General features: G+C 40.4%; 3 protein-coding genes across 5 annotated transcripts; 1 reads left to right on the top strand and 2 right to left on the bottom strand.

Moving 5' to 3' along the window:
- Positions 1–17666: 17666 nt before the first annotated feature.
- Positions 17667–24899, bottom strand: CRYGS (crystallin gamma S). Its single transcript, XM_007971825.3, has 2 exons — positions 20403–24899; positions 17667–20016 (listed from the first exon to the last, which is right to left on the bottom strand). Exons 1-2 carry the CDS (start codon positions 20490–20492, stop codon positions 19744–19746), a joined length of 363 nt encoding a protein of 120 aa, XP_007970016.1. The 5' UTR covers positions 20493–24899; the 3' UTR covers positions 17667–19743.
- Positions 24900–26427: 1528 nt separating this feature from the next.
- TBCCD1 (TBCC domain containing 1) lies at positions 26428–50732 on the bottom strand. Of its 3 annotated transcripts, none has more exons than XM_007971824.3 (8): positions 50299–50732; positions 44213–44591; positions 38924–39079; positions 35075–35441; positions 33586–33772; positions 32935–33432; positions 29804–29954; positions 26428–27934 (listed from the first exon to the last, which is right to left on the bottom strand). In XM_007971824.3, exons 2-7 carry the CDS (start codon positions 44546–44548, stop codon positions 29825–29827), a joined length of 1674 nt encoding a protein of 557 aa, XP_007970015.3. In that variant the 5' UTR covers positions 44549–44591; positions 50299–50732; the 3' UTR covers positions 26428–27934; positions 29804–29824. The 3 variants fall into 3 exon arrangements, with proteins under 3 accessions (XP_007970015.3, XP_007970014.3, XP_037844404.2); XM_007971823.3 differs by lacking the exon at positions 50299–50732 and adding an exon at positions 47461–47553; XM_037988476.2 differs by lacking the exon at positions 44213–44591 and having other exon boundaries at positions 50299–50579.
- An 87-nt stretch (positions 50733–50819) lies between these two features.
- Positions 50820–67474, top strand: DNAJB11 (DnaJ heat shock protein family (Hsp40) member B11). Its single transcript, XM_007971822.3, has 10 exons — positions 50820–51154; positions 52280–52436; positions 57514–57611; positions 59339–59471; positions 63046–63188; positions 63676–63758; positions 64399–64456; positions 65549–65660; positions 66117–66276; positions 67024–67474. Exons 1-10 carry the CDS (start codon positions 51087–51089, stop codon positions 67086–67088), a joined length of 1077 nt encoding a protein of 358 aa, XP_007970013.1. The 5' UTR covers positions 50820–51086; the 3' UTR covers positions 67089–67474.
- The last annotated feature ends 4165 nt before the right edge of the window (positions 67475–71639 follow it).

Genomic DNA, 71639 nt, shown 5'->3' with positions numbered 1-71639 from the left:
ATATCAAACTATTAAATGAAATAGCAGAATTTTCTCTCCTCTGTGATTGCAGCTACATAAAAATACACATTTAAAAAGCCTGAAAATGAAAGCACAAAATGATCCTCATTAAGGTATTGGATGATTTTTTTTCTTCTTTCAAAATGTCTTTTGTGTTGATCGTTATACTTTTAAAACAAAACAACAACAACAAAAGAAGCAAAATAATGTCTGAATACTGGAATTTATACAGAGAGTGACTTTCATACAGACCAAGAGGAAAACAGGTTACTGTGCAACCTATACAAGCCCCTTCCCCTCTCTGGGCCCCAGTTTCCTGGCCTGCAGGTTGCACCAGAAGAGCTGCAAGGCCTCTTGCAGCCCCACACTCTGATTCCTGGCTCACATGATGCTGCTTTTATGAGACAAGCTATGCAAATGTTATCCAATATGTTTCTCTTGGTGAGGAGTCAGGGCCAAGCAAGCTCTGAGACAAGCTGTCTCACCTCCTCACCTCCCGAGCACAACTCGCCCACAGCTCTGCCCTCGCCTCCACCTACACCATGCCTTCCTGCATGCCAACTTCCCTCTGAGGTTCCCTTCGCCCACTTACAACCGCAGCTTCTTCCGGACCTCCCCTACACGATGAGCAGTTTGCCAGTTAATATACATCAAGCTGCCACCGTCAAACAGCTCGGAAAGCCCCATCTGTTCTCAGTAGCATTCCAGCTAGAAAGACCATTCACCACCCATGGCCACTGAAGAAGGTCCTCCCCTGAGTGTCAGGCAGGGGGGCTCCTGACTCTGAGCCACAAGTAGCTTAGCTTGGGGGAGCAAAGGGCAGGAGCACTGTTCACCCAGTTGGACTAAGGGCTCCACACTGTGCCTAATAGGAACCTCCTTCTCACAGGTGGCACCTTTGTGAATCAGGGTCTGTCCTGAGCCACCCTCCCCTGGAGAGATCTGAGCACTGAGAACCACACAGCCTGGGACACCAGCACAGTGTTTGAAAAACTCCACTCCCAGCCAGACGCAGTGGCTCATGCCTGTAATCCTAGCACCTTGGGAGACTGAGGTGGGTGGATCACAAGGTCAGGAGTTCGAGACAGGCTGGCCAGCATGGTGAAACCCTGCCTCTACTAAAAATACAAAAAATAGCCGGGCATGGTGGTGGGCACCTATAATCCCAGCTACTCAGGAGACTGAGGCAGGAGAATTGTTTGAACCTGGGAGGCAGAGGTTGCAGTGAGCCAAGATCGCGCCATTGCACTCCAGCCTGGGTGGCCGAGCGAGACTCTGTCTGAAAAAAATAAGAAAAACGTCATTCCCATGTGTGTCCTGGTTGCTTGTCTCTTTCAAAGTACCGCATACTAATTGCTACCACCCATTGCCCCTTGTGTGCTGGGAGCTGCTTCAGACTTATTATCCCATTGAATGTTTTCAACAACCTAAATGGTAGGTACTATTATTTATAAACATGTTTTCAGATAAGGAAATTGAAGCTTAGACAAGTCAAATAATTTCCCCCAAACACACAGCTAAGTGGTAGGACAGTGTGAAGTATTGGTTCTGAATTCAACCTGTTTGGATTTGAAGTCTGACTCTGTCACCTACAAAGTGTGTGATTTTGAGTGAATTATTAATCTCTCTGAACATTAGCTTGCTCTTCTATTAAATGAAGGTATTTATTTCTATTTATCAGGATGGAGGTGTAAGGATTAAATGACATAATCCATGTGAAAATGCTTGGTGCAATGTTTGGCACAGAATGTGAGTTCAATAAATACAAACTATGGTTTTAGCCAGACGCAGATCCCTCTTCCAGGCACTCAAACATGACTTTGTATAAGTGTTGACTTCATCTGGATGTGCCTCTTCACATGGGCCTCTGGCATGCTAGGCTCCAGATTTCCCCATTTGTCTTCAAAAGTCCAGGCTTGAAGAAAGGGAATGACCAAACGCATGTACTAAATGCATCTCATTTTAAAGTCCACCAGCCCTGTGGACTTTGACTTCCAAATATATTACCTCCTTTCGTATTATCAGAAACTTGGTTGCCCCATACCAGCGGGGTGAAGTGGAATGTGGGGAGCAAACAGAATATTTGTAAGAGATGAAATGAGATCACCTACCTAGAGACACACCCCAGAGGAGAGTAGGATAGTTCTAGAGTTTTGTGGATCAAACAGGCACTCTTTAATCCCTTCTGACACCTCCTTCTACTCCATGCTACCCAGTCCCTTGCTCCAGTCAAAGAGAGATGGGAAACATTTTTTGCACAGCCAAAACAAAGCCACTCAGGATGTAAATAAAATAGTCTGAACACCCAGCTGATCCCTCCGCTTTTGAGACTGGAATCATCTAGAGGGTGGATAAACACTTTCCCTGCTCCAGCACTCAGGGAGAAATAAGGGAGCAATAAGGGAGCAATGGCTGCTGGGAGCATTCTGAACTCTGTGAACAATATGGAGACTGCTCAGTAGATTATGGAGGGGTAAGGGCTGAAGTGTGTGTGTGTGTGTGAGAGAGAGAGAGAGAAAGAGAGAGAGTGTTTGTGTGTGTGACGTTAGTGATGTTAATGATTTCAGAATCCAGACCACTGATAAACCAGTTGAGGTATGGGTGACATGCAGAAGGGCCCAAGGTGTACTGCCCATCACATCCTTCTCCAGGGCCCTGCTTGCTGGGTTCATGTCTTTGTCACTCAGCACTGCTGTGCCCACAGTCTGTGGCTTCTTGGAGATTGGTCCTTGTCTGTGTGGGCAGCCCTGGAGGATGGCTGAGGTAACTCTTACCAGTAACTTTGACTCCGGAGTCCCTGGGGCCTGGGCTTCTGGGAAAACAAGGCTGTGTGAGTATGAAACTCAAACTGAAAGGACTTTCTTCTTTTTTGGTTGCGTTGCACTCTGAGCAAAACTCACTGGCTTGTGACGAGCAGGTGCTGTGCAAAGGGAGGAATACCTCCTGCTCCTATTCCCTCTTCTGGTGAAAGGCCATGCCCCCTCGCTTGGCGCTCTGGGACAGTTCTTCTGTCAGGAGGCCTCTGCAGCTGGAATGTTCCTCACTCTTTGAGGTCAGGCATCTTTTCTCTTTCTTTTCCTTTGGAAATCTGTATCCTCCCTTTGCTGTGACAAATTGCACTGTGTGGCCAGTCAGCTCCATTCTGCCTCCTGGAAGGGCTCAATGACCTGGCCTCCATGAGGGTCCGGGGCCAGTGCAGGAGTCCTCGACTTGCAACTCTGCCCTTTTCCCCTTTGTCCAGCTCTCCGTTCTGTTCTCCCATTAGGTGTCCCCTCCAGCCCTTTATTCTGTTTCCAGCACACCATGCTCCTGCTTGAGGACTGAAGAGGAAAGAAAGCCCATCCGGGGAGGCAATTAGGGAAAGAGAGAAACAGAGGCACGGTAGAGACAAAAGACAAAGAGAAGGCTGCTGCCTGGGTACTTTTGCTCCTCCAGGGACTGATTCTGGAATTTCCCAAACCCAGCTGTAATCTCATTAGTTAAAGTTAACTTTCTTTTTTTTTTTTTTTTCAGGCTGAGCCTGGCTCTGTTGCCAGACTGGAGTGCAATGGCGCCATCTCGTCTCACTGCAGCCTCCACCTCCTAGGTTCAAGCGATTCTCCTGCCTCAGCCTACTGAGTAGCTGGGACGACAGGCGTGTGCCACCACGCCCAGCTAATGTTTTGTATTTTTAGTAGAGATGAGGTTTCACCATGTTGGCCGGGATGGTCTCAATCTCTTGACCTCGTGATCCGCCATCCTCAGCCTCCCAAAGTGTTGGGATTACAAGCGTGAGCCACCATGCTAGGCGAGTTAACTAACTTTTAACTTAAGTTAGTTAAATTTGCTTTCTATTTGTCATCCTCCAAAGAGTCCTAATAAATATCTCAGGCTCCTTCACCCACCTTTCTAAGATTCTGTTGTGTGCACCTCCCCATTCTGAATGAAGTCTTCTCCAGGCAGAGTGAGCTGCTCGTGCCGCTCTTCCCACTGTGTTTTGTGCACAGTTCTGCTGTACATTATCCCATGTGTGGCTATGATCTAAGGAGCCATTTGCCCATTTATTTTCCCCGCCTTTGTGGCAAGGACTGAGTTTCTTTCCTGACTAGGAGCCAGGTATCTTCAGCAGCCTAGCACAGTGCTTGGCATGTCATACAGTGCTTGGCATATCGTAGGTGCTTTATTAGTGTTGGATGAATCCATGAGCCAATGAACCAACAAAAGAATAACATGTCTGTGCAGCAAAATGCAGACAAGTTGTATAAAGTTGTCAAAAGTGCTTCTGGAAATTTTAATTGTAATTTAAGTTTTAAGCATGCTATTTTGTGCAAGATACATTCGACTAATAGGAATATAGTCCAGAAATGCATTAAACAGGGATTTAATCATTGTTGCTGTCTATTGAAAGGACTTTCCCATCTTCTTTCTCCTAGTAACAGACTCCATCCCACTGGACAGAAAGGTGAGCACGTTACCCTGTCCTGGCCAATAGGAGTGGTTGCCTGATGTGAAGGGCCAATTCCCGACAAAATGAAAAGATCAGCTTGCTGGGGGACAGAGCAGCACCCTGCCCACTGAAGCAGAGATAAGCAGAGATGCGAGACAGATGGAGAGTCGGGGGAACCTTGTGCCCTCAAACCAGTTCCTTTGGCTCCTCTGTCTACCCTAGGGCTGCCCTTGTGTCCGCATTGGCTTGTAGAGCCCATGTATTCTCTTTCTTGCTTAAGCCACTTTAAGCTGGGTTTCATAAAGAATCCTAACTAATTCAGCACTAAATCTCCTGCTGGAATCTGGACCCGATTACCAAAGCTGCCCCAAAAAGAGACGGCTTTGTAATGCTAGCCCTTTGTTCCCACCTCAGTCTGATCAAGAGTTATTTGTGGACTTTGCCTTCCTTCTGGCTGCTGCTGATGTCTGTGAGTCCAGTGACCCAAACAAAGAACCTCCGGGCTAGGTTTAAACATGGCCTTTATTAATCTCCTAGATGTGTGAGAAAATGAAAAAAGCAAGGTACAGTGTATAATCAGTAATGATTGATGTGCTGAAATGGGGTAGACATGGCCATAAAACACATATACAAGCATGTAAGAATGGCAACACCACTTGAGTGCTTGAATGTAACTCCTGGAGGGCAGACATTCTCAACTTTTCCACTTACTGCTCTATCCCCAATGCCTTGAACAGGCACTCAATAAGTATTTATTGAATGAGTCCATGGAACCGCATGAAAGGAATGTCCTTGAAGAAACACATGAGAAAATAGCATTCCTGGGCACCTGTTAGGGGGCAGGCGGGATGAGGGGTAGAAGAGGGATGAGAAGGAGACTGAGTACCATTCTATATTGTGTGCATTTTTTATTTTATTTTATTTTTTGAGATGGACTCTCACTTTGTCACCCAGGCTGGCATGCAGTGGCACTATTTCTGCTCACTGCAACCTCTGCCTCCTGGGTTCCAACAATTCTCGTGCCTTAGCCTCCCAAGTAGCTGGGATTATAGGCGTACGCCACCACACCCAGCTAATTTTTGTATCTTTGGTAGAGACGGGGTTTCACCATGTTGCCCAGGCTGGTCTTGAACTCCTGACCCCAGGTGATCCACCCGCCTTGGCCTTCTAAAATGCCAGGATTACAGGCGTGAGCCACTGTGCCTGGCCTTGTGTGCATTTTTTATACAGGCATCCTACCTTTAAAAAAGAAAATAAAGCCGGGTGCAGTGGCTCCTGACTGTAATCCCAGCACCTTGGGAGGCTGAGGCAGGTGGATCACAAGGTCAGAAGTTCGAGACCAGCCTGACCAACATGGTGAAACCCAGTGTCTACCAAAAATACCAAAATTAGCCAAGAGTGGTGGTGCATGCCTGTAATCCCAGTGACTCAGGAGGCTGAGGGAGGAGAATCACTTGAACCCGGGAGGTGGAGGTTGCGGTGAGCTGAGATCACACCACTGCACTCCAGCTTGGGTGACAGAGAGAGACTCCATCTCAAAAAAAAAAAAAAAAAAAAAGAAAGAAAAGAAAAAGAAGAAAGGAAAAGCAGAACCCCTTGAGTCTAAAAATGAGTTGGAAAGAATCTGAAATCTGGTCAAGAGTATCTTCCTAGTACCACACTCTTACAACAGAAGGGGAGGGCTGGACACAGGACTAGTGGTACCTGCTCCCTCACCTTCGAAGGAACGAAGTGAAGCCTTCCTTTTACACAGCATCCCTGCCAAGCCAATCTGCTTCTGGTTGTAAATATGGCAAACCTGGAGTATTTTCTTTACATAAGTAAATAAGGCTCCCACAAACAGCTCAGCTCATTTGCTTTAAACACTGGAGCAACAGGTTTTCCTTTCTGACCGTCTCTTGACACCCTGTCAACCTCATGGGATGTCATTTCTGCTTTTTCTGTTTGCTGATTTCACTGACACCTTTGGAAAAAGATAGGCAGGCTTAGAAAGTAAAAGACCCTATGCGTTTCATTTGGGCCAATTCTTTTACAATAAGCATTCTTCTATTTCCAGAAATACTACCAAATGTCCAATTTCAGTGCCGCCTTCAAAATAATGGGTAGCATATGAAAAAGAGAGAATTTGTACTTTTTTCCAGGAATTTTACATAAACTATCTCATTTGTATCCCATAATAACTTCAGGCAGGAGATGGGACCACCCCATTTTATAGAAACTAGGGCTCAGATAAGCAGGTGGGCAGGGATTCCCAGCAGATCTGTCTCTAAAAAGCACACTCCTTCTGCTCTGCCCCGCCACCTCCCTCCATTTGCATGGCACTTGCAGTTTACAAGGCAACTCATCTAAACTATCTGATTCAATCCTCACAACTCTAAAATCTAGGAGTTATTTTAATTCTCATTTTACAGAAGGGGAAAATTGAGGCTCCGACACAGGAGCACAGAGTCAGCATGACATAAGAGAGAGAGAACTGGTCTGGGTGGGGAAAGACCGGTGTCCTACTCCTGGCTTTGCACTTTGAACTTTGTGGCCAGTCACACATTCTCTCTAGCCGTTTCCTATCTCCAAGGCAGGTCGATGGACCAGATGGTCTCATGTGCCCAGCAGCTCAAACAGTCAACGATCCTAGCAAACCTTTTGGTGTGTTCCTTGTAACCAGATTAGAACTTCAGTTACAAGGCGGAGCCGATGGAAACTTATGTATATAACCGGCTCCTGTGGGATATTTGCTGAAGTTCACATTTCTAAGTTTCTACAGTTACAATGTCTTAATCATAATGACACTGCTTCTACAGTGCTAGTAAGATTCCTGTCAGAGCCAAATTGCTAATAGCACCCTGGGGATTTTGCAACTCTTGCTATCATCCGCCTTTGGTGATTTTTTAAAAATCACATTTAAGTGTATTAAAATATCAGCTTTTTATTTAAAAAGAGGGAGCTCGATGCCAGTATCTGTACAAATGCAGAAAATGAAACTCTGTCCACCAGAAATAAGCCAGCCACATGGGTACCAACTCTACCGAGCTGATGGAAACATCTGAAGAACCCAGCTCTGCCTGGCTGCCCACGATGTGGGGGGGGTTCCCTTTGCTAGTGGGAGTTGCCAGCAGCATTGGCAGGCAAGTACTGAATTAAAGCAGCAGCTGGAACCAGACGTAGGTGGAAGCGCATGACCCCCATCTGTGGCACAAAACTGGAGAGAAAAGCAAAAGAGTCACACATGGTAAGGCAGTGGGGGCTAAATGGGCAGAGCTTGTTTGAATCTGGCTCTGTCACTTGTGACTTGTGATCCTGGGCCATTACTTCATCTCTCTGAGCTTACCGGCTGTGTTAGGCTGTGTTCCACTAAAACAAAAAATAAGGATTTGAGTAGAGGTAAGGTATTTGGGAGGTGACCCCAGGAAGCCCTGGTCAGAGAGTGGGAGAGTGAGACAGAAATGAGAAGAAAACCAATGAAAGTTTGCATGGAGCAGGTGACCACTCTGTGGAGCTCAGCTCCACTGTGGATCTCTGTGAGACAATATGGAACATGCCTCAGGGTTGCCCCACCTGAGGGGTGAAGAAATAGGCATATTGTCTTCCTACTTCCACCCATCATTGGTCAGGAATGATCCCAGGAGCATTAACTTCCCAGCATTTCTGGCCATCCCCATGCATTGGCTGAGAATTGCTGCAAAAATTGAATGGGCTTATGAGTCTTGACAAAAGGAAATAATCAAGAAATTAAAGAGACAACCCACAGAATGGGAGAATATATTTGCAAACTACCCATCTGACAAGGGATTAATAACCAGAATATATAAGGAACTCAAACAACTTAATAAGAAAAAAATCTAATAATCTGAATTTAAAGTGGGCAAAAGATCTGAGTTCACATTTCACAAGACTCACCTAGCCTTGAGTCCAGAAACCAGCTTCTGTCAGCACAGTGAAGATGGGTGGGTGCATCCAGCTTGGTAATTTACAACGAGTAATAACTATCATACGAAACGAGCCCTTATGACTAATAGCAGTCACATTACTTGAAAGCCAAGTCAGAATCAGAGGTTTGCCTGAGAAACATGGAGCAGGATGAGGGATGTTAGAGGATTCAAGTGTCTGACAGCTGGACGCTTGAGTCCACCAGCAGTAGGTGAGGGTCCTGCTTGCTCCTGCCCAAGGGACAGTGACATCTAAAGGCACTAGCCAAGGCTTCCTCTTTCGGGAATAACACCTGGACATACTCACCTACTCATCCAACCTTAGTCCCCGGGACTCAACTTTTCTTATATTCTGTGGCTGGCCATGGGCCTCCTGTTTTTTGACTTGTTTCTGCATATAAGACATTTTTTGCTTCCAATCAGGATACAGTTAAACTGGAAGGATGGGGAGCCTATCTGTCTTGTTAAGATGACTTTGAGGATCTCTGCTATATCCTTGATAAGGATACTTGATACATTTACGTCTTTAAGAGGACTCTTATTTCTTTTAATTCTTGATGTATCAGTACTGGTAACAGTACACAAATAGCCTGACACATAGTAAGTGCATGATAAATGCCCATTTAAAACAAACATCTACCCTGGTGATATGTGGGCAAAAGACACAGTCTTTGACCTCAAGGAGCTCACAATCTAAAGGAGATGAGAAACCACTACTCTGGATACTAAGGACCGAGATGCGGTGAAGTTGGAGTGTCACAGGAGCACCGAAGAGAGGTATGTTGTCAAAGAAGCCCCTGAGAGGACATCTAAGCTGTTAAGAGTGATAGGGAGAAGACTCACAGAAAAAAAAAAATATAGGGAAGGTTATTCCCAGTGGAAAACAGCATGACACCCTTGAAAAATTACCAGTGATTCACTGCAAGCGTATTAGATTGGAGGTGGGAGTCAGGGTCCTGGGGCAGTGGAGAGCTACGAACCCTTGTGCCAGGTGGAATTAAGGGCCCCTCTGCAGGCCTTAGGCTTTCCCAAGTCCCTTCCTCCAGTGGTACTGCAGCCCCTTGCATTAGTCCATTTTCATGCTACTGATAATGACATACCCGAGACTGGGCAATTTACAAAAGAAAGAGGTTTAATTGGACTTACAGTTCCATGTGGCTGGGGAAGCCTCAAAATCATGGCAGAAGGCAAGGAGGAGCAAGTCAAGTCTTACATGGATGGTATCAAGCAAAGAAAGAGAGCTTGTGCAGGAAAACTCTCCCTTATAATAACCATCAGATCTCACGAGACTTACTCACTATCAGGAGAACAGCATGGGAAAGACCCACCCCCATGATACAATTACCTCTCACCAGGTCCCTCCCACAACACATGGGAATTCAAGATGAGATTTGGGTGAGGACACAGCCAAACCATATCACCCTTCATGCCTGCTGAATGCCTCTGTGTACTGTATCATGAAGGACACATATCATGGTCCAGGAAGTTGGGATTTTGTTTGGCAAACACTTGGAACCCAGAGGATTAGAGGGTTTAAATTAAAGATTTGACACACTCATCACTGCGTTGTAGAAAGAATGCTCTGAAGGCAGTGAGGTTCTTGATTTTTGAGGAGTGACAGAGAAGGTTGTGAGACCTGTGGGAGGACGCACCAAGGAAGTGTGCAGAGGCACAAGGCAGAGAAGCAGAGGATGGAGGATGGCTTTGAGAAATCCACAGAGGGTGGATTGGACAGGATTTTCTAACCAGCTGGATATGAGAGAAGAGAGGATAGGATGATGGCTGGATTTTGAAGCTAAGAGAGAGTGAGTCAGGAGAGGTAGATTTGGAAGTCATATGTAGGAAGAGAGGAAAGCTAAATCCATGAGAGAGTCAAGCGTGAAGAGGACCAAGAACAAAATGTCAGGGAACCCTGATATATTCGAGACAGGAAGAAATGTGCTGGAGTGGGAGGAAGTTGAACAAACGTCTTTCTTTTCTCTACTAAGTAGAAGGTGGAGGTATCTGTGGAGGCCAGGCTGTGTGATGGGGGGGACTTGGGGAGAGTGAGGAGGAAGCAGCTGCTGCTGAGAGTGGGTGAGGAAGCTGACTGGGGACATAGAGGAGGACTGCCAAGCACGGGTTGTTTTCTCCTGTCCTGACAGCTGCTGTCAGTCAGGGGACCAGATGGAATAATGAGGTAAGATTCTCCCAGCACAGAAGCTACACCCTGGGAGCAAAGCAGGTACTTCTAGTAAAGAATTTATTCCTCTGAACCACCAGAGGGCCACTGGTGCCTGATGGAGTAATTCGGTACAGGAGTGTAGGAAGAAACTGTGAGATGTCCTCCCTAGTTACAACCAGGAACAGGTCCTCCCTAACATTTGCAGACCTGGAGCAAGAATACAAATGGAGGCCCACATACGCGATGTCTAAACATTTAGAATCTGTACATTAAGCTATTTCCAGTGCCAGCCTGCATTCCTAGCTTGCAACCCAGAGGCTAAAGGAGCCTAGGCCACCCCTGCCACCTGTGAACCTGAGAGTGGCTCAGATCTGCTGGGACAAGATGGGGCTAAAGCTGGACATGGGTCCAGGACTCCCAGCTGATGACCTTCTGAACCCAGGATAGAAACTAACACAATCAAGATCCCCAGGAAGCCAAGGCAGATGGGTTTCACTTGTCATTTTCTCAACTCAGGATTTCCAGGTATTTCTAAGCACCTGCCAAAACTCCATCACTGGAGTAGAGAGAGGGGAAAGAGCACAGTTATCTTGGGGAAACTAGCATGGCTATACACCCACTTTGGGTGGTTTGAAGCAACTATAAACAATAGTAGCCTTTCTGGAAACAATTCAATGTCCTTTAACCAGTGAATGGTAAAACATAATGGGACTGACCTGGCCAACATGGAGAAACCCTGTCTCTACTAAAAATACAAAATTAGCCTGGCATGGTGACGCATGCCTGTAGTCTCAGCTACTCGGGAGGCTGAAGCAGGAGAATTGCTTGAACCCAGGAGGCGGAGGTTGCAGTGAGCCAAGATCATGCCATCATACTCCAGCCTGGGCAACAAGAGTGAAACTCTGTCTCAAAAAAAAAAGAAAGAAAACAATGGGATACATCCATACATACAGTAGAATAATACTGTAATTAAAAAGAACAAACCACTATGCATGCAACAATATAGATGTATCTAAAGAGCATTATTCTAAATGAAAGAAGTTAGACACAGAAGTCTACATACTGCATGATTCCATTTACATGATATTAAAGGCAAGCTATGGGGAGAAGAAACAGATCAGTGATTCCACAGCAGGAAGTGAGGGGGCAGGGACAGAGATTAACTGCAAAGGGACATAGGGAGTTTAACTGGGTGATGAAAATGTCCTATATTTTGATTGTGTTGGTAGTTAGCCAATTGTATGTATTTGTCAAAAGTCAGCAAACCAAACACTTAAAAAGGGTGAATTTTATAGTTTGCAAATGATATCTTAATAAAGCAAACCCTTCAAATAAGTAATTAGTAAGCAATTGATCAATCAATCAGACCCTCTTTCTCTGGTTTCCCAGAGAAGAGACTGTGATTTTCTCCTTTCACCCACCTCCCTACTTGAGAATTCAGATCCGTATCCCCTAGTCTACAGGGTCTATTCCAGCCCATTGCCCTCTCCCACAATTTCTCTTCACCCAACTGGTTACCAAACCAGACAGAGAGAGACAGAGAGATTTAGACAGATGGGACAGAAAATGTTTTTTATTGTAGAGTTTGAGATATGTAGGAACCTCCCCAAGGCAGGGAAGGGCTCCTCTTCCCAGGGCCTAATGACAGTGTGAGAATGTCACTGACTGAGAGACTCTGCTTTAGTAAGTCTGGGCATAGGTCAACTTTTAACATCCTATGGATTTTTCTCTCATTTAACACACAACTACTTGATAACAGACATTCTATGAACACTGAATTTTTGTTGAAATTTTGAGTGTACATTTTTAAAACAGTCCCATAGTCATTTTAAAGTGAGTATTTCCCCAATCTACTGGTTGTACAAATTTGAAATTTTTCATGATTAGATTTGCTTGAAAGGAAAGGCACCTGAAGAGTATGACCTGAGCCTCCATTGTGCTCTGCAGATCTGCCAAATTCATCCTTCCATTATGGCAGGACCCAGACAGAAACCAGAGAAATGGAGGGCAGAAAGGCAAAAGATCAGCGAAACCATGGATAAATACATTTATTTTTTTTTTAATCTAACTTTAAGTTCTGGGATACATATGCAGAATGTGCAGGTTTGTTACATAGGTATACATGTGCCATGGTGGTTTGCTGCACCCATCAACCCGTCATCTAGGTTTTAAGCCTCATATGTATTAGGTATTTGTCCTAATGCTCTCCCTCTCCTTGCCCCCTTATCCCACGACAGGCCCCAGTGTGTGATGTTCCCCTCCCTGTGTTCATGTGTTCTCATTGTTCAACTCTCACTTATGAGTGAGAACGTGTGGTGTTTGGTTTTCTGTTTCTGTGTTAGTTTGCTGAGAATGATGGCTTCTAGCTGCATCTGTGTCCCTGCAAAGGACATGAACTCATTCTTTTCTATGACTGCATAGTATTCCATGGTGTATATGTGCCACATTTTCTGGATAAATACATTTCTATTTGTCTTTCGGGTACATACTTACAGACATTCACACTTCCCCCCAACTCTAGCACTCTTCTTCACACTTGTATTTCACTAACGTTACTTGAAACCATAGGGTCCACTTACACTGAAAGCATGCCTTAGACTTGTGACAAAAATGAGGAAAATGGCTTTCTTGAAATTGTCACATCACAGAGAAGACTTCTGGCATGAACCCCCCATCACACCAACAGGCTGGTCTTAAATATGGTGGCATAGAAAGTCTGTAATCCACATGAAAGTCACAGAGCCTCTTCTCATTCCATTTATTCATGAGTAAGATGGGAATAATGATAACTATCTCCTGTTTCTCACGTAACCATAGTGAGGGTCAAATGAGGTATCGTATGTCAAAGAGCCTTACAAACTCTTAAATACTATGCAAATATGAGCTGCTGCTTAAGTGGTTGCAAGACCCAGTGACTGTGGCAGGTAATAGTGACTCCCTCACAACTGCTAGGACCTCTGGCCTTTAGGGAGGCCCCAAAAGCTTGTGAGTGGTTCTAATTTATAACTAACTTGCAGGCAACCCTCTTCCCCCTTCTTTCATCTGTTCCTCTCCCCCTGCTCACAGAAACACAGTCTAAAGATTCATCTTTCTGTCCTGAGTGCTGGATCCTGGAGTACTAGCCTAGCTAGGGTCACCAGGTTCACTGTGTGCTCAAGCAAACCATCCATTGTGTACCCAGAAATTGTGGAGGTCAGCACTACAGCCAGGCTCCACCATTGTTCAGGCCCCATGGTTCAATGGACAGGCTAATGTGGCCTGTTCAGCGGGGTGGGGCATGAACAATAGGAATAAATCTCTGTCTGCTGTGTCCCAGAAGGCAAAGTGCTGGCAGGATTTCCTCTGAAAGCTAATCAATTCCAGAACCACTCAACCAGGGTGCTGAGGCTCGCAAAGGGGCACACTGGTGCTGGGGAAACAGGACTAAAGTGAAAGGAAATGAGATCATTTAGCTGAGATAAGAGAAGACCAAGTGGGCAGCACAGGCCTGGCAGAAATAGAGTGAGATTAACTTCCCCTTTCTGTGCAATCAGCTACCCCCCTCAGCTGTACAGAGCTCTCTGACTCTCCTGTACTCCCTACTACTACCTCCCCTCCCCTCCCCAAACCCCTCCCCAACCCCCTCCCCTGCACTTACTCCCAGAAATGATGTCATAAAATCATTGATTATTAAAGCAGAGTGGGATTGGAGAGACAAACATCCCTCTGGTTCCCAATCTGTTTACCACAAAGGACTCCTCTTAAGTCTCCTCCTTCCAGAGATTCCATCTTTTAGAACAGCTGCCTTTACTCGGTACCTGCTCCTTTGGGTCATTCACTGGGCTAAGAATTTTTCTCTTATTATCTCATCTAACGCTGTGAAGTAGTTATAACTACCTCTATTTTACATATAAAAAATCTAAGACTAAGAGAAGTGTGTTTGCCCAAATCCTGCAACTAGAAAGTGGGAGAGGTAGAATTCGACCTAGGTCTGTATTGGCTTCAAGGCCCTGCATGTTTCCAGCATTTAAGAAATAGCTCAGATGCCCAGCAATTATACTCCTAGGTTATACCCAAGAGAAATGAAAATACATGTTCACATAAAAACTTATACACAGTCCGGGCACAGTGGCTCATGCCTGTAATCCCAGCACTTTGTGAGGCCAACACAGGAAGATTGCTTGAGTCCAGGATTTCAAGGCTGCAGTGTGCCATGATCATGCCACTGCACTCCAGCCTGGGCAAAAGAGTGGGCCCTGTCTCTGTTTTAAAAAAAAAGAATCAAAATAGCCAAAAGGTGAAAACAGCTCAAATGTCTATCTACTGATAAATGGATAAACAAAATGTGTAATTTCCATACAATGGAGTATTATTTAGTCACAAAAAGGAAGGAAGCAACAACATAGGCTGCACTATCTGCGAACCTTGGAAACATTTCACTAAGTGAAAGCAGCCAGTCACAAAAGACCATGTGTTTTATCATTTCATTTATATAAAAGGTCCAGAATAGGCAAATACATACACACAGAAAATAGATTCAGAAATCTACAGAAAGTAGTTCTTCAGGACTGAGGGGTTGAAGAGAGAGATAAGACAGTGATCCCTAAAGGGTACTGGGTTTCTTTTCGAGGTGAGGAATATGTTCTAAAATTGCCTGTGGTCATGATTGCACACACACTCCATGGTAAGGATACTAAAAACCACTGTATTGTATGCTTTAAACAGGTGGATTTATGACATGTGAATTATATCTCAATAAAGTTATTTAAAAAGAAATAGCTCATTCTATGATAGACAAGTTACCATGGTTCTGTCTTGAGAGTTGAGAAGCAGAAGTTGCATGGTACAGTGGAAAGAATGAGAGCTTTGGAACCAATGACCTCAGACAAGTTCTTTAGCCTCTTTGAGCCCCAGTTCCTCATCTGTAAACTAGAGTTAGTAAGCCCCATCTCACTGTTTTTACAGTATATGGGGAAGCCCCAGCCTCTCCTGTTCTAAAATTGCCTGACTTTGAAGTTTGAGGTTTGAAGGAAGAGGTAAAGGTGTGAGGTGTCTGTGGACAGAAAGGTTTCCCTTGCACTGAAGTCACACCCATGAGGGACTCCTGTGTGTGTCAGAAGCTGGTCACCCAAAGCTCAGTGATTAGCTACCCTCTGTCTCCTGAGGAACCTCAGAAAAGAGAGACAAAAATAAAGGGGACTTGTGTGAACTCTAGGGACAATTCTGCTGGCTGTGGAAATTGCTGGGAGCTAGAACCAAGGGAGAAGCTTATGGGAGAGCTAAGAAAAGGTTGAACTCCTATGATAACAAAAATATGGCTCTTTTGCAAGGTAGTAGGATGGGTTGGACCATTTTGATATATTTCTTCCCAATTACGGGGTATCTGCCAAAAATGCAGAGATGCTTTTCTGAAAACAACTAGGGGATAGAAACAGGCATTTAAAAAGCTAGACAAGTTAACACACACACACACACACACACAATCTGATAACAGAAGTACTTTAGTGCTCAGAAACAATACTAATATGGCAACCATGGTGGTAAAGAACTGGTGACCCTCATTATAACGTAGATTCCATACTTGCAAATTCACCCACTCCCTCCAATTTCATTGTAATCGCAAAAATCACTAATTGTGGAACTCTTGTGATCATTTATGGATATGAGCAGAGCAGTGAAAATCTGAGTCATCCAATGAGCATATTCCCAGTTACAGTTGAACAAATGCTCCCCCTTCTTGTTTCAGCTCTCATACTGTAGACAAGTCTCCTTTCAGCCTATTTAGTGCCATGCTTTCCACATTGCATTGTTCTTTATTAGTAATGTCACTGTTGAAAACATCCCCAAATGTAGTGCTGAAGGGCTGTCTAGTGTTCCTAAACCTGAGAAGGCTGCGATGTGCCTTACTGAGATACCTGTTAGATCCTCTTTCTTCAGGCAGCATTTACAGTGCTGCTGGCCCTGAGTTCCATGTTAATAAATCAACAACATATATTCCAGAGTCTTTAAACAGAAACACATACGAAAAAAGTTTATATATTGATCAGTTGACAAAAATGTGACCAGAGGCTTACAGGAACTTAACCTAGTATTTTATCTAAGAGCAATAGTTCAGTATTTGCAATTCAGTGTTTGGGGTATTTTTATGGAGTAAAACTACAGAAAATAATGACAATTAACTCTATATGCTACGTATTTTTCACATACCATCTCATTTTAATGACCACAAATTAGGTGTTATGTTAGTTTCACAGAAAATTGAGGATATACATACATGTTAGATTATGTGACTTAGAGCTAACATATGGAAGTAGCGGAATTTGAATCCATTTCTGTCTAACTACCAAAAGAGGAAGAGAACTCTTTAGCCCTTTGACTGGAGAGTTGGCTCTTAGGGAGAGGTAGCCAGTCATCCATATCAGGGCTGGGCCACAGCGAGAGCTGAGCTTAGTTAAGAACAGTATAAATCAGAGAAAAAAGATGAAAGAACTGAACATAATCCTCCAGCTGTAGTCTGCACTGGTCAGACCACATACAGCTATGACAGTGGGGAGAGAGAAATGACCATTAGCATGAGGAGAGGCACCAGGATGGTGACGAGTCTGGGAGCCCATACATCAAGAAAGGAAGGATGAAAGAAATAGACATTGCTCAGTGTAGAAATGCTACCATGGAAGCAAACTGGAGGCATCTTTATATACCTAAAGAGCTATCCTGTGGATGAAAATTAGGATTGCAGGTTGAAAGCTTCAGGGATCAGATTTTGGCTCAATCCCAGAAACAATTTCTGATATTCAGAGCTGTCCTACAAGCCAAGATTGGAAACTGGTGGTCCACAAGCCACATTCAGATACAGATGTATTTTGTTGGTGTGCAGTGATTTTTTTAAAAAAATGTATTTAAATGTCCTTCTATTGGGGAATGTGCTCGTTTTCACAGCTTGCACCACCCTCCGCTCTTAGCCCCATGTCACTCCTGTGTAACTTGCCTTGTCCTTGAAGTAGGGTTGTTGGATTTAGCAAATAAAAATATAGAATACAGTTAAATTTGAATTTCAGACAAATTTTACAAATATTACATGGGACATATCTATACTATATTTATTTTTCTATTCCAATACTTGGAAGTTCTAGATAGAAGCTTTTGATATTTTGTTTTGAGACAGTGAGCTCCATATATGAGAATATTCAGAGACTTGTCTTAGAGAAATTCTTGTGATGGAAATAGGACCAAAATGGTTTAAGGGTGTCCTTGCTTTATTTTATTGAGATCCCCCATTTCAGAGCGATAAAACAATAAAAGGTAGGGGGAGATAACTGAATTATCAGGTGCCGTTCTGGGTGTGGGTGGCAGGTAAGACACCGGCTTCTTGTCCTAACAGCCGAATGTTCTACCAAAAGAGCTGGGACTGACTCACAGGTAAGGATATAAAGTGTTTTTGACCTCTAATATCAATTGTTAGTCAAATTCCTTTTAAGCCTAAAGTTGATTGGTGTGTCTGCAGCTGGAGAAAATGATAGCAATCTCTTTCTAGACCAAGGCATGAACCAGGAGGCACGCAACACTCCAAAATAATAATCCTGCTTTTATCTGTCAAAAGTCATCTTCTACTTCTCTGTAACTGTGGTTAGTCATCCTGACACTTCTTGTTTTCCTAGCCTGCTGCCAGAGCTGCTTTTCTAGTTGTTTTGAACAGACCGTGACCAACTCACCAAAGAACATGGCAAGCAGTTGATATGAGAAAAGAGACTGATACTAACTCAGTTACCACAGCCTATTTCTTTGGCAAAAAATCAGTGGATCTCTGAGGTCATTTCTGGAAATTGTGCCTCTAAAACTAAGTGTCAGTAGTCCTTGGTCATCAGCTAGTTTTTTAGTGTCCTCCTGCTGGTCTCTGGGGAATGAGAATGTTTGTGTTAGATGAGACTCTAGAGAGCATTTGGCTCAGCTCCCTTGTTTTGGAGATAAGGAAAGGTAGCTTCATAGTATGGTGACAAAATTGAGAGCTCATGGCTGCAGTCAGCTCACAGGCCAGAGCTCTCTGCAGCCCAGCAAATGGCTTCCCATTCCTTCTCCATTTGTCATGTTTCCCTACCTTACTTACACCCACTTTTTTTCAGTCTCTCACTTCAAACAGACAAAATGACAAAAGGGAGGGGAATATAACAATATGAATAAACATATTTTGGGGCAACTGTGCACTATACACTACAGAGTATACCCAAAGGGAATTTAGCAATTCTAATTTGTCCTTTTGGGGAAGGCTCCTAGACACAGGGGCTTTGCTATCTTGTTTACAGATGGGTGCATTCCGCACATCCCCAGGTTCACCTGGATGCTCACTAAATACTCCTGGTCATACTGTTTCCTTCATCATTCTCCTCTTAGGCAAGATGAAATAAAATCTCGGGGGTTACTCAAAGCAAGTAAAACTTCATAAAACTCCCATTTCAACTATTATAGCGTAGGGACATTTTTAATATGTCCTTTCTTTACACAGAAAGTCTAAACTTAGGGTTGAGAAGTAACTAACACAGCAGTCTTTGGATCTTAAACAAGGACTTCAGATGGCTTATGGCTCCATCATTTTCAAATAATAACCCTGTTTTCACTGGTTGTTCTTGATAGATACTCTGTTCCCTCAATTGGAACATCAGTGGACCCTCTCTTTTCTACCTTTAAAAATTTTCAGGGGCTTCTACAGACACTACATGCACAGATCTCCAGCCAACGTGTTGAATGCATGTGTTAGAAAGAACAATGATTTGGGGAGCAGAAGTAGCCCGGACTGAATCCTGGCTCCTCCATTCACCAACTGGTGAATTTGGGCAAATTTTAAATTTCTCTGTTTCCTTATTTATAAAATACAGACAAACTACCTCTCTCAGGGTTGTAAAGAGAAAATGAAATAATGTAGGCATTCAATAAATGGTAGCCATTATTACTGTGCCTGTTGAATAAAGCAAAACATAAGCAAAAGGAACCACCACATGGCAGTATGACTTTCTAACCTTTTAATGAGACTCATTTTGTTTGGCACAAAGATCTAGATTGGTGATCTGGTGGATGTGTTGCTTAGTGTAACTGCCCACTGTGGCGAGCATTATATTGCTGGTCCCTAGAAGCATTTAAGGAGAGGCGTTATAGTCAGCAGTGGGATGCATGCCAACTGTTTTATTGATGATGCCTATTTGGACCACAAGGCCAGCCAGCATTTGGGCCTCAGGAAGAACATGGCCCCATTCATGTCATTACTCCACAATGCGGCGGAAAGACTGGACAGCTGGGGAAACTGCACCCCAATCGATGGGCTTCCGGTACTCCTTCTTGTCCAGGAGGTACTGCCTGCCACGGTAGTTGGGTAGCTCATAGAAAATCCAGACACCCTCCAGCACCTTACAGGAGTGGATCTCTCGCATATGAAATTGCTCCATGATGGAAGGGCAATCTTCAGTGGTTTCATACATCTGACCATTAAAATCCCCTTTCTCAAAGATCTGAATCTTATACTGGCCTCCACTAGGCTGAAAAGACACAGGAGAAAATGAACAGAAACCATTACGGAAATCACCAGCAGGTCAAGAACTTAGAGAACAGTATTGCTCAGAACTTATCACCTTGAAAGCTAGATGATCTGAACTCCCATCTCACCATGTACTGATTAAAACAGCTAACTTTCAATAAGAAAAAATTAATTCTTCAAAACACTCAAGAGGCAGAGAGAGCACCCTGGAAATTAGTGTAGTCATTCTTGCGATGAACTGCTCTAAGATGTTATTCAAGCCCCAGCAGCCAACAAGCAGCTACTCATTTAGAGGTAGAAAAGACTCAAGAAAATTTTCACCTAAAAGCAAGAGAAAGCAGACAGAGGGTGTGGGAAAGAGAGGGACTGCACAGTCCCCAGACTCACCAGATGAACAGCTCTGCAGGAGCTAAGGCGGTCATTGAGGCCCATCCAACGCTGGTATTCAGGGTACTCTCCCTGGGGTAAGATGTACATGTACCCAGCAAAGTTGGGCCTTTCGTAAACAGCCCAGGTGCCTCCTTCCACTTTAATGGAGTTGCAGCGACTTAGGTATGTGTGGAAATCTGCACAGTCGCAGTCACAGTCATAGCGACGGCCTTGAAAATTTTTGTCTTCATAGAAGGTAATCTGAAGTAGAGGGCCAACAGAGAAAGAGCTGAGGAGTTGGGGGGCTTAATTCACAGATAAAAAATAGGAATATAATGCCTACTTTAGAAATTTCTTTCTCCTCAATTTTGAGGAAAAATATGTAGTTGTATGTCACCTTACAACATTGCTTTCTGACAGACAACTTCAGTTGTCAACAACAGAAATGAGTACTTCCTGAAAGCTGAACATGAAGCAAAACAGAAAAGGGCTCTGAGAGAAGCGAGCAATCTCAGAACCAAGTTCATTTTCCTTCCTTTATGTTCCCACAGCTCTCTGTACTTACCACATTATATTATAAATTATCCATTTATATGTCTACGCCTCCCACCAGAATCCTAGTACACTTTTCCAAGGCAAGTACACTTTTTCCAAGCCTTATTTGAGCTATCAATCCTCTATGCCCATCACTTGACTTCAATAATTGTTTCATGAAGATGAATGACTCCTAGGTGATATGGAAGATACAAAGAGAAAAATAAAACATAAACCTTAGCTTTAGAGAGCTTATTTTAGATGGATGTAGAGATTTCATATATGAAAATATATCATATTATGTTCTTTATTATTAGTTTATTGCCAACAGAGTAGTTGCAAAGTAACAAAATGATAAGGCAAGAATGCTCCTTGCCTCCAATTATCAAGTTTCTACCACAATACCTGGGGTAAGTCTCTGATGGCACTGAAAAATATGCAGCCCTGTGAAACCAGAAACAGTAAGTCTGGACTACAGAGCTCCCTCTCCACGATTAGCCTTACGATCTTCATCCAGCCACCTCTCTAAGCTTCAGCTTCCTATTTGAAGACTACAGCAGACTGGAAGTCCAGGCTTTAAAACAACTCTCAGAGCTTTTCTGGCTAAAACAGGAGACAGAGTCCCTGGGAACTCCCAAGGATTCACCAAGTGGTTCCTGAAAACCATGATGAAAACTACAAATGGGCTACAGAGCTTGTCCCTTGTTATTCAATAATTCCACAATATTTTCATCTTTTTTTTTTTTTAAGATGGAATTTCAGATCAATGCTAGGTTATAAACTGAAATCATAGGTGTCATGCTTTGAACAGTTAATTACCTGGCATTATGCTGCCACCTTGTGGCTGATTTACTTTATGGACTTCAGGGGAGAAAATTATGTGAGTCATTTCAGATGAAAGGAGCAGAGCCAGGTATTGTCTTGACAGGATCTTTGAGCTGAGGATTGAAGGATAAGTAGGTATTTTCCAGAGGCAAATGAAAAGGAACAAACATGTTCAAAAGAATAAAGAAGTGAAAGAACATGGCCCATTATAGGGACAATAAGTAGTTCATTAAACCCAGTACATACTGAACATGTGGTGAAGTATTAGAAAATAAAGCCAGAAAAATGACACAAGAACCACGCTGGAATCCCTTTGGTGATTATGAGTGAGTTGGACTTAGTAGTGTGTGTCTAGAAACAGATGGCTGCTGTGGGCCAGGTGAGATATGATGACGGCCAACCAAAATGCAACTCCAATGTGAATGATGATGAGAAAACAGTAAAGAACTTCAGGATTTGGTGACTAATTAGATGGAGGGAATGAGGAGAGGAAGAAACCAAGAATGACTCACAAAAAGGCATAAAACCTCATTCTCCTCTACCCTGGGTATTTCTATCTACATACTAATATACTAATAATTATTTCCCTCCACCTTAATCTTTCCCTTCCCTTCCCATTTATTTCAACTATTCTCTTTCCTGTTCCCTAAAAGGGTCGTTTTTCCTTCCCACTCCTAACTCCTAAGTCATCTACTTCATCTCCTTTACCCCCTGCCCAAATTTCTTTATGTGTTTCAGTTCCCTTCCCATCTTAGCACAGTATATAGATTTAGATACATGGCACCTCAGTTTATGGATAAGAAAAAAAAAAATCCCAGTACTACTGCTTTCTTGCCATGTGACCTTGGACAGGGCAATTAACCTTTCTCTACAGCTCTTCATTTGCAAAACAGCATGACAGTGTCTCTTGCAGATGGTATGTTCTGAGGGTCCAAGGGGATGTTGATAAAGTACTTAGTTTAATAGCTGACTCACAATTGGCAGTAAGCTTTTGCTACAGTTTTTACAGATGAAGAAGTTAAGTGATTGGCCTAATGTCACTACCTAGTTACAAGTTAGTTGCAGACAAGCTGGTGGGCTGCAGTGCAAAACTCCTGGTGAGTAATCTATTGTTCACTTTATTTTCCTTTGCTGTCTTTCTGCCTGCACAGTTAGCTTCGTTTAACATGGCAGCACTTAACCTTGTCTCTTGGACAAGGAACAAGGCTGGGCCTAAGCCTGAGGGGCCCTTCCTCGTGACCTGTGGAGAGATCTTTAGGAAGGTCAAATAACTTACTGAGAATGGATAGATTTTAAACTCCTTAATTCATATGTTCTATTTGCCTTTGGTTTTTGACCAAATAGTCACCAAGAAGAGCCTTTGCAAAAGATATCCTATGGGAAATGAAGTTAATAATACCATCGATTTCACTTCATAGTTTCTCACATTTACTGCCTTCTGCACATTTGCTTGACTAATTATCAATATCTGCTAAGTAAAAATATACACGACACCTGATAAGGTCACCTGATGTCCACCCTCCCAGAAGACCAGCCAACCATCCAACAGTTGAAACAGAGCCCTCATCCTGTTGCTATGGAATCATTACTTAGCTCCAAGACTAAGCTCTCCTTTCAGTGGGAGACCTTCTATATCTCAAGAGCCAGAGAATGTTGCACCGAGCTGTGCTCAATTTCTATTTGTAGAATAACCATGAAATCCATGCTATTGTCAGCTTAGAGGTTTTGACCCTTGGGCAAAACATTTTGTAGAGAAGGCTAAGAAATGTGCAGAAAGTTTTCTCAGAAATTATTACAAAATTCCTATCATTATCAGGTTTATTTGTGGAAAAACGGCCTACTAATCCAATGCAGCAGAGAGAAAAATGCCTTGAGTATCCCAGAGGTAATGAAAACATACTTAGTTAAATCTATTCCTTTTGCCAAGCCCATAGCTCCTCTGATTAAACTGCTAGCAGGATAGTGGGAAAGGAAGAAGCAATGAGAAAGAGTAAGAAATAATTTACTATCTCCTTTACCCTAGCAAGCAAAAGTTATTTAACTAAATGAACAACTCAGCTATAAATAAAAAAGAGTACACTATTACTACTCTGCAAATCTTTAAAAGCAGATGTTTTCATCTAAGATGGTTGTATAACAGCTTTACCTCAAGACACATGGATATCCCTCCTCTAAGGACTTAAAATTCTTTTTTAGTGGATTTGCATGGTATATTTTCAAGAACCTCAGAGTGCTAAAGACACTAAATTACAGAACAAGTTAACAGGTACCTCTGACATGATGCAACAGGAAGTACACAACATTGCCTATGTAGCTTTCTTGGCAAAGATATTTATTCTGAATCTAAACATGAGGAAACAATTAGACAAATCTAGATTGCAAGACTTCCTAAAAGACATCTAACCTAGGCTCTGAAAAATGTCAGTGTCTCAAGAACAACAACAAAAGGGTAGGGGGACTTTTTTAGAGAGGCTAAAAAAATTGAAGAGAATAAAGAGACATGACAACCAAGTGCAATACACGTTTTTGATCCTGTATTAGGGGAAAAGGCCACCATGAAGCACGTTTTTGGGGACAATCAGGGGAGATATGAATATGGTCTCAATATTAGCTATTGTATTTATGGTAAATCTTGGGGACACGCTAATGACACAGTGTTTATACAGGAAAACGCCCTAGTTTTTAGGAGATACATGCCTAAATACTCAAGGCAAAAGTATAATAAAGTTTGCTACTAATTTTCAAATGGTTTAGTAAAGAGAAAGAGATGGAGATAGGAGAGACCAAATATGGCAAAATGTCAACAACTGGAGAATATAAGTGAAAGATAAACAAATATTCATTCAACATTTCTTCCCCATTCTTTGAAGATTCAATGGGTTTGAAAATTTTCGAATAGCTGGGGGTAAAAATCGCGCAGCGGTTTTGTCTCATCAGTGGAAGAGCTAAAAAGAAAATGAAGGCATATTCCCTCATTCCCAAAGCCCTATCTGAGAGAATAATTTCCAATCCAACAATTGTGAGTCAAATACTTTACAGGCAATTTTCTGACTATAAGGGAGCACTTTATTTGGGGAACAAGTAAAAATAATTGCTTGAATGAAGGAGAGATGTAGGAGTTTATTCACCTGATTAGCCCATCCACTTTGGCCTTTTAGAACACTAATGGTTGAGGCTACATTTCAGAAAACAAAATTTTAATTGATTATTAAAAGTTTTCTTCTCCATATAATCTCCATTAGCATGTCTTATTCCTATGGAGAATATCAGTTGCATAGAATATTAGTTGCTAGAAGGCAGAAATAATAGTGATATTATAAATTATTTACCTGTATAGTATTCAACATAGCACCATACATAAAGATAAACCCTTAATAAAGTGTTTAGTAATTCTGTTAAGAGTAGAAAAATAATAAGCATTTCTTAATCTTCTCTCTCAATCCCAGTTCTCTAACCACTATCATACTCACCTCTAGGCAAAGAAGCAAAAGCTTTTCTGTGTGTTTAATGCATCATTAGGTGAAAAGTGGGTAGGCTAAAAATCAGTATGACTACTTACCTTGGTTCCAGTTTTAGACATTTTTGGTGCACAGACTGGTTTTCCCAGTGCTGAAAGAAATTCAGGAATGGCTACAGAGAGTTAGAGGCACAGTGACATTTATATGGGCTGGTTTCAGTCAAACATTTGCTTAGTCATGAGAACAGGATCCAAAAATTGAGTCAGTCATTTAGACGCTATTGATGGTTTCTAGAAAAAACAATTGGGATTATAAAATAAAGGAAAGCTTCAGTACCGCCTTTAGTGCTTACCAAGCCCTGCTGCATTATAGACTTTGCTGAGTCAAGAAACCAAAACCCAGACAAAGTTGTAAAAATTAAAAACAAAAGAGTCCCTTTTTGCTTTTTTTTTTTTTAAATAGGAAGCGGCCTCTTTGAAATTCCTAATGTCCTTTTTCTTCAACAAAGCTTGTAAGAGGTAAGAGTCAGAAGACTATCTCTAATTCTGGACAGAAGCGACATGTTCTAAAAGCAACAAAACTTACATGACAACTAAATGCAATGCATGATCTTGTGTTTGGGGAAAAAAGTCACTATAAAGAACACTGCTGGGACAATCAGAAACATTTTAATATGGACTGTAAATTAGATAATACTATTGTACCAAAGTCTCACTTCTTGAATTTGATCATTGTACCATGACTAGGTAGGAGAATGTCTGTTTCTAGGACATGTATGCTACCATTTAGAAGAAAGGTTCAAGATGTCTGCAACCTAACTCTCAAATTGTTGAGCAAAAATAAAACAATACTATCATGTCGAGAGTGGTAAAGAGAATGTAGCAAAATGTTAACAACTGGCAAATCGAATCTAGATAAAGGGTATGTTAAAGTTCACTGACTTATTCTTGCAACTATTATTTAATTTTTTCAAAACACAATTTCTTTTTAGAAAAAGAGCTCTAATCCATTAGAAGGATGCCACTGTATGCAGAAAAGTGACTTGGGACTCCTGAATTTGCCAAGGGTTAGCTAACTAAACACAACCTGCTACTGGCTAGGTGGTCTTCTTTGCCCATAATACAACATTCGAACCTGTTCGGAGAACATTTTTTGGCCCTAATACACCTCTGACTTTAGGAATGAGATTGCATCTTATGTAAATACAAAACAACAACAACAACAAATTAACTTTTCTCCATTTTTAACTTTAACTGATCAAGTATATTCTTAAAAGTCCAACTTCCTCATCTTTCTATTAATAAAACTATCCAACAAATATCTTAATAAATGGGATGTATTATGGTCAATTCAGAAAATGGCAAATGTGCCTTGATATAAAGATTACTGAGAAAATATTAAGCTATATGCTTAGTTTTTGGAATTTTATAAACTTTAAAAAAAGTGTCTCAGTATCATTTATTTTATTAACAAATAGCAATATCTAAAATATATTTCTGTTACTCCAGTGTTTATTCAGTAACAGTCTGCTTCTTAAATTTCTTCTTAAAATAAAAACTATGTAAACTTCAATTAGAATTAAACATTCTAAATTTTTACTTTAGAAATACAAAAGACTTTTTTGATAGAATTACTAATTAAATGGCCAGAGAGCATACGAACCAATGTTTATCAGCAATCTGATTCGTTTCACTCGTTTGGTAATTTGACAATTTCACTCACTTATCTGAAAGAAGGTTTTCCCAGTCAAATGGAAACTTTACTTGACATTTTGAGGAATAACACTGGAAACCTTTTCTAAAATTAAAAGCAAAGCTATATCTTTTACAAAAATAGGAAATATTTCTTTGGAGTTTGTTTATTGAAAATTTGAAGCAGGACGTGAAAAATAAAGATTTTTTTACACAATTTCATCAAGTTCCATACTTTAAGGACTAAAATATAGTATAAAACTATTTCTGCTATATCTATATACCAACAAATCATACTTTCCAATTATTTTTTAAAAGGAGTAGCAACTTCCTTTTAAATAGTTACAAAGAACTGTAAAACTCTTATTTAACTCTAGAAAGAATAAAATTCTTTCATCACACAAATGAAGATACATACTATAGTTGCAAATCTACACTCAGTTGCTTTAATATTAACATACATACAATGGTACTACCTTCACCAACTTTTTCATTTGGGCACCACAAAGATGAGTCTTCTGATGTTCTATAAACAATACATTTATATAAAAGTCAGAAGTTTAGCGAAAATTCAGCCTACACAGTAATAAATGAATATGGAATGGAAATCAAAGTTCTTAAGTAGGACAGAAGGCTGGGTGTGGTGGCTCACGCCTGTAATCCCAACACTTTCGGAGGCCGAGGCGGGTGGATCACGAGGTCAGGAAATCGAGACCATCCTGGCTAACACGGTGAAACCTCGTCGCTACTAAAAATCCAAAAAAAATTTGCCGGGCGTGGTGGCGGGTGCCTGTAGTCCCAGCTACTCAGGAAGCTGAGGCAGGAGAATGGCGTGAACCCGGGAGGCGGAGCTTACAGTAAGCGGAGATCGCGCCACTGCACTCCAGGCTGGGCGGCAGAGTGAGACTATCTTAAAAAAAAAAAAAAAAAAAAAAAAAAAAAGGACAGAAAAGTCCCAATGTCTCTCAAGCAGCAAGAGCACCTTCCCAATTTAGTTTCAAGATGAGCACCATCCTCCATTTATCCTTGTATTTCCAGGGCCCTGAAGATCAAAGAAAAAATAATATTAATCACTTAATTTTCTATTGCCTTCATGTAAATAATTTTAAAACTCTATGTTTAAAAAATCACATAAATTATCAAGGTCAAACGATAGATTAGAATGTAAAATACACAAAGTTTAAGGTTAATAACATTCCTTTTTGCTAGGTGTAATGTTAGATCATAATAAAAGAGAAATTCATACATGAATACAAAAAAATTGTTAAGCAGTGAAGATTAAACAAAAATTTTTACCTGCTTATAGTTCACATTTCTTTTGCATAATCTCCATCAGATTTCTAATTCCTTTTTTTTTTTTTTTTTTTTTTTTTTTTAAAGAGATAGGGTCTCACTCTGTTGCCCAGGCTGGAATACAGTGGTGCAATCATAGCTCATTGCAGCCTTGAACTTCTGGGCTCAAGGGATCCTCCAGTCTGTGTCCAGAGTAGCTGGGATTACAGGCATGTGCCACCATGCTCAGCTAATTTTTAAATTTTTTGTAGAGACAGGGTCTCATTATATTGCCCAGGCTGGTCTTGAACTGCTGGCCTCAAGAGATCCTCTCACCTCAGCCTCCCAAAGCGCTGGCATGGGCCACTGCGCTCAGCAAAATTGCTAATTCTTAATTCTCAGTATTTACGAATAAATATTGCTAAATTCTTTTAAAAAATACATCCTTAAGAAATGTAAATATATAAAGTAAAAAATACACTTTTACAGCTTTGGAAAACTGCAGTTCCTTAAAAAGTTAAACATATTCCTCACAATTCCACTTCTAGGTATATACCCATGAAAAATAAAAACAAATGTCTACACAAAAACTTGTACACAAATGTACACAGAGCATTACTCACAACAGCTGAAAAGTAAAAACAAGCCAAATGTCCATCAACTGATGAAAGATAAACAAAATGGTAGATTCACACAATGAATATTATCTGGCCATGAAAAAGAATGCAGTACTGATACATGGCTACATGGGTCAATCTTGAAAATACTAGGCTAAGTGAAAGAACCCAGACATAAGAAGTCACATGTCACATGATTCCATTTACATAAAATGTTCAAAATAGACAAAGTAGATTAGTGGTTGCCAAGGGCTAAGGGGAAGAGGAAATACAGGGGGTTGGAGGAATGAGGAGTGGCCTACAATGTGTACGAGCTTTATTTTGAGGGTGATGAAAATGTTCTGGAATTTTTAGTGGTGATAGTTGTGCAAACTTGTGAATATACTTAAAAACTACTGAATTCTTTACTTTAAAAAGGTGAATTTTACTTCCCATAATGTTATGTGGTAATATTTTATCTCAATAAAATTTTTAAGAAGTTTTCTCCTACCCTAGACACCCAATCTCATTCCTCAAAGACAAACACTGTTTATAATTTATTTATATTCTTTCAAAGATTGTTAGGCATATAATTAGCATATAAATACATTGCATTTGGGGTGTTTCTAGTCTACAGTTTTTTCAAACAATGCCACATCCAAAATCTTTGGTTACAAAATTTCAGTTAGGAGGAATACATTTAAGAGATCTAACGTACAACATGGTGACTGTCGTTAATAACAAAACTATGTATGGGGGAATGTGGTATCTTTGGACAATATAACTTGTGCCAGGCAAAAAGCAAAAAAAGACAAAATTTGGCCATTATATTGGCCCCAAATTCTACAGGCTCCATCTGAGTATTTTGGTTGGTTTTCTCACTATAAAATATGGTAAATGTGGGTACACAAAGGTCTGTGTACGCTGGTAGGAGTGGTAGAAAAAAATTTGGGCATGTTTAGTATATAATATTCTGTGCCTTTTTTATTATGCTTGAAAGATTTCCCCCAAAAGAAACTGTTTTAAGTGGTATAAATGCCTACCAGTGTTTGCATGTAAGATCCTTATCCAGCCGCTTGTTTGGAGCCTGCTGCAGGGGGTACAAGGCTATCCAGCTGTTGGCGATGTCCTGTATTAATCAACCATTCATAAAACTTGTTCTCTACCAGTACCTGGAACTGCTTCCTTTGATCCCTAAAATTGCAATCGAGAGTAAAAAGAATGTAAGAACATGAATTCACATAAATTGTACTCTAAGCAACTATACAATACTTTAATAGGATAATGTTAAATGACTATTTCTTGTTATCCTTTTGTTCTCACTGTTCAGAGCACACTGGACACCCCCACCCCACAAAGGATTGATCAGATACAATGTCCTCTTTCTAAACACTTATTCATTGTCAGATATTTACCAAGGACGAAGTGAACACAGGGTAGTGTTCTGACTGATGGGGATAAATGTATAAAGAGAAGAGACAAGGCCCCTGTCGAAGCAGGATGACACTTCACTACTCCAGAGGGCACCATTCACATTGTGATCTATGTAATCCACGCTCCTGAGGACTGTATATTCTAGCAGGAAAGATAGGTAAAAATAAAATAAATAGGCCAGGCATGGTGACTCACGCCCATAATCCCAGCACTTTGGGAGGCCAATGTGGGCGGATCGCTTGAGGCCAGGAGTTCGAGACCAGCCTGGCTAACATGGTGAAACCCTGCTTCTACAAAAAATATAAAAATTAGCCAAGCATGGTAGCACGTGTCTGTAAGTCCCAGCTACTCGGGAGGCTGAGGGGAGGAAAATCACTTGAACCCAGGAGGTGGAGGCTGCAGTAAGCTAAGATCACACCACTGCACTCCAACCTGGGCAACAGAGTGAGATGCTGTCTCAAAATCAATACAATACAATACAATACAATACAATACAATACAATACAAACATAAAGTTAAGTAGTTCTAGGTGCCATGGAGAAAAATAGAGCAGGGTGAAGGAATAGCAAGTTCTAGAAATGTTATTTCAGAGAAAGAATGGACAGAGATGGCCTCCCTAAGATAACATTTGAGCTTAGGTCTAAATGAAATGATGGAGTAAGCAGAATGAGTATTTGAAGAGGAATATACCAAGCAGAAGAGACCAAAAAAAGTGCAAAGGTTCTAAAGTGAGCATATTTCACATGTTCATAAGAAAGAGAAGAGTAGTTCCTGACAGCCAGGAGCTAGCTTAGTACTGCCAGCTAGGCCTTGGTGAAGGATCTGGACTTGCTATTGCATTCTTTTGTTGAACACAAACAATACCTCAAACCACCAACATTAGACAAAGCCACCCTGGGATGATGACAAACCAGAGAAAGAACAAGATCACTCCGTAATCGTATCTCAGTTCAGAAACCCCCACACCAACCTCCAAAAAAATGTTGTGACCCAAACCATAAAACACCAAAACACCAAACACTTCTTTCCTGGAGGAGTGGCTGCTACTTCTTTACAATTACAGTTTTAGCTCTTCCTTCCTTCCTCTTGCCTTAGATATAAAAATTATTAAACTGCCAAATCACAGATTACTCTCACTTCCAGTAGTCCTGCTTCCTAGAACTCTCCCCCAAATCACTAATACAAGCCAAAATCCAACGACAAGTTCCTTTTAACACCTATTTACTGAGTTGAAACACAGTTTTCCATGTTCCCCAACCTTTTACTGAGAAGAAACATACTTTTCTCCCCCCTTGCCATGAGTCAACACAATCCACCTTTGTTCTATAGATGTGTTCCTGGTGGTCTTTGGTCAGAGGGCAGTGATTAAGTGATAGAAAGATGACTGCTGTATGCTGAGAAGGAGTAAATGAGGAAAAGAATGGCAGAAATTGAGGACAAGAGAGCCTGGTAAGTATGGTAAAGGCTTTGGATTTTAACTATGAGGGGGGGCCATTAGAGGGGTCAGAGCAGGGAAATGACATGATCTAATCACTGTTAAAAGGATCACACTGGCAATTTGTTTCTAACTGATTTCTGTCTTCCTATATTCCCCAAGTTAAACTGACTACTTTCATTGTTTCTGGTATCACTGTGGACCTCACCACTTGAAAACACTATGATTCAGAGTCAGCATTTATTAAGTGCTTACATCCCACACTCTGCACATGTATATATATAAGCTTTTCACATGTAAGAGAATCTAAGCATTTAATCATTTTTTGGCCTTTTGGCTGAGATCAAGTGTAGAGAATCTAACCATTTAAATATTAGAACCATTCAAACAACAGAATTGCTTTAAAAGAATGTTTTTTCAAGATCATCCATTTTTACAACACATTATTATAATGTTATTATTGTACAGTATGATATGGTATGACAATATTTGAAAGAAAACATGAAGACACTAGAGGCATTTAAGAACCTCTGATTACTGAGAAGCCAGAACAGAGAAAAAAAAGAACCTCTGGAACCAGGCTGACTAGGTGTGAATCCTGGCTCCTGTGTGAATTTGTGTAAAGTATTTAATTCCTCAGTTCTTCGGTTTCCACACCTGTAATAAGGCGTTATTATGAAGAATAAATGAGTTAGTACATAGAAGGTGCCTAGAATGGTATTGGATTATGTGGCATACTCTATGTATGATTTTTAAAATTCATGTAAGTCTTATATTTGCCAACTAAACTTTAGCTTCTTAAGAAAAGGGAGTCTAATACTGGATATTTACCCCCTCCCATCTCCAACCTAACAGTGTTTGAAATATTAATTTGAAATCCAAACCGCAATTTTAAAACACACTTTTTTTTTTTTGAGACTGAGTTTCACTCTTGTTGCCCAGGCTGGAGTGCAATGGCGCGATCTCGGCTCATTGCAACCTCTACCTCCTGGGATCAAGCAATTCTCCTGCTTCAGCCTCCCGATTAGCTGGGATTACAGGCACACACCACCACACCCAGCTAATTTTTGTATTTTCAGTAGAGACAGGGTTTCACCATGTTGGCCAGGCTGGTCTCAAATTCCTGACCTCAGGTGATCCACTCACCTCAGCCTCCCCAAGTGTGCTGGCATTATAAGCGTGAGCCACCGTGCCCAGCCTTACATTTTTTATTACTTTAACACAGCTGTAAAAATGTGCAGACTAATTTGTTTCTCCATGGAGTTTCACAAAAAACACAAACTGTTACTTGTAAAAAATACTCACTTTGTCAAATGAGCCTCCTTCACAGTTTTCTGCCAGATCTGTATCTTCTGTTCTCTTTGACCCAGTGCTTTCTGATACACAGATGGAAGACCCCCAGGTATCTCTGTTGTGTCCCCTTCCATTTCAAAGGGAATAATAAATACATAGAATTCACAAGGTGGTAAAAGTCGGAAGACACTTGTGTCGCTGTTCTCTCTGCACACAACCATTGGATTATCCCAATAGTTAGGCACTGTAGCAAGGCCAGTCCTGGCCATATGGTCCTCTAGCATTGGATAATGGGTATGAAAAGGGGCAAAAGTTACTGTTTGGTTCCCAGAGAGAATAAGTGGGCGCGTAGGCGTCAGAATGTGAAAGATGCAACCTGTTGTAGAAGAGATGGACAAACGATGGCAAACAGCAATGACTTTAACATTGTCACAACTGTGGAGGTGAAGTGTAGTCCCTACAGGGCCCAAGACAAAGATGCTATTCCTGCACTTCTCAATTGTCACAGATCTGAAAAAAAGGAAAAAATGAGGTAAATTCCTCTGAATGACAATAAGATTTTAAAAATTTGACTAAAATATTATTCTCTGATGGCAAAAAAAGAATCAGTTACAGTCCAAAGAAAACGTCAGAACGTCAGAACACCATGAAAACTGTGCTTACCGTAAGGGAGAGAGCAGATATATAAAAGATTCGTTGCAACGATGAATCTTTACATGTGCCCCCACCAGAGTATCTGAGCTCTTAGCCAGTGTCTGCTTGTAAACCTGGCTCATCACCACCAGTCGGTGCATCCTAGGGGCCACATGAGTATTACAAGCAATCTTAGCTCTTTTGGTCGTCCCTTCAACTATTTAAGAAAACATAAATTTGAGACAGTTTCAAATCAAAGAAAAACAAACATATGAGGTTATACATGTCTACATGTATACATGTCTCAAGTTAGATACCACATGTAGGGACAAAAATGTTAGATCTTGGCTTTGGATAGAGGTATTTGCTATACTATTCTCTATTCTTTTCTGTATGTTTGGAATTTTCATTTTTGTTATAAAAAAATTTAAAACCTATAATGCGTTTAAAATTGCCTATAGTCTAAGATACTTTTTTGTGTCTACCCTTCAAGTTAAGTAATGTGCCTAAAGTCATATGGCTAGTAAGTGGCAGCACTGTCCTAACTCAAGTATCTTCTCCTCCAAGATGCTTTACTTTATCATCCCAAACATAATTCACCTCTCTAAATCACCATAATATTAATTCTATACCCTTCCTCACTTGCCACATTATCCCATAAATCCTATTTGAGTTCATGCCTTTTTTTTTCTTTTTTGTGAGATGGGGTCTCACTCTGTTACCCAGGCTGGAGTGCAGTGGTGCAATCTCCACTCACTGTAACCTCCACCTCCTAGGTTCAAGAGATTCTCCTGCCTCAGTGTCCTGAGGAGCTGAGATTACAAGTGCACACCACTATACCTGGCTAATTTTTGTATTTTTAGTAGAGCGGAGGTTTCTCCATGTTGGCCAGGCTGGTCTCGAACTCCTGACCTCACGTGATCCGCCCACCTCGGCCTCCCAAATTCTGGGTTACAGATGTGAGCCACTGTGCCCAGCCTGAGTTCATGTCTTTACTCTAAGATCGTTAACTACCTGAGAGCACATCTTCCTATCACACACAATGTGTTGCACAAACTGACACTCAAAAAATATGTGCAGGTTCCCCTCCTAATACAGTCACACCATTACATGACTATCTTCTCAGACTGTACTTCCCGGCAAGCCAATGGGACACCCTTGTAAACAATACTGGTGAAATGTTGAGAGGTCACATGAGTATGCTATTATTCTTCTTTTAAAACATTTCTTGTTCATTTTTATTACATACGCTTACGTTTATTCCATATGTGGGTTATTTAGAAAAATAATAGTTAAAGAAGATAAAAATAATTTGTAATCCTACCATCACTTTTAATATTTTAGTATAATCCTTGAGAGAAAAAGTCATGCAGAAAAGACAGATGTTCCTTTTTCTCTTTTATAGGAGCAGCATTGTTTAGGTCTTCTAGAGAAGACATGTGATCGTTAACATATTAGAAAACACTAGGTTCCTTAACTTATCATTCAATTTAATGTGGATTAAAATATTAAAAAATACCTTGATGAGCCCAAGCCAATTTCTTTCCAGACTTGAGGCAAGCTGATGTACCAAATGGATTCCCAGTCAAACAGGACCTCAACCAGGTTTCCAGTTTGTAGAAAGAGAAAGTCTTAGAGATCTTTGAGAAGCCACTATCTGCATGCAGTGGTTGCCACAGTGCAAGTTCATGAAGTGGATAGACCTTCCTGGCTCTACTTATTGTACCTTCAATAAGGAAGCTGAGCGCCACAACAGCTTCTCGAGACACTAGACTACTATGGGTTGAATGAAATGATGCAGTGAGTTGTTCTGGATCTAAAAGCAGCTCGAGGAGATCAGACAGATGATCATAGACAAAAGCTTGGTGACTGTAATCATTCCAGTTCTAAAAAAAAAAAAAGTTAAAAGAAAGCACTCTTAAAGAATAAAGAGATTCTACAAGATCTAAAATTTCTATATTTTAATTATTTTGTATTTATACTCTGCCTTATCCCCCAAAAGGAATTAGGTAGTGATATAAACCTTATAAAGTTTTTTTTGTGTGTATGTGATAGGTATAAATAGATTCTCTCTCCACCTTAACTAACTAAAAAATAATACTAATAAAAAACCCTTTGTGTGTGCCAGGCATTAAGTGCTAAACATACTTTAATATATTTAAACTTCACAATAATCTTAAAACAGATGCCATTATGATGCCCACTTCACAGATGAGGAAATGAATTTACAAAGAAGAAACCTGCCCAAGCTCACAGAGCTAGTAAATACTTCAAAAATTTTAGATCAAACATAAACATAACTATCATGGACATTCAATGAAGCATTGGGTTTCTTAATTTGCCTTTTGCAATTACAGAAGGAATTTCAAATTCTACTGGGTGAAATGAGGCAACCAATCTTACTACGACAAGATTTAAGAAATTATAACTTTGGGAATAAGCTTTGAGTTGGCAGATGTCCCAGTGATTTGACCCATTCATCTGCCAGATGATTTTTACCCCTCTTATTTGGCATGAACAATGTTAAGTGATGAATATTCAAATTAAATAAGACATAGTTTTTCAGTCCTCACAGAACTTAAGAGTCTATGTAGTAAGAAGATAAATAAATTACCATAACCGTGAGATAAGACCTACAGCAGAGGCCTCTAAAGATGTTCTATAAGCATGAAAGAAACAACTAACTCCATCTGGGGAAAAATAAATCATATCTGAGTACTATTTGAATAGATTCTTGATTGATGTTGGTAGTTAGGCAAACAGATATGACAAAAAGCATTCTAGGCATGGAAAACATAATCAAGGGCCCACAGGAGAAAAAGTACCTGCTATGTTAGAGAACTGCAAGCTCTGGGTGGGGTACAGGAAGCATTCTGGGAAGTGGCAGCTGAAGTTAAAATGGTAGGCAGGGACCAATCATGAAAGGCCTTTTATGAAATACTAAAACATCTGGACTTTATTTTGTATGCCAGGGACTTTCAAACTATTTTCTAAATAGCTGTATTTTTTTTTTCTTTTTAATAAATCTTCCTCTGGATGCCAAATAAAACAGATAAAAGCAGAGTTAGTCTCAACCTATTCCTCCCTCTCACCCCATCCCCCTCCCCCAAAGTAGGCCCTGAGGTGGTTCCATGGAGTACAATATAAAACAACAATGACGATGAGGATTTGTTGATGGAGTTTAAACAGGAGATAAATACAATCCATCCGCATTTTGGAAAGTCCAGTGTGGTAGTAAGTGGACTGCTGACTAAAGCAGAGTGACCAGGCAGGACCTAATTTTAGAAATCAAGGCAAAAAAAAGTAATTCGATAAAAAAGCCTAGACAATAGGAACAAAAGCAACAGAGTTAAAGTGTCTGAGGCAGAATCAGTAAGGCTTGACAATGAGGTATGAGTGGTGAGAGAGAACACGGGTGAGTTTTACTCACATAAGAAGTACAGGTTAACTCAAGTAAAGGGAGATTTTACTGTATGGACACTCAGTTGTCTCCCAAACTGAAGTAGAGGCAAACCTCATTAGAACAGGAACTGGAAAGCCAACTAGAACCTGCATGTCTGTTCCATTATCTTCTTTTTCTCTGATTATAAGTAACCTGTGCTTCTCTGATTACCTCAAAATTTCTTTTTTCTTTCTTTTTTTTTTTTTTTTTGAGATGTAGTTTCGCTCTTGTTGCCCAGGCTGGAGTGCAGTGGCGCGAACTCAGCTCGCCGCAACATCCACCTCCTGGGTTCAAGCGATTCTCCTGCCTCAGCCTCCCGAGTAGCTGGGATTACAGGCATGCGCCACCATGCCCAGCTAATTTTGTGTTTTTAGTAGAGACGGGGTTTCTCCATGTTGGTCAGGCTGCTCTCGAACTCCCGACCTCAGGTGATCTGTCCGACTTGGTCTCAGAATTTCTAATCCCTTATAACTCTAGTTCATTCATGAGCATGATGGCTGTTCTAGTCCCAATGTCAAATGGGTTTTCAGTTCAAACACCTATCACCAATGCATAATTTCTTCCTGGGGGAACTGACTGGCCCAGGTCATCACTTTAAATCTGGCCAATTTCAAATGTATAGCAGTAAATGGGCTACTCAAGTGTCCATCACTGGTCCAATCAGTTATTGCAAGAGGTTATGCTGTAGTATAAACCAAAGTCACCATTTACTGGTGCTTAACAAGTCCCACGCTAATATATTACTGAAGTCTCATAGCCATTCAGAAATATGCATTATTATCCCCACTTAGAGAAGAGAAGCCAAGGCCTAGAGAAGTTAACTGACTTGCCTAAAATCATATGACTAAATGATATTAAATGATAGAGGCAGAACTGAATGGAGGCTACCTTGGCTCAAAACACATCTCCTAACAGTGCCCATTCTGCAGGAACTGCATGCGGAGAGAGAGGTAGTGACTGGCATCTCTAATACATCTGGGCTTGAACATTCTGAATTTAAGCTATAGCTTAAATTCAATAAAAAATATACAGAATATAAAGTGGTGAGTATAAAGCAAGAGCTCTGGGAAGGAGATAAACTTGGGAGTCACTGAGATATATGAAGTCATAGGAATATAAAGAATTATCTTGAATAAATAAGAGAAAATTTCCCCAGACAGAATAGCTGCTTGTAAGGGCAAGGGGAGAGAAATTTATGAAAGACAGTGAAAAGGGAGAGTTAGAAGCAAAACCAAGAGTAATAGCATCATGGAATATAAAGGAGGAGAGATTTATTAAAAAGGAGATTATAAAAGTTCCAAATAGCAAAGAGATATTTTTTCTTAGCTTTAGAACATTTTTAAAGAGCTTGTACATGGCATTAATACTGCGGTCTACATTTTACTTAAAGTTTTTCAAAATACTCACACAAGAATAAGTAAAAATATTTTGGTTTTCTTTACAAAAACAAAGAAAAAAAGCAATAAGACATCCTCTAAAATTCACAATGTGAGGCAGTTAAATTTAGCTTCTGGGTTGTCACGTATGTAATTACTTAAACAACATGAGAAGATATTTTTATAAATTTTTTTCAGTAGATTTCAAAAGACTTTGCAAGCACTACATCTTCTTGATGATCCTTAGTCAAATAAGTTGATTCACATTCATTAACATTTTGAAAATGGGAATGCTAATTGAATATAGTGAATGACATGCCCAAAAATCAGGCAAGTGATTTTTCTGTCAGTGAAGGAACTGAAACCATTTCCTATTTTGATTAAGACTGTACACACTTATTTTGTTTTATAATAAAAAAAAGTGAAAAACAAAACAAGCCATCAAATCACTGACTTATGTAAGAAATCCCATCATAATTTTTAACGCAAGTGAACCATCTCCCTCACAGATTGTCCCTTTTAGAGAATGACATCAAGATATAAAGAGTACCTTATTATGACAATTAGATTTTTCAGTCAGGTCAGGAGACTGAGATCTGCTTCTGGGACTAGGCCACTCTTCACCAATCAAAGATGTCCTTAGGGAGACTTTGTTCAACTGTTGAATGTATAAGAAGAGCAGAAACTGTAGGGTGTCCACTGAAAGCTGTCCAAGAAGAAAATAAAAGACGAACAGACGTTTTAAAACATCAACCACTAGTCTAACAACTAAGTAGACATAGTAAATTCACGAGTTGGCTGATCCTAAAAAAACAAACTTAGAAACATTGCTAGCTCTGATATGTATGTCTCTGATACCCAGATGTAAGAGTTTCTCTTTTTTTTTTTTTTTTTTTTTTGAGACAGAGAGTTTTGCTCTTGTCGCCCAGGCTGGAGTGTAATGGTGTGATCTCAGCTCACTGCAACCTCCGCCTTCCTGGTTCAAGTGATTCTCCAGCCTCAGCCTCCTGAGTAGCTGGGATTACGGTGCCCACCACATCCAACTAATTTTTTGTATTTTTAGTAGAGATAGGGTTTCACCATGTTGGCCAGGCTGGTCTTGAACTCCTGACCCTCAGGTGATACACCCACCTCGGCCTCCCGAAGTACTGGGATTACAGGCGTGAGCCACTGTGCCTGGCCAAGAGTTCCTAAAACTAATTAAGGTGGAATAACTTACCTTCACAGAAAGCTGTATAGCATCTATGGCTACAGAAATTATCTCCCAAAACTGATGAAAGGATGAAGTACATACATTTTTTAAGCACATTATTTCAGAAGTTTAACCTTACAGTTAAAAAAAAAAAAAACAAAACCAACCTTAGTAATTTGAATAAATAAGTAGATGAAGTAAGAAGAAAATTAAGTTAAGACACAGAGGTTTAACTTAAGATTCATAAACTTATCAAGAAAGTTTAGGGTACCAGTGCAATCCCTGAAATTGTATGTAATTCTTCGGAATATGGGCATTTTTTAAGGAAGTAGGCCTCAGGTTTTCACCAAATTCTTAAAGGGGTGTTTGACTTAAAGACAAAAACACTGTTGGTTTGATAGATGTACAGTCATTTCTTATTCAAGGAAGGGTGTGGTTGAAGCTCACGATTTGAAGCTCCTGATTACCCTCATCTACCTACCCCCAAACAGGAGAGGCAAAAAAGTAAAGTAATACATCTGGGTCTACAGCTATATTCACCCTGATTCCCAACTTGGCTAAAAACACTATCATCTGAGAAACTTAAAAGTACAGACTCTCGGGATCACCCAGACCTATTTAATCAACTGTCAATGTGAAGCCCCATGAATTTGTATATTTTATAAAGTTTTACTTTCTTAATTGAACTCTTGAGATAATTGTAGATTGAGATACAGTTGTGAGAATTCACACAGAAAGATCCCATGTACGCTTTACCTGTCTTGCCAAACTATAGGACAGTATCACAATCAGGATATTGACACCGATACAGTCAAGATACAAGAACATTTCCATCAACAGAAGAATCTCTCATGTTGTCCTTCTACAGCCATACCCACTTCTCTGTCCCCCTCACCCCTTCCTTAGGCCCTTAGCAACCACTTACTTGTTCTCCATCTCTATAATTTTGTCATTTCAAGAATGTGAGGTAAATAGAATCATATAATATATAACCTTTTGGGATTGGCTTTTTTTCACTAAGCATAATTCCCTGATTTTATATATACTTCCATTTTAAACAATTATTTGTTACATTATCATTGTTTCTCCATGGAGACTACAGGATCCTTGCCTTCTCCACGTTTATACCCCTAGTAACTAGCAAAGCATCTGGTACATAAAAAGCACTAAAAAAATCTGGAGCTTCCTGAAGGTTTTATTCATCTCTATACGCACAGTATCCACTACTATACCGAGTACATAGTAGATAATAAATATTTGATTAATGAATAAATGTACTGCCCTTTCCCTCTTCATTGCTTGACAAACTTCTTTTCAATTTCCAAAACATTGTTTAGATATTACCCTATACGGCAGAGACTGCTAGATGCTTACTAAATACTTTTTATCTTCTTCCTGGGTATGCAATTAGATGGCATTTCCCATCTTCCCTTGCAGTTAGATATGGCACAAATGAATTACAGCAACTCAATGTGAATGAATTTATCTTTATCACTTTCAAGCCTAATCATAAAACTCCCAAAAGAAATGGAAGCAAAAGGACTCAGAGGCCCCAATGGGCATGGCTGTGGCAAACTGTGTTATTATTTGCTATTGCTTACTTTCAAATTCTCTAAGAGGCTTATACAGCCCTACCCATGGCCATGGGATTTTCCTTATCTCCTGAAAGGTGGTTTACCTTCCCATCTTCATGGGAATAATGCCTCAGCCAATGGAATGAAAGCAGTCTTAGTTTATGTCAAATCTGAATAAAAGTTTTAAGAGGCATCATGAGTCCAGAAACAAACTCACACATATATGGTCAACTAATTTTCCACATAGGTGTCAAGAATACAAAATGGGGAATAGCCTCTTCAATAAATGATGCTGAGAAAACTGGATCTACACATGCAAAAGAATGAAATTGGGACCATAGCTTGTACCATATATAATCAACTCAAAATAGATGAAAGACTTAAATGTAAGAGGTGAAATGGTACAACTCCTAGAGAAAAACAAGGAAAAGGCTCCTTGACATTGGTCTTGGTAATGATTTTTTGGATATGACACCAAAAGCACAGGCAACCAATGCAAAAAACAGTGAATTATATCAAACTAAAAAGCTTCTGAACAACTAAGGAAACAATCAACAGAAGAAAAGGTAAACCATGTATCTGGTAAGGAGTTAATATCTAAAATATATAATGAACTCCTACAGCTCAATAGCAAGAAAAACCAAATAACATAATTAAAAAATGGACTATGGACCTGAATAGACATTTCTCCAATGAAGACATACAAATGACCAACAGGTATATGAAAAGGTGCTCAACATCACTACTCATTAGGGAAATATAAAGCAAAACCACAATGAGATATCACTTCACACTTATTAACAAAAGATTAACAAGTATTACTAAGGATGTGAAGAAAAGGGAATCCTGGTACCCTGTTGGTGAGAATGTAAACTGGTATAGCCATTATAAAAAACTGCATAGAGGTTTCTCAAAAAATTAAAAATAGAACTACCATATGATCTAGCAATCCCACTTCTGGGTATTTATCCAAAGGAACTGAAATCAGGATCCTGGAAATACCTGCACTCCCATGTTCACTGCAGCATTATTGATAATGGCCAAGATACAGAAGCAGCCTAAATGTCCACAGATGGATGACTAGAGAAAGAAAACTTGGCATGCATATATAATGGAGTACCATTTGGCCTCAAAAAAGAAAGAAATCATGTTGGGTACAGCGGCTTATGCCTGTAATCCCAACACTTTGGGAGGCTGAGGTGGGAGGACCACTTGAGGCCAGGAGTTCAAGACCAGGCTGGGCAACACAGTGAGATCCCGACATCTATGAAAAAAACACAAACATTTGCCTGGTGTGATGGCACACACCTGTAGTCCTAACTACTCAGGAGCCTGAGGTGGAAGGACTGCTTGTGCCCAGAAATTCCAGGCTACAGTGAGCTATGATTACATCCCTATACTCCAGCTTGGGCAACAGAGTGAGATCTTATCTCCTAAAAAAATAAAAGAGAGAAATCCTGCCATTTTCAACAACATGGATGGACCTGGAGGACATTATGCTAAGTAAAATAAGCCAGATACAGAAAGACAAAACTATATAATCTCACGTACATGTGGAATCTAAAATAGTCAAACTCATAAAAACAGAGAGAAGGGTGACTGACAAGGGCTAGGAGGAGGGGGAAATGGGGAGGTGATGGTCGAAGACTACAAAGTTTCCATTATGCAAGAAAATTAAGTCTTGAGGATCTACTCTACAGCATACTGCCTAGAGATAACAATTATATGTTGTATACTTAAAATTATCTAAGACAGTAGATCTTACATTAAGTGTTCTTAACAGGAACATACACAAAATAACAAGAATAAAAGAGGAGGGGGAAACTATGGGGGGTGATGGGTATGTCTGTGTCCTTGATGGTCACGATGATTTCACAGCATATACTTATCCCCAAACTTATTGAGCTGTATACATAAAATAAGAATTTAAAAAGAGCCATCATGAGTTTCCTCCGTTCTGTTGTTCCTCCTTTCTGTTACAAGAACGAGAATGATCTACACAGGAGCTATTTCTTTAGCCTGTGTCCCTAAATGGGAAAACACAGAGCCTGGACAAATGCCATAGCAAAAATGAAACCCACATGTAAAATGGGCAAGAAATAAATCTTTTCCCCTGTAAGCCACTGGAATTTCACATGTTTGTTCTTAACAAATGAAAGCAGCTTTTAACAAAGCTGATTAATAGTGACTCCAAATGATAGAAACATGGATCCCTGGTCACTGCTTGGATGACAGCAGCCCAGAGATTTGTCCAGCCAGGAGCACCTGTGTTGGATTGCTGCCTGAATGAAAGCCACTGAAATACTGGGCTGTCTGTTAATATAATCAGCCTACTTGATTAACATACTTTCTCTGTGAAGTCTTTCCTGATTCACCAAAATAAATCAGTCTTTATTCAATTTATATACTTTGCATGTTCTTTTATCATACATATCACACTATTAAATAGCATCTCTTTTTTAATACCAGGTTCCTCTACTAGTCCATAAGCTCCATGAGGGCTGAGATGCTATTCTAACCATCTTTGAATCCTATCATGTAGCAGATGTTCATTTTAAAATAGTCAGGTGCTCTGACTGTAACATATCAGTTGTTCATAACACTCGTTCACCCCAAAATCTTTTTAAAGTCAGTAAAATCTTTCCCTTTTTCAATAACAGAGTTCCTGTAACATTACTGCTTTGGGAGTAGGTGAGTAAGGTCTGGTAACTAAGGACTAATTCACTGAATACATGAAATACTGCCAAATTGGAACTACTATAACTCAAATAATAACTTGAGATTACAATGGCCATTGGCCTAAAACCTAAAATTTTACAGCTAATACAAAAATTAAGAATGGTTTATTGGGCCAGACATGGTGGCTCATGCCTGTAATCCCAACATTTTGGGAGGTTGAGGCAGGAAGATTGCTTGAAGCCAGGAGTTCAAGACCAGCCTGGGCAACAAAGTGAGACTGTCTCTATTTAAAAATGTAAAAATTATAATAATACACACACAAAAAAATCTTTTATTTAAAAAAGAATGGTTTCTTTCCAAAAGTAATTAAATATAACCACATATCAATCCATACCTGATTTCTCTGCTTTTCAACTTCCTCCTCAGACAGGCAGTTGGACAGAACCTCAGACCATTCCAGGCGCTCCTCAGGTGTCTTCACTGAAAGACTATCAAATATTTCGAAGTAAAGCCACGCCAGGTCCTTGGCCAACTGCAGCTTCCCACAAGCGATGTGCCTCCATGTTGACCAGTAGAGGCGCGGGTAAGCTCCTTCTGTGGCCCGGATTTGCACATAGGTGGATATCTTCCTGAGATAGTGAAGACTAAACTTGGATGGAGGGGGGACCTGCAAGGCACCCACTATAAAGGGTTCTGCTTTCACCCAGAGGAGAACGCTGGACTGATCCATATTATCTCTAACGACATCTGGGTGAAAAGGCTTCTTTGCATACCTAGGAAATAAAGTTTCTTCATAAACTGATTTGAAACAAGTCTCATTTATTCATTTTTTTCTTGGAAGGTGACCCTCTCTCTCAACTGTGTTGCATGTATTACATCATCAGCTTAAAAGGCAGCTCTAGTTCATCAACCAATAGCAGAACAGTTTTTTTAATCAGATCTCATTATAATCTGAGAAAAAAAATTGTGATAAAACAAAATTATCTTACACAAATTGTTAGAAATCCTTGTTTTAGGAAGTGTGTGTAGACGCATGAAGTCTGAGTGAGATCCCAGGAAGAAAAGGAATGAGGGGAAAAAAGTCATCCTATCACAGGAAACCTTCTTCTATTCTGAGGGGGAACACTGGTCAAAATCAGGGAAATACATTTCACAAAGTTAAATCATTTACACAGAAGACAGTTGGTTAAAGATCTGGACATGTTAGCTGACCATATAAACTCAATATGAAGTGCTAACGTGAGGGAGCAGGCAAGAATGCTAATGTAAACACAGACTGCAAGAATAGATCAGGAGTTACAGCATCTTTATTCTCTGTAACAGTGAACCCACTCTGGCATATTCTACCCTGCTCAGTTCAGGTGTGATACTTTTAGATTTTGTTGTAACAATGATACATGATTTCTATGGAATGTTTATAAAATACAAAAACAGGGAATCATCCACAATCCCCCAAGTAAAGGGCAACTAATTAATATTTTATTATATTTCCTTCTTCTCTTTTTCTTTCTTTTTTTTTTTTTGAGATGGCATTTCCCTCTGTTGCTCAGGCTAGAGTGCAGTGGCATGATCTCAGCTCACTGCATCCTCCACCTCCCAGATTCAAGCGATTCTCCTGCCTCAGCCTCCCCAGTAGCTGGGACTACAGGTACCCACCACCACGCCTGGCTAATTTTTGTACTTTTAGTAGAGATGGGGTTCCACCGTGTTGTCCAGGCTGGTCTCAAATTCCTGACCTCAAGTGATCCCTCACCTCAGCTTCCCAAAGTACTAGGATTACAGGAGTGAGCCACCATGCCCGGCCTCTTGTCTTTTTTCTACACATAAATTAGATGTTAGTTTTTGAATTTTCACAGTTGTGATGTTACATATACAATTCTGTACTATTTCAAAAGCTTTATAGCATTCTAAACAAATGTACCCATTTTGTTCAACTGTTCTCCCATTTTTAGACACTTTACTAGGTTTCAGATTTTTCACAAAAACAACATAGGCAAAATACTGATCATTACTGAAGTGGGGCGACGGGCACATGGGGGGCTCATTGATTCTATTTTTGTGTATGTTAAAAAATTTCATTACTAAAGTTCAAATGTTGTCACCAGTGTAAATAATGCTATCACAACCATCTTTCTTCATATTTTCTGCATTACAAATTATTTCCTTGAGAAAATTTTCAGATGTACTTTTGTGAAATGGAGTAATTGACATTTCTAAAGCTTGTGAAATATATTCTCGTTGCTTCCAAATGATTTTATCAAATTGTACCATCCTTTGACTATGGTAGCCACTTCACTGTGCACTCCTCAACATTAGCAACATCATTTTTTTTAAATCTAAAAAATCATTTAAAAAATGAATTATATGACTGATAAAAAATTTATTGTTATTATTATATTTTGCATTTGATTCTAAGAAAACTGTGCTTCTCTCTCTTTTTTTTTTTTTTTTTGAGATGGAGTCTTGCTCTGTTGCCCAGGCTGGAGTGCAATAGCTGGTCTCGCCTCATTGCAACCTCCACCTCCCAGGTTCAAACGATTCTCCTGCCTCAGCCTCCCGAGTAGCTGGGACTACCACGCCAGGCTAATTTTTGCATTTTTTTAGTAGAGAAAGGGTTTCACCATGTTGGCCAGGCTGGTCTTGAACTCCCTGACCTCAGGTGATCCGCCTGCCTTGGCCTCCCAAAATGCTGGGATTACAGGCGTGAGCCACCGCACCCGGCCTGCCAGCTGCTTCTCTTGAAAATTATCTGTTCGGAAAAATAACTGACATCAATCAAGTGCTTACTATGTACCAGGTAGCATGCTAATCATTTTGCATACTTCACCCCCTTTCATCCTCACAACTACCTGGAGATACAGTACTTAAGACTGTACACATTTTCGATGAAAAAAATGAGGCTTAGCGAAATTAAGAGATTTCCGTAAGGACACCTACTTAGCTGGCACAGCCCTGGATTAGGATTCGGGTCGACTTGAGAACTGCATTACTACAAATGTACTCTAGGAATCCAGTTTTGGGAGAATCTCTTAAAAACGGGAGTGGATCCAGAAGAGAATTTCCAGAATAAAGAGCCTTAGACAGGAGGCCAGGTGAAAGAATCAGAGAGTGTAAACTCAAAAGATGGGCGTGGAAGGGCAAAAGGCAGCTGTCTTCCAGTGTGGAGAGACTGGCGTCGTTTTGAGTAAAACCAGACGATAAAAGTTAGGCGAAGACCTCGGTTCTCTCCAAAACGTAAAGAGGCTGCTCTGTGAGGTACTGAGCCCCTGTCAACAGCCAGATCCCAGGGATGAGCCCTCCATTCTAACTCCGAGAGTCGAGAGGGCTCAACCCGTAAACAAACACAAACTGGGGTTCTGACCCTGGCGGTGCGCTGGGGTTAAGGATTTTCAGGTCGGAAGATCGGCGAGGCTCTAAGGCAGTTGTACTGGGGCTTCGCTGCCACCCTGGACTTGATCCGGGGTGGGACTCTGCGTGGGCCGCCCCAGCGTCGCGACGAGACTTCAGGAACACAGACACCCACACTGACAGAGTCGGTAGCTGACCCGAGACGTGGCGAGCGCGAAGGCAGCCTCCTCGGCCCAAGCCTGCAGCCTGACTGACCCACACCGCCCTCCCCGGCGCTAGCCGGTGCGCGATTACCTGCTAAGGCAGGCGCCGCTCCGCCGCACTTCTCCGCGCGCCGCCGCAACCCGCGTCCGCTCGCTGGGCCCGCCCCTCCCCTCCGCCGCGCGCCGCCGCCGTGCCCACTGCGCAAGCGCGAGGCCCCGCACCACTGAGAACTGGCGGACCCCGTTGCTAGAGCGGCAGATTGCGGTTTAAGCGCCTGAGAAAATCCGGGCTGGGGCCAAGAGTCCGCGACGGTGGCACCAGGAGCCAGACCCACCACTTTCTGGTGTTGCACCTTTCAACCCGGGGGGAGTAGGAAGCTTTCTGTTGCTCCACATAACTGTGGTCAGCCAATAGCTGCTGGTAAGATCAGCACGCTTTCATCAGAAATACTACTAATGGCAGTTTGCATTTATAGAGCGCTTACTATGGTCTCAGCACTGTGTGAAGCAACTTTATATTTCCTCAGTGTTCTCAAGAGCCCTTTACGTACATTAGTTTTACTGATGAAGAAACTAGGGCGTAGAAAGGTGAAAGTAACAGAACCCTAAAGTCACACAAGAGATGGAGCCAAGATTCAAACCCAGGGCGTCTGAAGCGAGACTGGCACTGCCTGCAGCCCCTCAGTGTCAACTCCTTATCTCTGTTAGCTTTTCCTCCGTGTTTCCACTTTCATGAAGCTTTTTCAGATTGCCGGGCAGAAGCCATCACTCCTTTCTTTAAAGTTCCATTTCAGGATTTCTGGACGTTTCCTTCTTTTTTTAGTTCGTTTATGGCCTATTTAGGTACACACCTAAATATACAAAGGTAATTTAGACCATAAAATGCAATTTAGTTCCTCTTTTGTTTTTTAGTTCCTCCATTGTCCCTACTGGGTATCTTCCTGAAAGCAGGGGCTTCAAATTTACACAGACCTGGGTTAGGATCCAGGCTGCGCCACTTACTAGCTCAGTGACCTTGCTGTTATTTGTTGAGTACCACTGTGTGTCTGGCACAGTGGTAGATACTAGAATGACAGGAGTGAACAAAATAGACAAGGTCTTTGCTTTCTTGGAGTGTGTAACAGGGAGAATAGACAATACATATTAAGGAGTAAAATGAGATAATTTCAGATAGCGGTAAATGCTATGAAAATTGGGGAAGGGGGGTCAGGGAAGGCCACGTTGTAGTGCCAAATTTGAGCCGAGGCCTGAAGGATAAGAAGCCAGCCATGCAATGATCACCATCCAAGTAACTTTTACTCAAAAATACTTCAGCACCTACTCCATGCCAGGCACTGTTCTAAGGTGCTGTCTTATACAGCTGTGAACAGAACATTATAGATTCATGCTCTCATGAAACTGGCATTTCAGTGTGTGCAGTCTAGGGACCAGGGATGAAAAAATAAAATAGGAGGCCGGGCGCGGTGGCTCATGCCTATAATCCCAGCAATTTGGGAGGCTGAGGCAGTTGGATCACTTGAGGTCAGGAGTTCGAGACCAGCCTGGCCAACATGGTTAAACCCAGTCTCTACTAAAAATGCAAAAAAATTAGACGTACACGGTGGTGTGCGTCTGGAGTCCCAGCTACTCGGAAGGCTGAGGCAGGAGAATCGCTTGAACCCGGGAGACAGAGGTTACAGTGAGTGTGCCACTGCACTCCAGCCTGGGCAACAGAGCAAGACTCCGTCTCAGGAAAAAAAAAAAAAAGAAAAAAGAAAACAGGGTGGTGTAAGAGTAAGAACTCAGTAGGGGCTAATTTTGATTGATTGGTCAGGGAAGTCTTCTCTGAGGTGGTGACCTTTAAGCTGATACATGAGTTAAAGAAGGAATCACCCATGTTAAGACATGAGGGAGAGTACAGTGTTTCAGGCAAAGGGAACAGCTAACACAAAGGCCTTCGGCAGGAATGTGCTTGGTGTATATAAAAAAGAAAGGAAGCAAGTTTTGCTGGAACATGGTTAGGAGCATAATAGGTGAGAGAACAAAGCATAAACGGCTTTGTAAACTAGCATAGAGCTGGGATTTTATTCTAAGTGCAAATGAAGAGCCATTCCAGGCTTTTAAACAGGGGAGTGACATGATTTGAGTTTTATTTTTTATGTATTTATTTTTTTTTGAAATGGAGTCTCACTCTGTCGCCCAGGATGGAGTGCAGTGGCAGGAACTCAGGTCATTGCAACCTCCACCTCCCAGGTTCAAGCAATTCTCCTGCCTCAGCCTCCCGAGTAGCTGGGATTACAGGCGCTCGCCACCACACCCTGCTAATTTTTGTAGTTTTAGTAGAGATGGGGTTTCACCATGTTGGCCAGGCTGGTCTCAAGCTCCTGACCTCAGGTGATCCGCCCATCTCGGCCTCCCAAAGTGCTGGGATTACAGGCGTGAGCCACCGCGCCCGGCCCTTAAAAAAAAAAAAAAAAAAAAAAAAGGAGTGAGGGACAGGGATGAGCAACATATATGAAGGTATTAAGGAAGATATTAAGAGTGGAGACAAGGAGGCCAGTTAGGAGGCCCTGGCCAGGTGAGAGATACACTGTGATCCAGAGACCTAGTAATGGAGATGTAGTGAACAGATTCAAGTATAGTTCAGAGGTAAAGATTTGGATAGCTTATATATGAAAGGAGTAAAAACACCTAGAGCTTTGCCCTGATCAACTAGGTGTTGTGTAACTGTGATGAGCAAAATCGGGGGGGAAGACGGGGAATGAAAGACTTATGCTCGAACAGTAATAATGGTTTTTATTCACTGCCTGCTTACTATACGCCAGACGATTTACAGATTTTTTTTCCCTGTTAAAATTCACAGAACTGCCAATAAGTGCTTTGCCTTAGTTTTGTTGATAAAGAAACTTAGGTTCAGACTTAGGAGGAGGGGAGGAGTAAGGAGTCTCACCACTGAGAAGCGGTGGAAGCCGAATCCGCACTTAAGTCGGTCAGTCATCACTGTCGCCTTTCCGAGACTTATGGAGTTGCTTGGAGAACGTAAAATAAGAGTCCTAAGCAATGCGTCCGATGTACAGTTGTGGAATAACTGTCCCCGCTCATTCTGCCGCTGTTCCCTCATTCTGCTCCCGCATTCGGCGCGTAGCTGGGCATGAATGAAATTCCAGACTTGAAACGCAGAGAAAACTTCTCTCCCACAATTGGTTGGTGCTGGGGAGGAGCCTCCTGATTGGTGGAAAGTCCGAGGAAGTGGGTGAGCCGGGGAGGATTTCGTGTACCTCAGGTGCCCTTACTCGGACCAGCCCCCTACCATTACGTAATTTTCTACGACTCGCGGTAGCTCGGGCAGAGCGGGTTCCTGCAGCGGCGCGACCCTCTGACGTTTCCTCTTCTAATTGGTCAAGATCTGCGACTGCAGTTCTGAAGCCTAACTGGCTACCCGTGCCGCCTCGGAGGTGAAGTGTACTGCGCTGATTGGCTTTCAGGCGCCGGCCGCGTGTGATGTCCCGGGCAACGATTGGCTCTCGCGTACCGGGGTCTTCTCTCACCGGGACTTGGGACTCCCGGGAAGTGGACTGGCAGAGGAGGGGGCTAGCTAGCTGTCTCTGCGGACCAAGGAGGAGACCCCCCCGCCCCCCGGTGTGAGGCGCCTCACAGGGCTGGGTGGGCTGGCGAGCCGACGCGGCGGCGGAGGAGGCTGTGAGGAGTGTGTGGGACAAGACCCGGGACAGAGGAACCATGGCTCCGCAGAACCTGAGCACCTTTTGCCTGTTGCTACTGTACCTCATCGGGGCCGTGATTGCCGGGTGAGGAATAGACACTCGCAGACAGCGGGGCCCGGGGGTCAGCCTTTGCTAGGGGGTGGGAGGGGGTGGGGGAAGTGGCATTGCCAGACTGAGGGAGTGGAGAGGGGCATCGCTGTGGGTTGGCGGGGTGGCGGAGCAAGGGGTAGTATGGGCCAGACTAGCGGGGTGAGAGGCGAACCGTGGGTGACACCAGTGAGAAGGCGTTAGGTCCAGAGAAGGTCTTTGGTAGAGCTAGATTTGCCCGGAGGAGTGGGAGTTGGATGCATTGCCAACGGCATTTGGGGGATGAGGGAAAGAAGGTGGTTGTGAGCTGAAGCACTGTCACGTAGAGCTGGGGAAGAAAGAGGGATACCTGACTGTAAGGAAAGGTAGTGACAGTGCCAGGCTGAGGTTGGGGGGATGGACGTTTGTTTGATCAAAGAGGTGGGTTGCTGTGCCCCGCTGAGCTGGAGAAGCGGACGATGCTCTATGCCAAGCCTGCGAAGAGCCTTTGGGGGGCTGACATTAAAGTGGGTGGATGATGCCAGGCCGAGTTGGGACTGAAGGAAATTGGATGGGGAGGGGAACAAGAAGACCCTTTGGAGAGCCCTTGTGCTTCCCAGCTTCTTGAGCTATTTATTATCTTAAGTTGCTTCGTCTTTAACATTCTGGCAATGCTACTGTTAGGACATTTATGTGGCATAATCTTTTTAAATAAGGAAAATCATCCCTTGAGAGTGTTATCTGACTTTTAGAAAAGTCAAAATCATTTGGAGCAAATGTAGAGAAAGGGGGGAAGAGTTAATTTGATTATATGGTTATTGCCTAAAGATAACATGAGACCATAAAATAAGGAAGTGGTTTTCTTGACTGAAGGTGGTTCTGAAAGAAGATGCCACAGATGTTTTGAATAATCTAAAAAGAAGTATGTAGCTTCTTACTGTGATTACTTCAATATATAAGATTCATTACAAATTCTGGTGTTCTCTTTTTAGTCATTCTTTGTGTGTATATGTGTCACATAAACGTTCATTTTCGTACCTCTTTGCTCAGATACAAACCTAAATGTAGAGGAAAAATAAATCTTTTACTTTTAAAAATGTAACATGTAACTCTGATGAAGTATTCTCTCCCTCTACTTCCCAGACGAGACTTCTATAAGATCTTGGGGGTGCCTCGAAGTGCCTCTATAAAGGATATTAAAAAGGCCTATAGGAAACTAGCCCTGCAGCTTCATCCCGACCGGAACCCTGATGATCCACAAGCCCAGGAGAAATTCCAGGATCTGGGTGCTGCTTATGAGGTGAGTCAGGAAAAGTGATAAAGAACAAATAAAATCTGTAGCTCTAGAAAAAATATACAATACAGAGAAATACTCTTTTCAGCTCACATATATTTATTTAGAGACTGAGTCTCACTTTATTGCCTAGGCTGGAGTGCAGTGGTGCAATCTCTGCTCACTGCAACCTCTGCCTCCCCGGTTCAAGCACTTCTCCCACCTCAGCCTCCCGAGTAGCTGGGATTACAGGTGCATGTCACCACGCCTGGTTAATTTTTGTATTTTTAGTAGAGACAGGGTTTCACCATGTTGGCCAGGCTGGTCTCGAACTCCTGACCTCAAGTGACCCGCCCGCCTCGGCCTCCCAAAGTGTTGGGATTACAGGAGTGAGCTACCATGCCCAGCCCAGGTCACTTTTATTTAAAAGTAGATGGTAGATAAAAGTAAAAGTAGTACTTGATACTGTATTGTACTAGATATTACATTCATGTTAGTAGATACCATTTTCTGCCTTTTGATATTAATATTTACTTTAATAAGGAGAATAATGCTGCAAAAGAATAAATGAAAGATTGGTAGATTAATAAGTAGATCACCTGATTGGTCTGTCAGTCAGTCAGTTTGGGAGCTAGAGCCAAAAATAAAAAGAAAGCCTTCATGAGAGTTGCAAACCTACATGTTCATATGAACTAGACAAATAACATGCAGGGCAGGTATAAATTAAAACATGACAGCGGATATTCTGCCTCCATGTTGGGAAGCAATAAGGATTGTTGAGGACTTTGACAAATTGAAGCCTTCTGGCCCCATTTCAAGGGAGCAGCTGTTACCTCAACCCTAGCCAGTTTTTGTCATACTAATGCAAACAGTATGTTCCTAGATGATTTAATTTTTCCAGAAAAGTTGAAAATCTAGACTTTTATATAAGTTCTGCTTGTAAAAATGTTGGTAACTAATTCAGTTAAATTTCTTTTTTACGTAGATCAAACAAAGCACAGTTTTAATTTGATTTTCCAACCTCTAATCTGGGGACCAAAACACTCTCCATTTGTATCATCTCATTTAACCTTCACTAGGACACCAAGAAATACATTAGAGCTAGGCATATTTTTATTCTCATTTTCTAAATGGACACAGAAAAAAATTAGTTGAACTAAAAGTCATAGAGCTAAAACTCCCGAATTTAAGTTTAAATTCTTATATATTGAGAAGGCTAAAAACAAATTGAAAAATATTTTAGGAAGACATAAACCTTAAAAGGAAGGAATCCCAAGATCTCTTAGATTAAACAATGGAACTGAAACAGTGAGTTATACCCAGGTGAACCCAAGAGCTGTTGGGGTCCTTTTTCTTTCAGTACCTTCAGGGATTCTATGGGACAGAAATTCTCTTTTTTTTTTTTTTTTTTTTAAGACATAGTCTCGCTCTGTCTGCCAGGCTGGACTGCAGTGGCACAATCTCCGTTCACTGCAAGCTCCGCCTCCTGGCATTTACGCCATTCTCCTGCCTCAGCCTCCCGAGTAGCTGGGACTACAGGCATGCACCACCACACCCGGCTAATTTTTTGTATTTTTAGTAGAGACAGGGTTTCACTGTGTTAGCCAGGATGGTCTCGATCTCTTGACCTCGTGATCCGACTGCCTCGGCATCCCAGAGTGCTGGTATTAGGCGTGAACCACCGTGTCTGGCCAAGGGACAGAAATTCTTAACCTGAGGCACATGAATAAACTTCAGAAGTCTGATGGCCCGTCCTAAATTATATGTAATATTTTGTTTCTTGTTGATAATATGGATTCCATATTTTGTACTGTATTTTCCATGAATATTCCCCTTGTTTGCTAGGAGCCCAATACTCAAAAACATTTTCTAGGGAAGCTGAATTTACCATGCTCTCTAAAGAGTCTTCATGTTCTTTATCCATGACCTAGGCAGACTATACAAAGGTCAATCATGAAATTAAGGCTTATTTAACTATAACAACCCTTTTAGCCACTAGTTTAAATTTCTTTTTTCTTTTTATCATTCAAGCTTGATTGCCTTTAGTCTTAGGTAAATTAGTGTTCACAAATTAGAATCCGAGTACAGTTAGGAGGAATCTTTTGTGAATACAAATTTGTTTTCTCTACAGAGCTAAGATTACTGCTGGCATTTTAATTACTTGAGAATCTGTGTATTGGTTGGCCAATCAACTAAAAACCTTTTTTCTTTTAAAATAGTTTCCAAGACCATGGAATAAAATTGCATTCCTTGGTGGAAGAAAAGTGAGAAGGAAGTAAATGATAATAAATTACTTCATGAGTAATTTTTAGGGGGTTATTACAGAAGCCTCTGATGTCTAAAAAGAAACTGACTTAAAACTAGTCTTTGGGGGTTTTGAAATGGTGTCTTTTATAGTCTCAAATGCAGGGTTCATTTCTTTTCCAAGATCAGATCAGAGAAGGAGACTAAAAGTGAAAATATTGGAGATCCAGATAATAATAAGGGTTTTTTTTTTTTTTTTAAGTTAGCTGTGCCCATTTCTGCTTCCCCAAAATACCTATTTTCTAAAGATATTTGTGAAAACATTCTTTCCTCTCCCTTTTTCTATCACAGTGGCTTTAATCAAGTACTGTGGTCACTTCTGGAATAACCCATTGGCCTTCGCTTTTAAGAATGTTCACTCTCTTGTATATTCAATTTCTATTTATCCTTTCAAGGATATCTTAAATGTTAATACATTTTTTGTCACGACTCCTAACACTTCATTTGGGCCCTAAGCCAAAACTGTGTGAATATGCCTTTCTTTTAAGTCAACAAGCCCCATCTACTTTGAACCTCTCTTTTTCTGGGCCACCGTGAGTATGGTTTTGAAATAACTCTCTCCTTCAGCCTCTTGTCTAAGTAGGAGTTTATAAATACCAAAGGAAGATTTTAAAGCCATTTAATTTTCACAAGTATATATGTGCATATATATCAGATTGCTCTAAATAAAAGAGAATTTTTGCATGTTGAAGACAAATTTTGAAAAGGATGGTAGCTTATTTTGTTGTTACATTCTTTAATATTATACAGAGAGGAAGCATATAGTCATGATTGTGTATGTAATTCACTGAAACTTAAAACTTCAAGAATTATTTCAAGCAATGAAATTGACCTTAAATAACCTTCATAGAGTATTTTCACTTATTACTTTCTCTGCATTTCAAACTCAGGACATTACAAACTTAAACATATGTATATGTGTGTGTGTGTGTATATAGATATACACATATACATATAAAATCCCACAGATAGAGGGCTGTTTTGAACTGTTTCCCCTGACTGCAGAGAACAAAAAGACTCCAGACAGCAAACAAAACAAAAAACACCCCAAGAAACCAAACAAAACACAGTTAAAACCAGTGGGCCAGGGCTCAGCCCACGATGCTCTACAGGGAAAGGTAGTTGCTGGTACCCATAAGGTATCAGCTCAAAGGCCAAGACAGCTAGATACCTGAGAAGGTCAATCATCTGCTCCACGAGAGACAACAAACTGAATAACACATATATTTTAAGCAATTGTACTTTGCTTAAAAAAAGATTAGACAGACCAGGAACTTAAAACAAGCATGATAATACTTAAGGAGGTAAGGCATTAGTAAAATGATATAGAGTGAGAAATAATGCAAGAATCAAGTAGAAATATTATGCATAAAAATATGAGTTGAAATTAAAACACAGCAGATGGGTTGTTACTAGAATGGATATAGCTGAAGACTGAAGTAGTAAGCTAGGAGATCAAAATGAGGTACCTCCCAGAAGGAAGCAGTGAAGGATAAGGAAACATAATTTATTTTTTATATTTAAAAGAAAATTAAGAGCAGATAGCTCCAGAAATAATCCTGGATTAAGTTTTCTGAAATAAGGAGACATTTTCATTAGGTTAATCAGGGGATTGGATGGTAGCCACATACCAGGTTTTGAAGGCGGTGATTGTTCCTCAGGGGTTATGCTTTATACAGCTCGGATTTCTTAAAAGATAATCATTATATGAACTACTTTAACTCAGTAGCATTTAATTGTGGCTTAGAAATGCTGATATCATACACTTTATTTTTCGGTTCTCTTGTTTTCTTACTCCCGTCTTTACTTCTCCAGCTTTAGAATTTGAGTCATTTAAGTATGTGTTTGCTTCATTCTACGTATCTACATATACTCCCAGAACTTGTACTTTTGACTAAGAATAAGAGGTTTATATGTACCTTCTCTGTCTTTTTGAGGGTAAGAGGGAGTGATCAAATGCACAAAATTGAATTAATTATAATCCTTGGTTCATGATACACTGATGTCATTGTTTTATCACTCAGCTTAAGAACTAAGTAAAACATTACCATGACTTAATCTGCCTACATGCCACTTCCCTGTTCCATTACCCTGCCTCCCTTCACAGGTAACTACTGTATTGAATTATGTCTTTATTGTTCTTTTGCTATTCTTATTTTATACATATATATGTATAAAAGGCGGGCAGCATTCTTCCACAAATGGATTTCTACATACACCAAAAAATGAAAAAAGGAGGAGGAAAAGATATCAGTATAGACCTCTCTGGAGGGCCTGTCATTTGATTTCCTTGACTTGACAATCTCCTAATACATGCATCTGTGTGTGTGTGTGTGTGTGTGTGTGTGTGTGTGTGTGTGTGTGTGTGTTGGGTAGGGGGTGTTGTAGACCTGTGGGGCCAAGTTGTTTTGAAGGCAGTATAGTAGTTAACAGCATAAGCACCAGAGTCAAACTGCATGGGAAGTAAACCTGAGGAATCCGTCTTACCTCTTTCCTGTTACCACTCTGACCTTCACAGCTGCATTACTAATCTCAGGTATTATTTTTTAGTGACTAGGCGAGTTTTGACAACTTTAACTTAAAAACATGAATTGAGCAATGTGGAATGAACAATGCATCAAAGAATTTAGTCTTAGAGAAAATAACTTTGTAAATATGCCTTAATACAGTACATAATGGAAACTACATTCTATTAGAATTTTAGACCCATTGTCAAAGTAAAAACAAACATAAATATGACTGTGCCTTAACTGGATATTACCAGCTTGTGATCTTTTTCTCTACTGGTTTTTATCCCCAGGTTCTGTCAGATAGTGAGAAACGGAAACAGTACGATACTTATGGTGAAGAAGGATTAAAAGATGGCCATCAGAGCTCCCATGGAGACATTTTTTCACAGTGAGTAATTCACCCATCTGCAATGTGTTAGTGTCTGAGAGAGGGTCACTTAGCGATTAAAGAATTCCTCTCATTCCCTAGTTCAGAAGCTTTTGATGAACAGTACAAGTTAGCTGATCCAAAGATCAATTATTGTCCTCCCTGTGGGAAGATAGTCTTCTATTTTCACAAAGCTTCAGGAAAGATGGATGGCATTGAAAAGACATTCCATCTAGCCAGCCGTATCAGTTAAATCAATGCTGACAATTTGCGGTGGGGACCTGTGTTGGAAACCAGTTCATCCTTGCCGCCTACTTGCTATCTTGGAATCTGCAAACCACTTAATGAGCAAAATTATTGTTAGCAGAGATAGAAAAATTCCTACTTCCATACCCAGAACTGCCTCTCTCTCTCATCCTATCAACAAGTCAGGGTGATTATAATAACCAGCATTAGGGGAAGGAATTATGGTAGAGGACCTTTATCTCTTGCTTTCTGGGAGTGCTGGGTGGTTGGAATAATAAACACCTTTCCTCCTCACTCTTTGAACCTCTCTTTATTGAGCATTTGAATTTCCACATTCCCTGATTATTACATATACTAAGAGACCTTAATCTGGGGTTTCAGGTCTGAAATTATAAACAAAAAGATGTTTGAATCTGCATTTTTATGGGGAGAGTTCATTGTTTTCTTCAGATTCTCAAAGAGTTCTGTGAACCCTTCCCCAAAAGAAGTAAGAATCACTGTTGCATACAGTAGTTACCACCATTTAGTGCTTGGCTGGAGGGCCTGGAGTGGGGGAGTAGATTTTTAGGGTCTGTAAAGATGTGTGAGTAACATGATTAGGACATCTTCCTCCCCAGGATCAATTGGGCTGTCTGAAGTGATCCCTAGGAGATACCAGAAAGAGAAAAAGCTTCCCCAGCCCCCATGCTGTTCTCTCTCCTTGCCTTTATTTAAGATTCAGGGAATTCATTCACCTGAGTTGGTTGGTGGGAGAGGGAGTTATATAGTTATCATCATCGCTGTGCTAATATCTGAGGCTTCTTAACACCAAAAATTAACATTAGATTAAACCACCTGTAGGATTGAAGGTCACCTTCTTTGTTGATCTCAAGTTACTCTTTTGTGACTTACAAAAATTAGTTTGGGTCTTATAGAGGCTAGAACTTCCTTCTCCTTAAGCACTAGGATTTTACTAAGGCCGGTGCTTTTTTAGCTTATTTAATTACATACTCAGGATTTTTGTGCAGAACAGTAGCTTCTTTCAACAAGTTCACTTCTAAAAAGCATGTAAAGGGAACACTACATATATTAAAATTACCGATAAAAATTTCTTAAACTAACCATTAAGTTTAGCATTACACAAGTTTATGTATACTGTACTCTTTCTCAATAAGTCCACCATCTTCAGATTTTTCCCAATATTGAAAGATTATTTCATTGGTTGGGTCCAACATTGAATTCATTGGCATACTATGTGTGTATGTACTGTACTATATGTATGGGCTATATTGTATTAAAAAGTGAATTTTTTTGTAGTAAGGGACCATATAGTTACAATATGGTTGATAGTATATAAATTTAAAATGATGTATGATGTATGACTCCATTGTATTAAAAAATACCTTGTAGTTTTTCACAATGTATTGGTAGAAACAATAGTTTATCAATGTAAAGAAAATGAGTTAATTGTGAAACATGGAGTCTTGATTTTTTTTTCCTGATGATTTTGCACTTACCTTTAGCTTCTTTGGGGATTTTGGTTTCATGTTTGGAGGAACCCCTCGTCAGCAAGACAGAAATATTCCAAGAGGAAGTGATATTATTGTAGATCTAGAAGTCACTTTGGAAGAAGTATATGCAGGAAATTTTGTGGAAGTAAGTTCAAACAATATAGCTGTTCATATTGACTCCCAGAACTTGTACTTTTGACTAAGAATAAGAGGCTTATATGTACCTTCTCTGTCTTTTTGAGGGTAAGAGGGAGTGATCAAATGCACAAAATTGAATTAATTATAATCCTTGGTTCATGATACACTGATGTCATTGTTTTATCACCCAGCCTAAGAACTAAGTAAAACATTACCATGACTTAATCTGCCTACATGCCACTTCCCTGTTCCATTACCCTGCCTCCCTTCAGAGGTAACTACTGTATTGAATTATGTCTTTATTTTTCTTTTGCCATTCTTATTTTATCATGTATATATGAATACCTGAATAATGTATTGTTTATTATATTGTTTTTGATTTTTTAGAAATGGTATTTTATTCATTATTTCCTGAGACTGGTTATTTTCACTCACTATTATGTTACTAGGATTCACCCGTGTTGCTTATTGCTATATTGTGACCATAATTTATTAATAGGCATTTTTGTTTCTTCCAGTTTTATTTAATTCCAAACAGTACTTTTGTGAACTTTTTAATCCATATATCCAGGTTCAGATAAACAAGAATATCTCTTAGGTGGATATGCTTGAGAGTAGAATTGCTGGGTAATATGAACCAATGTTCATTTTTACAAGCTAATACTGTACTGTTTTTGAAATTGATTGTCCTGACGCTTCTACGTGCAATTTATGAGATCCTATAGATTCACTGCCTCACTAATACTTGGAATTATTAGACTTCTTAATTTTTGCCCATCAAATGGGTATAAAATATTATCTCATTATGGTCTTGTTTTACATTTTTTTAAGTTACCAATTAGGATCAGCATCTCTTCCTGTGTTTATTGGCTGTATTTGTTTCCTCTCTTGTGAAATGCCTGTTCATTCTTTTGCCTCTTTCTTACTGATTTCTAAGAGTACTTCACTCTTGCTGCTAATTCTTTGTTGGCTGTATGTAATGCAAATATAGTCTATGTGTTTGTAACTTGTCTTTTCATTATGTTTAAGATTTATTTCAATTTTCAGCAAACAGAACTAATTTTAATGTAATCAAATCTGTCAGTCTTTAATGGTTAGTTTTTGTGTCTTGTTAAAGAAATTCTTTTTTGTTCTGAAATAAGAAAGCAGCTGTGTGCAGTGGAGCACACTTGTAATCTCAGCTACTAAGGAGGCTGAGGTGGGAGGATCGCTTGAGGCCAGGAATTTGAGGCTGTCATGTCCTATGATTGCATCTGTGAATAGCCACTGTACTCTGGCCTGGACAACATAACTGAAACTTATATCTGAAAAAAAAATTTTAAATAAGAAAGCTGTTCACCTATATTTTCTGCTAAAACTCTAGGATCTTTTAATATGAGGTTATTCATCTTTTTTAAATTCTGGAAAATATGTCTCATAGTTTTTTGCAGTTCTTTTATCACTTCTACTTCTGTCTGCTCTTAATTTTCTTTTAAATATAAAAAATAAATTATGTTTCTTTATCCTTCACTGCTTCCTTCTGGGAGGTACCTCATTTTGTAGCTTACTACTTCAGTCTTCAGCTATATCCATTCTAGTAACAACCCATCTGCTGTGTTTTAATTTCAACTCATATTTTTATGCATAATATTTCTACTTGATTCTTGCATTATTTCTTACTCTATATCATTTTACTAATGCCTTACCTCCTTAAGTATTATCATGCTTGTTTTAAGTTCCTGGTCTGTCTAATCTTTTTTTAAGCAAAGTACAATTGCTTAAAATATATGTGTTATTCAGTTTGTTGTCTCTCGTGGGGCAGATGATTGACCTTCTCAGGTATCTAGCTGTCTTGGCCTTTGAGCTGATATTCCCTTATGGGTACCAGCAACTACCTTTCCCTGTAGAGCATCGTGGGCTGAGCCCTGGCCCACTGGTTTTAACTGTGTTTTGTTTGGTTTCTTGGGGTGTTTTTTGTTTTGTTTGCTGTCTGGAGTCTTTTTGTTCTCTGCAGTCAGGGGAAACAGTTCAAAACAGCCCTCTATCTGTGGGATTTTCTCATATATTCTGTGTTGTAGTTACTGTTTCCTGGAATCCATGTTTTCTTGTAGTTTTTCCAGGATACTGGAGGAGACAGCCGGTAGCCTGTGCATATGTGCCATTTTGACAAGAAGTGTATTCTTCTTAGTTGTAGCTGCTTCTCTGAATAATTGAAAGAAGAGACGTAGAAAATCACAGAAGATGCAACTGACTTGTAATACTGTTCAGGCTGCAGGAGAAAAGGGCATTAAAAATATTCATAAACCAGTGAGATTGTTTAGATGGGAGGAAAGAGGTGAGCCTAATTAGTGCCCATGTTCCTTTCCAAGCCTGTTCTGCAGGTGTCACTAATACACAGTAGACATCACTTTTTGCTGTTAGTGTGTTCCTGAACAAACTCTTTTTTAATCCAACTGTTCTAGAGGCTGTAAGTGGCTTTGCTGTTTCAATAACCCCATGTTAAATTCTTTTCCTTTTTTTCAATCCTGCTCCTTCTATATATAAATTATTTTTTAAAGAAAAAAAAATACCTTGAGAAATAGGATAGCACAATAGTTAAGAAGCATGGACTTTGCAGCTAGACTGCCTAGTTTAGAATCCTGGCTCTGCTGTGTATTAGTCATGTGGCCTTGATCATGTTACTTAACCTTTCTATACTTCTGTTACCTCATCTGTAAAATGGGGATAATAACAGTACCCATCTCATACAGTTGTGAGGATTAAATGAATATGTAAAAGTGTTTGGCACATTGCTTGGCATATAGTAAGTGCTATAAAGTGTTTGCTCTGATTGATTACTATTATTGTTGCTATAATTTACTCTGTTGACCTGGGCCTTTCGTGTGTTGGTAGGCTTTAAGGGATTTTTCTCCAAGCATTCATCATTCTGCTGCATGAGCACATACCTTGTGATCAGATGTTTGACTAATTAAACAGGCAAAACTAGGAATACATTTCTGCATATTTATCAATTTTACATTCTTAGAGGGATCAGAATGTTTGATTGCAGTCAAGTACAAAGAGATGGTCATTGTTTCTCTTCCTATGTGTTAAAGTATCTGAATGGAGATAGCTCCAGAAATAGTCCTAGATTGAGTTTCCTGAAATAAGGAGACATTTTCAATAGGTTAATCAGAGGATTGGATGGTAGCCACATACCAGGTTTTGAAGGCGGTGATTGTTCCTCATGGGTTATGCTTTACACAGCTTGGATTTCTTAAAAGATAATCATTACATGAACTACTTTAACTCAGTAGCATTTAATTGTGGCTTAGAAATGCTGATATCATACACTTTATTTTTCGGTTCTTTTGTTTTCTTACTCCCGTCTCTACTTCTCCAGCTTTAGAATTTGAGTCATTTAAGTATGTGTTTGCTTCATTCCTGTTTGGGGCCTGATTTGTACTCTTCAAAGAGTTTTGTCAACTTTAGATCTCTGAGGGATAGATTGCCAGAGAAGGGGAAGTTTCAGTCCAGGCATATGTGCAGAGCCTTGATCAGTTGAGGAAACAAAAGCCTATTTTACACAAGAGAGAAGCTGATGTTGTTTATGCACTTCCTAGGTAGTTAGAAACAAACCTGTGGCAAGGCAGGCTCCTGGCAAACGGAAGTGCAATTGCCGGCAAGAGATGCGGACCACCCAGCTGGGCCCTGGGCGCTTCCAAATGACCCAGGAGGTGGTCTGCGATGAATGCCCTAATGTCAAGTAAGTGAAGCACCTTCTTTGTTCTACCAAGAAACACTTGTTAATTTCGTTTATCTAGTCAAACGCTAATGGTCCATACTAGATCCTTTTCTGTCCCCTCCCCACTGCCATGTTCTGCAAAAGGATAGAGCAAAAAAATGTACATTTTTTTCTGAAGTATTTCTTATATATATCTCCTTTTATGTTTCTGAACTAACAAGCAGTGCCCTTTATTTCTGATATATTTTCAACAAGTATTAATGCTTCATTTTCTTCCTTCTTGTACTATTAGAGCAGCCTTATATGTTTATATAATGTATAGTAGCTTCACCCTGGATTTTAGCATATAGAAGGTGTAAAAGATTTATCAGATAGTTTTGTCAAGTAGAGGCACACTATAGTCTTCCAAGAAAAAGCTCTGATAAAATAGATAAAACTTTATATATATATCTGATGTTTTGTTTATATTTTCATTATTTTTCTCCTCTTTTCATTGTCTTTACCTCAGACTAGTGAATGAAGAACGAACGCTGGAAGTAGAAATAGAGCCTGGGGTGAGAGACGGCATGGAGTACCCCTTTATTGGAGAAGGTAAAATATTGATATTTGTTTGTTTTATTGTCATAACTTTCTGCTCTCTGCTTGTTTGTGAATACCTCTCATCCCTGCCTTACTCCATCTTAATGTTCACATATTAAATGCATATATAATTTCCAATGCCCTTCAGCCAATTTTAGGATATACAAAGCTTTTTGTTTACCTGAAGCAGTAGCATTACGTTTATCCTTTGAATGTCACGGCCAAAAGTTATTATAAGGTAACCTAAGTTTCCTCAAAATTTAGGGTGTTCAGACCTTAATGAATTTTAACTCAGCAATGAAAGAAGATATGTAACTCTAGTTGGCATTAATAAGATGTTCTCAGGACCTCACCTTTAGACTTAAGTTTAAAACTCTAAAAATAAAAAAAAAAGCTTTGAGACTTAGGTTCAATAGACCAGTGAATCATTCTTGGTTTAGGAAATGGGTTAAGTTATGTACTGCTGTATCTGAGGCAAAGGTAATGATTTCTAATAATCTGAAACTTGATAGAACCAGGCAGAGACACGGCCGCCACAGATTTGACAGATCAATGCCCAAAGTAGTGGATTAAAAAGAATTATCAGTTGCCAAATAGATGTGTGGTATTCAACTTGTATGATTTACAATATGCTGTAATCTGCTCTGACTAGGTGAGCCTCATGTGGATGGGGAGCCTGGAGATTTACGGTTCCGAATCAAAGTTGTCAAGTAAGTTATCTAATTTTAGAGGTCTTCTCAGATGAGTCAGATTATAGAGGTGTGGGTGGCCACCAGAGCAGTTAGAGACTTTTTTCTCTGTTTCTTACCCTTATTACCCTAAACGATGATTTGTAACTCCTCTACAAGGCTGAAAGCTTGGGGTTGGGCCCTAGGATTGAGCCCCAGTTATTTATTTACTTAGGACTTACAAATGCAAAAGATGTTGAAAGGAAAGAATTGGTAAGTAAGGAGTTATAAAAGAGAAACAAACAAGATAGGGAGTCAAAGCTGAGATTTTAGCTGAAGAACTATGGCACCATGCAAGAATAGGAGACTTTGCCATAGAAAGAACTTTCTACGTAATATGCAGCTTCTGTGAAGAGAGAGCTTTTCTTTTGTGAGCTTCTCTTCAGCATGAAGTGCTGCTTAGACAATTTTGCCTGGGACTCCGGCTTTCTTGATTAGTATTTCTCTCTTGTTACCGCTTTGGAAACCAGTAATATCTCTGCATCTATAAGGAGTCATCAAAACAGAGTTCCCACCAGAATAGGGAGAAATGGCCGCCCACTGTCTGGGACTTTTCCTTCCTGCACTCTTTAATCTCAGTGTTGTTTTCCCCAGCTTCTTTGCCTACCTTGTCTTTATCATCACTTCTTAGAGAAACTGGAACGTGTGTTGTTTCCTGAATAAACCTGACACCTTCCTTGTCTTTGCCAGAATTCCTTCTCACTCTATTTCCCCTTCCTTCCACCCATTTTATCTGCATTTCTACAGCCAACTTAGTCTTGTGAGCCCAGCTCAGGAAACTTCTGTAGACCCATTTCTGAAGATGATCTCCCCAGAAACTTTCTTTCTCTCTTTTCCATAATCTAATGATTATAGTTTTACTTATACTCTGGCTTTTGCTGATTGTGTGTTCCTTAACAGTAGCATTTAATAAGACTTAAACAACTTTATGTTCTCGATTAATACTACACACAAACGTATGTATAAGAAATGGTTATGGTTTGAAAGAGTGGTGTTCACCTTTTTCCAAGATTTTTCTAACAACTCTTTGAACTTAAAGTGGAAATTAATGATGTTTACCTATTCTGTTTTTAGGCACCCAATATTTGAAAGGAGAGGAGATGATTTGTACACAAATGTGACAATCTCATTAGTTGAGTCGCTGGTTGGCTTTGAGATGGATATTACTCACTTGGATGGTCACAAGGTAAACAAACCAATTTACTTGTTCTCCGTCCTTTTGAAGCCTTTATGTGGGTAGTTTTGAGATGTATCAGCTGTTTCAGTCATTGAGAACCAGAGGGAACTCCTGTCTCAGTCGTATTCTCCGTCTGTACTTACTCTGCTGCTGAGCATCCTGCAATAACAGTGCCAGACCTTTCAGCTACTCAGAATGGATTGCACAGCCTTTGACAGTCTTGTCCTTGTAGTTTCTATTGATGAAAACCTTTCTTTGTTTACTTGTTTTTGTGTTTGATTTTTCTTCTTTAATAAAATCCTTTGTTCTTGACTGACATTGTCCTAATGATATTTCCTTTGCTCCTTCATTCTTTCTTTTTGCTGAGCTGTGACATTAGCTTTGTGTACCAGTGCTCACTAGAAGCTGTATGATGTACTTCAGATGTACCGCTCCTGCTGCAGTGCATTCCCTTTTGTTTCCTAGGTACATATTTCCCGGGATAAGATCACCAGGCCAGGAGCGAAGCTATGGAAGAAAGGGGAAGGGCTCCCCAACTTTGACAACAATAATATCAAGGGCTCTTTGATAATCACTTTTGATGTGGATTTTCCAAAAGAACAGTTAACAGAGGAAGCAAGAGAAGGTATGGCATATGAGAGTGTGTGTGTGTGTGTGTGTGTGATGAGAAAAGGGTGGCAATAGAAGCACAACTCTCCAGTGACATGAGACATCAAGACATCAATCATTAATGCTAGTAGAACACTAACATAGGAATGAACTCATCTTACTTTGTAAAGGCGATATGTTAAAAATCCTACATCTTTGTGTTACAAAAGTCTGTGTAAGCTGTGCTTCGAAACCTAGGGAGTGATAGAGTATGTGGGAATGAAACAGAATCCCTTAAAACAAATGAACTGGACCACTCTGTAAAAGGGAAGATGAGGTAGACAATAGAAAGATTAGAAGCTTGTGGTTGCATGTCTAGGATGACTGGCTGAGAAGAGGGCCCCACTCGGGGTCCTAAATAGTAAGAGAAAGGAGAGCAATGAAGGAGGTAAAAACTGAAAAGAGGATACAGAAGAAGGAATGGGAGACTTAGCTGAAGAGTTTTCTTTCCCTTTTGATTGCCTCTTCTCATTCCTCATTTTGCAGAGTTTTGTGGGACATGTATGTGGTATGTGGGCCTAAAAGAGACAAGGGATCATCCTGGAAACATATGTGCATGTGTGGGATTACCTACATGCGATTATGTTGGAGATTGGTAGTTATTTAATTCACATCCATGTTTGTCATAAGGCCTTTTATGAGCCTTTTCTTGAAAAATGCTCTTTAAACACTAGGAAAGTAACATTTTTTTGTTAATGGAGTCATTTGTTCATTCATTTTTCAGGTATCAAACAGCTACTGAAACAAGGGTCAGTGCAGAAGGTATACAATGGACTGCAAGGATATTAACAGTGAATAAAATTGGACTTTGTTTAAAATAAGTGAATCGGCGATATTTATTATCTACAGGGTTTTTTTGTGTGTGTTTTTGTTTTTATTTTCAATATGCAAGTTTGGCTTAATTTTTTTTGTCTAATGATCATCATGAAATGAATAAGAGGGCTTAAGAATTTGTCCATTTGCATTCAGAAAAGAATGACCAGCAAAAGGTTTACTAATACCTCTCCCTTTGGGGATTTAATGTCTGGTGCTGCCGCCCAAGTTTCAAGAATTAAAGCTGCAAGAGGACTCCAGGAGCAAAAGAAACACAACATAGAGGGTTGGAGTTGTTAGCAATTTCATTCAAAATGCCAACTGGAGAAGTCTGTTTTTAAATACATTTTGTTGTTATTTTTTTCATGACTCCTGTTTCTTCTGTGAGCTATTTGGGTTGTCCTCCCATCAAGCAAGATGGATGCACAAGCATGCAAAAGAGTGATATAGATCCAGTCCCCATGCCCAATTACATACACGGCATCTGCTAGAAAGGAGCTTGGAAGAAACTGGTTGATTGGGGTCCATGAATGAAGGTTACACAAAGATCTAATTGTCCCTGAGGAAGTGTATTTTCTCTCATTTAATTTGGGAATAATAATCTGATATGGACACTTTACTGTTTAGGAAGCACCTTTCACGTATATGATTTCAGTTGACCTCATGGTTAGAAAGCCTTTGGTTTGTTTAGGAACAAGGACTACCACTGGTTCTAGAAAAGGAATTTAGAGTTGCAAATTATGTTTGCTCTTCTCATGGCACCCAATTCAGATGCTATGCGATGAGTATATTTGACTTTTGCATCTCTCTCATTTTCATATGTATAGTCACATCACACTCTACTTCTCATGTACTTTGGGCTTTTGGTCTCTGCTAGTGAGTATTTCAATTCATTGTGTGCAGAGCTGCCTTCTAGACATCAGCATAGTTCCAGCAGCATCCCACCTTTGGCTATACATATCTTAGAAATCACCAGGCGCGGTGGCTTACACCTATAATCCCAGCACTTTGGGAGGCTGAGGCGGGTGGATCACAAGATCAGGAGTTCGAGATCAGCCTGGCCAACATGGTGAAACCCTGTCTCTACTAAAAATACAAAAATTAGCCGGACGTGGTGATGGGCGCCTGCAATCCCAGCTACTCAGGAGGCTGATGCAGGAGAATTGCTTGAACCTGGGAGGTGGAGGTTCCAGTGAGCCAAGATCGTGCCACTGCACTCCAGCCTGGGCGACAGAGCAAGACTGTCCCTAAAAATACAAAGAAATATCAAGTGAAACCACATAAATACATATGTAAATTTAGTGGACTTTTTGTACCTGTAAGATTCATTCTGTACTGAATTGCCTCTAGTTGAGCATTTCTTAGGAGTCATCATCATTTCCTTTATATATCTTAGCCCAGGCAAAGTCTTGATCATTATTTGCACTTACTAATCCCCATTTTTCCAAGATATACACAAGGGTCAGTCATGATACTAAGAGCTAGAGCTACTAGTCTTGTTGAGAAAGACCCCATAGGGATAATGTGTTTCCTACAAAGAAGAATTTTAATGGGGCTTTGTCACTTCTTATCCATTGTCTAGATTGTCATGATTTAATGAGTTAAGAATATTCTTTCATTATTGGACTCAACTTCAGGTAGCTTGAAGTGCTTTATCTGAGGCACATTGTATTTTGGAAAGATTTATATTAAAGTTCCATAGATTTTCTTAAGAAGGGAAAATAAACACTGTAGAGGAAGGATGCTAGGTAATTAATGTGGAAGAACAAATAATAGTGTCTTCAGTTCTGCAAGGAAAAAAGCCATTCCAGGGAGCTATATAATGAGACTGAAAGGATGCTTGGCCTGGAATCAGACTTAACCGCTATGACACTGAGGAAACCTGTTAACCTCAGTTTTCTCTGCAAAATGGAGACAATGAAGGGTGATATTTTTGTGCTTGGTCTTTTATGCATCTTAAACATCTTTTTGGGCTATTCAGAGATGTATTCACTTACGCATACTTCTGCCCCTTATCTGCATTCACTATTGGTTAGGTGCTGGATTGCCAAATCCTAGACGGATGTTAGTGCTCAGAAATCACTGAAAAGGGAACAGGATATGGAAACTTAAAACCTGTCTGAAAAGTTCCATCAGGTGTTACTAGAAATGGGAATGGAAAGATAATTTTATTCTATTCCTTGAAAAAAAAACTGCTATTGGCTCCAGTAGCAACCTTTACTGTGAACAAAAGATATCCAAGCACTCTGAAAGATAAGCAAGAGAAGAAGACACCATTTGGTAAGTGTTCACTTTTTAAAATTCTAGTATTTTTGTCACTGAAATTGCCCCAGGACTCACAGTGAAGGGTTGGACACAGGTCACAAGCAGTGGGCACCTATACAGCCTCCATCATGATTTTAGATGTCAAAGAGCCCTGACCCTCTCTTATTCCATTAAGAGAAATAAAATATTTCTGGGTAGTATAACTTTAAGCACAGTTCCTCTAATAATGCAGCCAGCCTGAGAATGACATAATTTGGGGGCAGTCTCATCACACTGCGTGTCAGTGAAAACCCTCTAGACCTGCCTAGTCCAATCTGGTAGCCACATGAGGCAATTGAGTACTTGAAATGTGGCTCATCCGAACAGAGGTGCTATGAAGCATAAAATACACACTAGATTTTGAAGACTTAGTATTAAAAAAATGTAAAATGTCTCAATTTTATATTGATTACATGTTTAAATGATAGTATTTTGAATATAATTGGTGAAATAAAATAGATGTTAAAAACAAGATATATTACTAAAATTCACCTGACTTTTTTTTCACTTTTTAGAATTTGGCTAATAGGAAATTTTAATTAATTACATATGTAGTTCACATTATATTTCTGTGGATTGCACTGCTCTAAAGAGTATTGCCCAGCCTGCGCCAGGTCACTCAACAGAAGTTGACTAGCACTTTGGGATAAAGGGCCTCATGTTCACTCCTATTCAGTTACCTCCCCCAAACTCAGTCAGCCCAGTGGTCCAGTCTATTACCATGTTTTGGGATCTTCCAATTCAGTCATTCAGTATGAGCCTCTCCACCTGATGTTATCTGTGCACTGTATTGACTGAGACATGAAATTTTCATCTAAACAGTGAATAAAAGCACTAGCCAAAGAATTGAAGCCAACTGTTAGTTAGATTTTGCCACTGAAAGCCCGCTCCAGATTGACAATCATCTGAACATCAGGGTAAAGTCGTATCAACCTCCATAAAAATAACTGATTTTGCATCTGCCATATTTCTTTATCTTGTCCACACAGGTATGCTGAGAGACCTTGTTGAAATCCAATTAGACAACTGCCTGTTGGGAAATTAGGTGTATCTGATATGACTTACTCTTTGTGGACCCATACTGGGCCCTAGGGATCTTCACTTTCACATTTAGGTGATTTTCTCAGTATTCTGGAATTGTCTCCAGTCCAGAAGACAGAATTTCCTTCAAAGAAAGTGTTTCTTGTAATCAGTCACCTCTTCCCTCTTGGGCTTCCGTTTTCTCTTACTGATGTTCACTCTACCCTTTTATGTTGAAAAAATCATTTTTTGACAGGATATAGAAACAAAACGGGAGGTTTTATATACCATAGTGGTTATCATGTACATGCTCTAGAATCACACTGATCAGATTCAAATTCCAGTTCTACCATTTGCTAGTTGTGCCTTAATTTCTCCCTCTGTAAAATGGTGACAATAATAGTACATGTTTCATAGAGTTGCTGGTTGATTTGACATTTACAACTGGAATGCCTCTCTTGGGACAGACAGGCAATAAAGAACGAGTTAATAATATGTGTTGCACAACTGAGGTTTGGAAGGCTTAGGATTTTTAAAAATTGTCCTTCCATCTGCAATGCATGATGTTTGTGTGAAGGTGGCGCTAAAATAATGTGAGAGCTATTGGCTCTGGACCCTCAGACCTTTTTTTTTTTTTTTTTTTGGAAAGCCATTTTCTAGCTATTGCCACTAAAAATCAGGATATTAAGTAAAACAATAATAATGATAATTTTCAATGCAAACTCAATAATGCATTTAATGACCCTCCTCTCTTAGCCTCCCTTAATTCTAATGTAGACAAGGCAGATTCCACACAGTCTGGATTTTGATTTGGAGCCTGATTCTGCCAAATAATAATAATAATAAAATAAGGGATAGTTCCTGACAATTAGTAACAGTTATGGAAGCCACTGCAAGGGGCCAAACTGGGTGATTAAGAACAAGGCCAAGTGCGGTGGCTCACACCTGTAATCCCAACACTTTGGAAGGCCGAAGCGGGTGGATCACGTGAAGCCAGGAGTTCGAGACCAGCCTGGCCAACATGATGAAACACTGTCTCTACTAAAAATACAATAATTAGCCAGGCTTGGTGGCACGTGCCTGTAGTCTCAGATATTCGGGAGGCTGAGGCAGAAGAATCACTTGAACCTGGGAGGCAGAGGTTGCAGTGGGCCAAGATTGTGCCACCACTGCACTCCAGCCTGCGTAACAGACCGAGACTCC

This window comes from Chlorocebus sabaeus, chromosome 15 (genome assembly GCF_047675955.1).
Source record: "Chlorocebus sabaeus isolate Y175 chromosome 15, mChlSab1.0.hap1, whole genome shotgun sequence".
Taxonomy (NCBI): domain Eukaryota; kingdom Metazoa; phylum Chordata; class Mammalia; order Primates; family Cercopithecidae; genus Chlorocebus; species Chlorocebus sabaeus.
Note: the sequence above shows the minus strand (reverse complement) of the source record. Positions and strands in the feature narration are given on the sequence as shown.

Excerpts from the sequence above, each read along its gene's own strand:
- CRYGS (XM_007971825.3), bottom strand. The coding sequence starts at position 20,492 with ATGTACATCTTACCCCAGGGAGAGTACCCTGAATACCAGCGTTGGATG. Across the intron at positions 20,017-20,402 it reads CCTGCAGAGCTGTTCATCTG|CCTAGTGGAGGCCAGTATAA; the intron begins GTGAGTCTGGGG and ends GTGTCTTTTCAG.
- TBCCD1 (XM_007971824.3), bottom strand. The coding sequence starts at position 44,548 with ATGGATCAGTCCAGCGTTCTCCTCTGGGTGAAAGCAGAACCCTTTATA. Across the intron at positions 35,442-38,923 it reads AATCTAATTGTCATAATAAG|AACTGGAATGATTACAGTCA; the intron begins GTACTCTTTATA and ends TTTTTTTTTTAG. Across the intron at positions 33,433-33,585 it reads TATCTGCTCTCTCCCTTACG|ATCTGTGACAATTGAGAAGT; the intron begins GTAAGCACAGTT and ends CCTTTTTTTCAG.
- DNAJB11 (XM_007971822.3), top strand. The coding sequence starts at position 51,087 with ATGGCTCCGCAGAACCTGAGCACCTTTTGCCTGTTGCTACTGTACCTC. Across the intron at positions 57,612-59,338 it reads CATGGAGACATTTTTTCACA|CTTCTTTGGGGATTTTGGTT; the intron begins GTGAGTAATTCA and ends ACTTACCTTTAG. Across the intron at positions 63,189-63,675 it reads GATGAATGCCCTAATGTCAA|ACTAGTGAATGAAGAACGAA; the intron begins GTAAGTGAAGCA and ends TCTTTACCTCAG.